The following is a 71460-nucleotide window of genomic DNA, read 5'->3' on the forward strand; positions in this document are numbered from 1 at the left end:
GATGTCTGGGGCTCATTCAAATCGCTAGATATATTCATCTTTCACCCAGAACAATGATTCAAGACATTTATTGGAATTTAAGCAAGCACAAACATATTTTGAAAAGTTATTTATACAAGTGTATTACCATGAATATAAATCTGCCAATTCTCAAACAAACTAGATTCAATCGTTTAAAAAATATTAGAATGTATATATACGGCTAATTCTGAAACAAATTTATGTAATTCGTTTAAATCTATGGAAATTTTTCACATATGGATTCTTCATAATAATTGCATAAATATTATTTATGTATTTAAAACACATTGAATTTATTTATAATGCACAAACCTTGTTATTGGTTTAAGTCATTTTTGCTTTATAAATATGCATCACATGAGGTTTATAGTTTGGCTTATATTAAAATTGCTTAACTCTCTGGGGTCGAGAGCTCCGCCGGCGGAGCTCGACAAGATTTCGTTGCTATTTGGATGAATAACTTCGCGAGCTTTTATCATACGGACACAACAAAGACATTGACATAAACCTTAGAATCGTGGCATTCCAATGTACCCATTGACAAAATATATGAATTGTTTTAAGCTATTTAAAATGAGATCAAACTGACCATTGCCATGTGCTAAGTCTTTCTCATTAATATGTGATGTTCGCTCGGCAGTAAGTACGCCCAGACCACATTCACAAGATAATGACATGCTAATTGCTATCGATGGCAGGGGAGGGGCGATGCGTTTGATGTGCGAGAGCGCCTACTGTAAACAAGGATAAAATGTCACACAGAAGCATAGCCCACGTCTTCTCGGGCAATCCTTACATTTCATTTCGGAAAATGGCACGAATGACTGGACTGGATGTTCTTCATGCTTTGTGGGAGAGCGACCATGAAGACGCGAACTCATCAGGTCCGGACACTGAAGCTGACACTGATGAAGAACGATGTCATTTCGAACTGCGAACTGATCCAGCTGAGGATCAACTTCATGAGTAAGTGTATTTCTTACGATAATATTGGTAGTGTGTACTGTATTGCAACTTATCTGTGTGTTTGTAAGAATATCCAGTAATATGCGCGTTTGTAAATTGCCACACTACGAACGATTCAATACTGCATCTCAAAAAATTGCACTGTAACTATTTTACTTGATCACTGTACGTAAATAACCTATGCGTGGCGTGTATTGGCGTGGCTAGGATTCTAAAACCGGGTGTCCTCGCACAATCGATGTTAGCATATTGCATGTAAGTTCGGGAAATAAACTAACCACTTAGCTAAAAAGACTAAAAAGTGTGTTTGTAGGAATATCGAGTAATATGCGCGTTTGTAAATTTCCACACTAACCGTTGCATCTCAAAATTATAGGCTACCTCTCTGCATCTGGTTGTGTTTGTTCGGTTATTTGTTTGTATAAGATATAACTGCCACATTTTCTAAGTTTTGTTTTCATTAGTTAGTGGTTTGTCCCTTTTTTGTAAATCACATTGTTGTTGATGGGAATGTGCTAAATAAAGTTTGATTTGATGTCACATTTCCTAACAATTTTGTTTCTATTACATTTAGGTTTTTGTGAAGTGGATGGACACACGAGAGGTGTCTGTCTGTTCCACCATCCATGCAGCATTCACTGGGGACACAATACAGCGGAGGGTGAAGCAAGATGGTGTCTGGATTTCAAAGAACTTTCCATGCCCATCACCTATCATCCAGTACAATGCACACATGGGGGGTGTTGATCTGTCTGACCAACTGATACAGTATTACACAACACAGCACAAAACAATGAGATGGTACCGGAAATTGTTTTTACATTTCTTGGACATTGCTGCCTCAAATGCGTATATCCTACATAAAGAACTGTCATCACTGGGACAACAGGAAGCAATGCCTCACAAGGCCTTCATGGAGGAGCTCACTGCGCAGCTGTGTGGCGTCTCACAGAAGGCACCCAATGTAACAAGACGGGAATGTTATGATCATGTGCCTGTGCCTACAGCCTCACACTCTGGATGCCAGCAAGGTGGCTTCGATTGGTCGCAAGACATGTAAACTCTGCAGGATGGACTTCGGGAAAAAACAACCCGTGGCAACCATTCTGGAGTCAAATTGTGTGTGTGAAGCAGAAATATTGGGTTTATATTGTGTAAATGCTCTTTTATATTATGCACTTTGCCTAATAAAGTTGATTCTGATTCTGAAATAACCTGGAAGTGTGTGTGAATTGCATCTCCCATTCATATAATTTACTTCAATGAATGTACCAAAATCAAATGATGTCTGCGTTTCTGTCTTCTAAATGGCTCACTGTGTATTGCTTTGTGAAAAGTCTTTGTCTTAGAGGTGGGGAGGCATGCGGCCAGGTGTGAATAGCCTACTTAGCAGGCAGGTCCTCCTTCTCAATAAATATTCATTACAGAAAGGCCATTAGCCCTCCCATTTTCAAAAATAATAGTCACAACACTTACTTTTAGCAATTTATTTTATATTTCTCATTGGATTTGCAAAAATATTTTGTCATCTTTTGATACCCAAGACCTTGATGAACACATTTCAGTGACCAAAAGTCTTCGTCACAATTGTTTAGTGTGTTTTATTACAACATTCCTGTGCATGTTCAAAACTACTGTTTACAATTTGTGTGATTTTAGAGCTGTTTACAATCCACACATGATTATGACCTACTTACTACTGCCATATTCTTGTAGCTGAGTTTGTGCTGAAAACAAAGATATGAAAAACTTTGGAATCACTGTATATGAAGTTGATGAAATTTACACAAATGCCAGAGCATCGCAGAATCACCAGTTTGCCTCATTTTACCCTTAGACCCCTGAGAGTTAATCTAAATGGATGGAAATTTTATATGCATCTAAAATGCAGAAATCAATAAAAAAAATTAGGCCTAAATATTTCTTTGAGTGTTGTCTCCTCTTTGCCTGGCCTGGAAGTCAATTGAGGTCCACCATCTCATTTGTATCACATATGATACATGAGTTTTTGAGACTTCTAGGTCATCAGCATAATCAATACTTTCCTGAAAAACCTGTTGTAGACAATCTAATACATGTATTCTGCCCTCTGGTGGATTATCTGTGCACTGCAGGTAGTAGGGGGTCTTTTAGTTGTAATACCCAAAATGGCTAACTCCATGTAGGGAGCGGCATGTGTTTTGCTGGGAAATCTTTTCTAATTTTGAAAAAGTTACGGTAAGAATAACATTTATTTTGTTACTAATATTTCAATATGAATATTCACTGTACTGAAGAAACTTATAATTGCTTAATATTTTGTACATTATTTTATAGTAAAATCGTGTTGAAAATGTGTGTATTAAATATGATACAGCAGGCATATAAGGTAATTTATCTGTAAATTCCTCAATCGTCATTGTATTGCATTTCATGATGCAGTATGCATTATGCCTACCACAATGTAAAATACACTATTTTGATTATTTAATTTACTAATTAAAGATTGAAATGAAGATATATTTGGAGTGGAAATTGAGATATTTAGATGTATTTTTTATATCCAACCGGCAGTGGCTTTCTTTATGATTTTGATGTTTGTCAAGGTGCAGAAAACCCAGACAAAGAGAAATCTGATGTTGATGTTACTGGAGATGTTGTCCTGAAAATGACATCATGACATCAACCCTTCCAGCAGGAAAAAATCACAAGGTTTTTGCTGACAACTATTTTACATCAGTTCCACTGGTGGAACACCTGAAAGAAAGAGGAATCTACTACATAGGCACAGTACGAATGAACAGGGCAGGCCTAAAAGAATGCAACATGATGGATGAAAAAGATTTCAAGAAAAGGGGAAGAGGGTCACTGGATTTTAGAGTAAACCAGGAAAACCTTGATATGCTGTCTGCACTTTACAAGTTCAGCTTCAAATCCCGAAGATGGTATTTGTACATTTGGTGGCACACTGTCACAGTGGCAGTCATCAATGCATGGAACCTCTACAGAAGAGACCAGAAGAAACTGGAGCCCCAGAAGAAACCCATGGCCCTGCGAAGGTTTCAGGCTTCTGTTGGCACTTCTCTCACAAGCGCAGGAAAGGCCATAATTAAGTGTGGCAGACCACTATCCTCTCCAGTACCAGAAGCAGCACCCCCCCGCAAAAGGCCAACTGCTAGTGTACCTGCTGATGTGAGAAAGGATGGCATTGATCATTTCCCAACATGGGAATTGCACAGGCAATCACTTCTCGCATGTCTACTGTGGGAAATGTAAAGTCCATCTTTGCCTGAACAAGGACAGAAACTGTTTTGTTGCCTACCACAATGCGAAATAAAAAGGTTGTAAATGGTTCGTGTTAGAAAAAAAAAGAACAAAACCAATTGAAATGTTCCAAAGGATCCAAATGCAATGAAAAATGTATGTTTTTGTTAAAAAAAAAAACTGAAAATCAATAAATTTCCTTAAATGCCTGGCGAATCAAATATGATACATAAAAAATATTATATATGAAAATTAGTTTTTGAATTTTTGATTTTTGATTTTGTCAAAGGATCCAATAAACTCTTCAATTTCAAAAAATTAGAATCTTCTGGCTATTATTTGATATGTCAGGCTTTACAGGGTTAATCCCAATCCGTCTAATGAAGGAGCGAGGAGCAAGCGGGCTAAGAAGCTCCCGAAGGATGCTCGAGCAAGGAAACACGAGCGTTTCCTTTGCGCAAGTACTTCTTCGTAACACGTATGTTACGTATGAATGAATCCACCTCTCCCCGTTCGCCACGTCTGTAATTGCAGTGGCTTCAAGGAAGCGCCATTTGCCTAATGCACTCCAGCAGCGCCGATTTGCCTACTGACTAACTCTGTTGACGAGAGAACACTTCATCATTTTCCTGAGGAACAGAGTTTGAACTTCCACAACACACCTAATGTGCATAATGCCCAACCACAAGGCTTGAGGGACAAACTTAATGCAAATGTAAATACAAAAAAATTTTTTAAAAAATTTTTTTTAATACAACCATTGGACTATTCTAGTGGTTCCCTGAACATACTGTTTAAAACAGCAGGAACGCACTGTGATCTGTTCCAGGAACCATTACTCTGTGAAGATTTTAAACCTAGTTTCAGGGTCTCTGCGAACCTTTCAGCTGACTCATTGGTAGATGGGTGATATGGTGCTGACGAAACGTTGTGGTAGTCCAAATTGGCTGAAGATAGCTCCTTGATGGTAATCTCTGATTAAGTATTTTTCATGATGGCTACCTCAGGCCATTTACTGTGAGCATCAACAACTAAGAACATGTGGTCTTCAAATGGCCCGGTGAAGTCTATGTGGACTCTCTGCCATGGTTCTTCCAGCCAGCTCCAGCTGTGGAACATTTCTCAGCTTCTGGAAAGACTGAAGAAGCTTTGGGTTTTTCTTCAATAGCTGCATCCAATCCTGGCCACCAGAAGTAGTTATGTGCAATCTCTTTCATTCGCACCGCACCACAAATGCCCAGACTGGAGCTCATCAACCACATTCTCTCAGAGGTGGTGGAATAATTACTCTATAACACCCAAGGAAAAACAAAACCAGGACTGAACTGTGAGCTCTTCCTCCTCATCGGATATGGCTTCAAACTCTGTTTAACCACTTCTCCCCTTCTAGAAGTGATGTTGTCCATAACCTCTGACATGACAGGCTCAAGGTGTATGTGTTTCTTCACGTGCACTGAGGAGGTCACTGGAGCAGCTGCCACTTCTTTGAAATAGAAAATCTCAGCTTCTGCTGGTTCAGGGCATGCCACAGGCAATGGGAGTCTTGAGAGTCCATCCGCATTCTCATTCAGTTCAGACTTCCTGTACCTCATATCCTGTTGGTGGGCAGACTGTTGCAGAGCCCATCGTTGCATATGACTCAAACAAATGGTTGGAGAGTCTGTTTTTGCTATATGCAAGTACATTTTTTTTTTCTGGAAGCATTTTTTGGCTACTGTATTGTGTGTGTGTATGTCAAGGAATCTAAATGTATATAATTGTAAAAAGAGTCTTTTATTGGCTAACAGATTGCTTAGTTTTGATATAGCAGAATAAATACATCTCGGCAGGCCCAGCCCTATAGTCTTATCTGAAAAGTTTCAATTCCACCGGTGAACTGGCCTGGCTGCTCTGTACCTGTACAAAGTTTGCATGATCATTCACCTGTTAATTCCTGATTTCAATTTTCATTTACATAGCTCCACACAATTGGCTGGCAGATAATTTATTTGTGCCGTCTTTAGTCAAAGAAGTTGTTCCTTCATTGATAAAACTTTGAAGTACATTAGGTTAAGCGCAGAAGTTTTATTTTCAGCATTTCTCCTTTGTCTCTTCAGGTAGTTTTGAAACCAGTTTCTTAAATAGAAGTAAAAGAACCTGCGAGACCATAAACTCTTACACTCCAGAGGAATGTGACTTCTCTTTCCTGGAGGAGGGGTTTTACGCCTGTGATGTTGTTGAGCAGAGGATCAACGAGTCGTCCATGTCGGTGAGTGAGTGTGTGCAGTGAAATCTCAAATGTTCCTCCAAAGCTGCAGTGTTTTCAGAGGTTCAGAGGTTTTATTAAGCAGTCAGTTTAGGTCTTTTAAACAATGTGTGTGGACTCTTTTGCCATTCAGTCTCTTGAAGTGAATACCTGAAACCAGCAGACAGCAAGCATACATAGATATTTCTGACATGGTGTGGCTTAAAAGTGTAAACAATTAATCTTGCCATGAATAGCACCTAATTAGGAAAAACAAATAGCTTGTTAAGCATTTTGGGATTGAATATGTGGTTGGAATGAAAACCTATCCTACACAGGGGTCCTGCGGGACTAAGGTTGGGAACTACTGCAGAAGGACATAAGCTTGATGCCCCTGGTTTAAATCAAGTATCTGCAGCCCAGGTGGTGAAGAGCCACAGGATCTTCTGGTGTTTGTTCACACCATAGCAAGAACAGGCAGGCAGGTAATACATACCCAATAATCTGTGTGATGTGACTTACTGCTGTACGTCCCTGTAAGATTATCAAAGTTGGGGGTAAAAACTTCTGGGTTAAATCAACACATATTGTATTGCTTCCTATTGTACCCATATGTACTCTATTAGGACTTGAATGAACATTGGACATTTTACTGTGTACACATAGCCTGCCCTGGAAGTGAAATTATGTGAATTTGAAAGTTAATTTATGACTTTCTGTTATATACTTACTATTTTGTAGGAACTACAACTAAGAATGAACACACAAGAGGAGAGAGAGCACTTCATCATTTTACTGAGGAACGGAGTGTGAACTACCACAACACACCTAATGTGCATAATGCCCAACCACAAGGCTTGAGGGACAAACTTAATGCAAATGTAAATACAAAAAAAAAAAATTTCCCTCACCCTTTACTTTGAATGTTCCGTTTTTTAATTTTTTTTAATACAACCATTAGACTATTCTAGTGGTTCCCTGAACATACTGTTTAAAACAGCAGGGACGCACTGTGATCTGTTCCAGGAACCATTACTCTGTGAAGATTTTAAACCTAGTTTCAGGGTCTCTACAAACCTTTCAGCTGACTCATTGGTAGATGGATGATATGGTGCTGACGAAACGTGCTGGATCCCATTTCTTCCACAAAGGTTTTGAATTTGTCAGATACCAGCTGTCGCCCATTATCACTCACTAATTGTTGTGGTAGTCCAAATTGGCTGAAGATAGCTCCTTGATGGTTATCACTGATGAAGTACTTTTCATGATGGCTACCTCAGGCCATTTACTGTAAGCATCAACAACTAAGAACATGTGGTCTTCAAATGGCCTGGTGAAGTCTATGTGGACTCTCTGCCATGGTTCTTCCAGCCAGCTCCAGCTGTGGAACATTTCTCAGCTTCTGGCAGACTGAAGAAGCTTTGGGTTTTTATTCAATAGCTGCATCCAATCCTGGCCACCAGAAGTAGTTATGTGCAATCTCTTTCATTCGCACCGCACCACAAATGCCCAGACTGGAGCTCATCGACCACATTCTCTCAGAGGTGGTGGAATAATTACTCTATAACACCCAAGGAAAAACAAAACCAGGACTGAACTGTGAGCTCTTCCTCCTCATCGGATATGGCTTCAAACTCTGTTTAACCACTTCTCCCCTTCTAGAAGTGATGTTGTCCATAACCTCTGACATGACAGGCTCAAGGTGTATGTGTTTCTTCACGTGCACTGAGGAGGTCACTGGAGCAGCTGCCACTTCTTTGAAATAGAAAATCTCAGCTTCTGCTGGTTCAGGGCATGCCACAGGTAGTGGGAGTCTTGAGAGTCCATCCGCATTCTCATTCAGTTCAGACTTCCTGTACCTCATATCCTGTTGGTGGGCAGACTGTTGCAGAGCCCATCGTTGCATATGACTCCAACAAATGGTTGGAGAGTCTGTTTTTGCTATATGCAAGTAAAAATAATAGAAGCTTTTTTTGGCTACTGTATTGTGTGTGTGTGTATGTCAAGGAATCTAAATGTATATAATTGTAAAAAGAGTCTTTTATTGGCTAACAGATTGCTTAGTTTTGATATAGCAGAATAAATACATCTCGGCAGGCCCAGCCCTATAGTCTTATCTGAAAGGTTTCAATTCCACCGGTGAACTGGCCTGGCTGCTCTGTACCTGTACAAAGTTTGCATGATCATCCACCTGTTAATTCCTGATTTCAATTTTCATTTACATAGCTCCACACGATTGGCTGGCAGATAATTATGGCCGTTTTATCAAGAAGTTGTTCCTTCATGATAATTGAGACATGGGATAAGCGCAGAAGTTTTATTTTCAGCATTTCTCCTTTTGTCTCTGCAGGTAGTTTTGAAACCAGTTTCTTAAATAGAAGTAAAAGAGCCTGCGAGACCATGAACTCCTACACTCCAGAGGACTTTGACTTCACCGTCCTGGAGGAGGGGTCTTGTGCCTGTGACGTCCTTGAGCAGAGGATCACCGAGTCATCCATGTCGGTGAGTGAGTGTGTGCAGTGAAATCTCAAATTTTCCTCGAAAGCTGCAGTGTTTTCAGAGGTTCAGAGGTTTCAATAAGCAGTCAGTTTAGGTCTTTTAAACAATGTGTGCGGACTCTTTTGCCATTCAGTCTCTTGAAGTGAATACCTGAAATCAGCAGACACTTGCACATCTCTCTGACAAAAATTTGAGATCTATGGTTTGGCGTCTTGCCTCACCGTTGGTGCTTTGATGTCGTTGAATTTTGTGCCGGTTGTGTTTCCTACTGAGTTTCCTTGATGTCACCTCTCACCCTTCACCAGGATGACAAAGACGCCTTTTATGTGGCGGACTTGGGGGAGGTCCTGAAGAAGCACCTGAGGTGGGTGCGTGCCCTGCCCCGCGTCACGCCCTTCTACGCCGTCAAGTGCAACGACAGCCGCGCCGTTGTCATGACGCTTGCCGCTCTGGGGACGGGGTTCGACTGCGCCAGCAAGGTACTGCCCTACACTGGCGACTATTTTTCTCCAGCAGGAGTTCGTGTTTGCATGCTTGTGTGCAGCAACCTTTCCAATAGGATGTTGTGATTCGAGGCTGCACTTAGACTGGGTAGGATTAGGATGCTGAGGGTGCAGCAATCAGCAGACACGAGTACATCATTCAGAGCTTTGACTAGGCCAGTTTCAGTGCGGTGATGGGGGCAGAATCCAGATTGGAGGGGTGCAAAAAGATTACAGCACAACATGAAGGCTTGAAGTTGGGATGCAACAATGTTTTCCAGGGTCTTGGTGAAGAAAGAGAGGTTGGAGATATGCCTCTGACCTCTAATTGTTGAGGTAAGAGGTATCCAGTCAAGGTTTCTAGAGGGAGAGCAGCAGTTTTGTCAAACTGAGGGGACTACACCTGTCAGGTTATCTTACACGGTGAGGGTAGGAAAGACTGCATCCAGGGAAAGGCAACATTAGCCAGGGCAACACAGGTGGATGGTAGCTTGGACTGATCTGAACTAAGCTGAGGGGGAAACTGAGTGCAAGCAATGGTGCTGGTTTTTCCATAGAAGATATCGTTAGTAAATCAGTAGTCGATGGAACGAGAGATGTAGCGGTGGTCCAGAGATTCAGTGCAGTTTCAACAATTATCAAGAAAATAGACGCGGGGAGAAGTGGCAGTCAAGCAGGACACCAGCAGTACTCTCACCCGGAAGTGACACAGACGGGACAAAATAAATCTCAGTTTGTTGCAGAAACTGTCTGAACTCCACCAGGACTGTCTCTATCTCCTCTAACCTCTAATTGTTAAAGGTAAGAGGTAACCAGACAGGGTTTCTTGAGGATGGGCGTGAGATCAGAAGTTTTGTAAAAGGAGGGGACTACACCATGTGAGAGGGACAGATTAAAAATAGCAGCAAGGTGGGTACGGAGACCTTAGTTAGCTTCTGAATTCCACTAGAACTTCTTCCTCTCTCTCTCTCTCTCTCTCTCTCTCTCTGTCTCTCTCTCTCTCATATCAATGAGCAATCAAGTCAGAGCAATCATAAGTTTTTTTTTTCTTCAATATAATTTTATTATTTTAGTGTGCAGGGATATCAGATTATGAGTCCTATATAGGAGTATTTTTCTCATGCCTGCTTATTAGTAGTGTGCCAGTTCATTTGTAGATTAGATGGCAGTTAAACAAGTCTTGTCCTAATTTGAACTAATCAGGATGTCCCGTGACCCTGTTTTGCCTGCATCTGTCCCCCTTTTTCAGAATGAGATCCAGCAGGTGCAGTCTCTCGGGGTGGACCCCAGCAGGATCATCTACGCCAACCCCTGCAAGCAGGTGTCCCACATTAAGTACGCCTTTGCCCACGGGGTCCAGATGATGACCTTCGACAGCGAGGTGGAGCTCATGAAGGTCGCCCGTTACCATGAAAACGCCAAGTGAGTGACTGGCACTGACTGCCATATTCTTTCGCTCTTTTTAAGAAAGTTCTGTCCACGGACTGCAAGAAAGGGGCTGGACTTAAGAGGCATAACTTGTAGCAGGAGGCGCAACTTGTTGGTTTCTAAATCACACCAAAGAACCACACGAGATGTCATGAAAGAATGAGAGTTTGGCATGATCGGCAAGAGGGCACATCATTATGGGAGTGCAGAATGAACCGCACAATGTAAGCATTGTTTTGATATTCAGTTAGTTTATTCCTGACTCCTTATCTGAAAAATGTCTTCCAGCTTTGTGTTACATATTTCAGGAAGATAATTTGCATGGACCCATTTGTGTAGGCCCACAATGTGATCGGCAAGAGGGCACATCATTATGAGAGTGCAGAATTAACAGCACAATTGAAGCATTGTTTTGATATTCACTGCCTTCCAGCCTTCGGGAATATAATTTGCCTGAACTCATTTGTGTAGGCCCAAACAAATATAAATGCTAATTTTGCAGCAGGGTGGGAGAGTACCCTGGTCTGTTGGTGCACCTGCAGACCGATGAGTTTGTAGTAGAGCCCGACCAATATATCGGTGTGGCTGATATATCGGCCATTATTTGACTTTTTTGACGACATCGGGATCGGCAGTTATGCCGCCGATGTCCCCCGATTTTTTAATAAGTATAATAAACAAAAAAACAATGATTATTTATCTGTACTTGTCTGTTCGAACTTTGTAATTGCTATTTACTAGAATTATCCAGTAGAGAGAGCTCTAATACAAGTGTGAACTGCAGTAGCTGACGCGCTACTTCTCTAATAAGACGTTTGTCACTCGTGCCTCATCCAATATTCTCCACTGCAAGACTTGTCTGCACAGATTCGATTGCCGCAATAAAGGTATGCATATTTAGTGAAAGTTTTTAATTCACCACTATGTTTATCAATCCTCATTATCAAGCGAGCGAGCTAGCTAACATATTTGGTTCACTTTAGCAAGCTAGCTGGCTAGCAAGCCTTTATAAAGTGGCAGTGAGCACATAAGCAGCGTAGGATCTACATTTCCAGAGGACATCGCTGTATTCTCAAATAAATAACCAGACAAAATAAAATGGTGATTGAATGTATCACACATTTGTTTTTTTAAATCTGATATAATGATATTAGCTACTATATGATGCTGTGTAAATAGCCAATGCGTGATCGCGTGACACGCGAGTGTGTCATCTAGTCACGCGTCATCGTAGCAAGCTAACCAGACAGTAAAAACGCAGATAAAACACTTCTAACATGGATCATTTAAAGCCATGTTATCTAGCTTTGTCGTGATAACATGAGAGAAGGACTGCTGTTGGAGAAATGAATCAACCAACAGTTAGCGCGGGTAACCTGCACGAAAGCGCATTGTAGTTTTTTTTCACGTATTTCGTCCAGTCAATTTAATTTCATCTAACGTTACACTTGATTCACTCTTTAGCTCCGCTAGATAATGTCTTACTCTTTGAGATCATGCAGTAGAAATAAAATAAGAAAATATAATTCATTTAACTTACTGAGAATATATAATAAGAAATAATGAGGCTGTGTCAATAGCTGCGTTATTGCGAGCGAGTGTGTCATCTAGTCACGCGTCAGAGCGCATTGTAGTTATTTTCACCGCCTAATTCTTATGGACAGGGAAGCTCGCTAGATAAAGTCTTACTCTTTGAGATCATGTAGTAGGAATAAAATAAGAAAATGTACGTAATGTACTGAGAATAGATACTAAGAAATAATAATAAATTAATAACAACAACAATAATAATAATAATATTCAAAGAAATACATGTTTGAAACTGGAAAACTGATTTTTTTAAATTAATTTTTTTATAGATGGCTGGAAAAGAAAGGAGTAAAAGCAAGTGTGTTGGGTAGTTTCCTTGTTTGCATATGTCCTTTGGAAAATCTCACCCTTCTCCTGCACCACCCTCCCCTCCTCCTCCTCTTCCTCAGGCTGGTGCTCCGCATCGCCACGGACGACTCGAAGGCATTGAGTCGAATGAGCGTGAAGTTTGGGGCGACGCTGGAGAGCAGCCGGCTGCTCCTGGAGCGCGCGCGGGAGCTGGGCCTCGACATCATCGGGGTCAGCTTCCACGTGGGCAGCAGCTGCACCGACCCCGAGACCTACAGCCAGGCCATCTCAGACGCCCGCTGCGTCTTCGACATGGGGGTGAGCGCCCGGCACTGTGTGAAACACTCCACTCACACGGCAGTTGGAGCTTGAGCTAGTAGTTAAGTGTTGAAAAACTACCCATTTTGACAATAAACCCTTTAGCTCAGAGATCTCAAATTCCAACCGTAGAGGGTTTCAGTTTTCTCATTTATTTATTTTTTTTTCTGATCTTTAATCAGCAGTAACATTTTGCCCCTGGAAACAAGGTGAGTGGACCTTAGACAATAAATGACTTCAACGGAGCCTTTAAGTGCTGAAGCACACCAAAATCCAGTAGATGTGACAACCTATCAGGGAGTGGACTTTCAGATTCCTGTCATAGCTGATCATGTGATGTGACAGTCTGCAGAAGCATGTGATGTGATGTGGCTTGATGCGCAGTGATCTTATCTGTGGTAGTAGGAGTCTGCATTGTGTTAAAGATGTGGTCTCATGATTGACATCTGGCTGTTTTGCAGGCGGAGCTGGGCTACAATATGACCCTTCTGGACATTGGCGGGGGATTCCCTGGGTCCGACGACTCCGAGCTGAAGTTTGAGGAGGTAATTTCTCCACTCTCTCTCTTGGAAATCACACAAAATGTACAGACGAGATTCAGATCTTTTCTGGTAAGAAGATGATGTGGGTGCAGGCATTTGTTTCAGCCTATCGCATAAAAGCACCTGATTCACCCTGTTTGTAAATCATGATCAGCTGATTATTTGAATCAGGCTTCTAGTGCTGGACCTGTATCCACTGGAAAAGACCTAGGGTAGAAATGAATGTGTAAATGATCCATTCACGAATCTGGTCCTGGAGGCCAGTAGTTCTGCTGGCTTTCAATTTTTCATCTCCAAACAGGGAATGGTTTTGCCAAGTGAGTGGAATCTCTGGCCAATCGGTGACATTCATCAATCAGCCAGTTAATTGTAAGGTAGAAGGGAGATAAGCAGTGCTGCTGACCTTCTGGGCCAGACTAAGAGTATCCATTGTGTGAATGGAGGTTGTATGAACATCATTGCTTTGTTGGGTGAGCTTGAAGAGCTGGGTTTTAATCTTGGCTGATCTGACCTGTACGTCCTCGTCCCCAGTTCACAGCTGTTATAAACCCAGCGCTGGACAAGTACTTTCCAGCCGACTCTGAAGTCCAAGTAATCGCTGAGCCAGGCCGCTACTATGTGACTTCAGCCTACACGCTGGCGGTTAACATCATCGCCAAGAAGGTGGTGATGAAGGAGCAGTTAGCCTGTGATTGTAAGTGTGGTGGAGTCAGGAAAATGGTGTACAAGCCACATGCTCCATCATTAAGCTCTTTAGCCAGTTTTAGCTCTATCTGCAGAAAGTCAGAACATACTACATGCCTCAAAAGATCTGAAGTATAACTAGGTCACCTGTCGGATGGCACCTGTTTCTCCTCACACAGCTCTAACTCCACTTCCCCCCACTGTCACAGATGAAAATGATGGGGCCAACAACAGGACCCTGATGTACTACGTGAACGAGGGGGTCTATGGTTCATTCCTCGCAGTCTTTTTGGACCACACCTATGTCCTGGCAAGTCCGCATAAGGTGCGAGCACAAAGACCGTCAACTGGCACGGTGCTTTCATAATCCTGGCAACACTGCCAAGTTGCAGTGCCGTATTATATTTGTTTGTGTGTCCTCATAAGTGCCCTCGTCCGGTTGCAGTGCCAGGTCATGTTTGCGTTTGCTCGTAAGTGAGTTCTCTCTGCCTCATTGCAGAAACTCAAGCCGGGTGAGCGCACCTACCCCTGCAGCATCTGGGGCCAGACCTGCGACGGGCTGGACTGCATTGTGGAGCAGTGCATCCTGCCTGACCTGCAGGTGGGCGAATGGCTGCTGTTCCACAACATGGGGGCCTACACCATCATCTCCTCCTCCACCTTCAACGGCTTCCAGAAGCCCGACATCCACTATGTGATGTCCCGGAGTGTGTGGTATGTGCCTAAGTTCCTTAAGTTTTCTGTCGTGTTTTGCCTTATTTGTAGCATTTAGCTTTATGGGGAAGATTCAGAATGATCCCCAAAAACATGTGTATCAATGCAAAGGTGCCAGGTGTGGCTGAACAGCTTATTTTGGTCTCGTGGTCTTTAGAGGTAAATGGTAAATGGTAAATGGACTGCATTTATATAGCGCTTTTATCCAAAGCGCTTTACAATTGATGCCTCTCATTCGCCAGAGCAGTTAGAGGTTTGGTGTCTTGCTCAAGGACACTTCGACATGCCCAGGGCGGGGTTTGAACCGGCAACCCTCTGACTGCCAGACAATCGGTCTTACGTCCTGAGCTATGTCGCCCCCTAGAGGTGCAGTGTGGTTTTTGAAATCCTAACCTGTTTTAGGTCCTAACCTTCAGCGTATCCACATTCAGTGTATTTTGTTAAAAGAACTGAAAATATCAGGCCCTCTGGGTAGTATAAGGTATAAGCACTCGCCTACCACCGCAGAGACCGGGGTTCAATCCCCGGCAGCGGTACTTCCGGCTTGGTCAGACATCAGATGTTCCTGCGAAAACAATTGGCAGTGTTCGCGGGTGGGAAGCTGGTGAGGGTATGAGTCCTGATCGTTGCATTAGCGACTCCTACTGGTTGTTCGGGGCCTGCTCAGCTGGGAGGGGATCTGGGCGCGATGGCGTGAACCTCCACGCGCGTTACGCTCTCCCAGTGAAACTCCTCGCTGTCAGGTGAAAAGAAGTGTCTGGCGACTCCACATGTATAGGAAGAGGCATGTGGTAGTCTACACCCTCCCCAGGCTGGGAGAGGATAGCGCATCAACCAGGACTGTGATGCACACAGGGAATTGGTATAACGACTAAATTGGGGAGAGCATGGGAGAAAAATGGCAACAAAAAAAAAGAACTGAAACTGTCTCAAACATTCAGTGACATTGGCTTCAAAACAACATTTAAAAAAATACATAAATCAATCCACATTAAAATTCATCAACCGACTAGGAACATTCCATCAAGAGGATCTTAATACCTATGATGCAAAGGGGGAAAACTGCCATTAAAATATAATATGCTGCTTGAAATAAAGGATTGAAATGTTTCTGTGAACACAACTGTGGCTTTGAAAGCCATTGTTGGCCCTGACCTCCAGTGACCTGCCACCCCCCGTTCTTTCTTGTTTCCAGGCAACACATTCAGCAGATCTCCACTCAGGGGCTGCATGGCCCCATTGAAGAGGCCTGTCCCAGCGACCTGCCGTCCTGCTGCAGGAAGGAGAGCAGCCTGGAGCTGCCAAGCCCTGCCCACGTGCAGCCACTCCCATGATGCGCAGCATGCAGTGCACTCCCTATGAAGTGGCGATGTGTGGTGAAGAACTGAACTGAAGATACTTTAACAAAATTATTGTGTGAATCTAACCAAAATTATTAGGTTTCTCTGCAGATAGGGGCCCAAGAAGACGGAGAAGCAGACGACCTCGAGCAACTATAAACAGATTACACAGTGCAGCAGCAGCACAAGCCAAGGCCAGCTGGGGAGGCCTACATTAAGAATTAAACCAAAAAGCCCCTTTGAAATAAGTTACTGACTTTTTCAAATCACATCACCGTGTTGAAATAAAACACCTTTTTAGGGATGGCACTGACGGTGACAGTGACTGTGACAGTGACGAGAGTAACAATTTGTGTGGACAAAACGTCATTTGTGGATTGCTCACAAAGAAAGAGTAAATGGATTTGATGCGTTCGGATTATCAAAACACGGTGGTGACATTTAAGAGCAGATAAACTTATATTAAGAGCAAATAGTTTATTATTTCCAGTTTAAATGATGCCTGCAGGTTCAAATAAATCGGCTCAATTTCACCCGGTTCTGCTACTGACATGGGGGATGTATACTTTCTTTGTAGTCTGGCTACTACTTGTTGACCCTTCAGGCATTAGACACAGAGGTGGATTGAACGACAATAATCAAAGACATAAACGAAGCTACCGATTTAATCACTATCACCAGGTAAAAAAAATATATATAAATAAAAATATGCAGAGGATTTAAACATTTCTGATTGCTGGGTGTGAATTCATCAACCACACAGTGCAGCAGGTCTTAGCTCTGCATATGCTTGCTAGGAAGATGCTGGAATTCCAGATAGGTGTTTGAAATAGTTTGTACTATTTATTTTAAACTACAGAAAAGATGCATTTGACATTTCAGCCATAACAATAGTTCATAGTGTCTCAGCGACTGAAATACTGCCTCATTATTTCGTGTTATGTTCTGCCGTGTTTCTACTGATTGGACCAAGGTCGGGGTCAGTGTATCTGAGTGACTTCAGTGTTATCTGTAGCTGTTTTATAAAAAGACAAGGCTGAACCATTAGAAGTAGTGGAAATTCATCAAACTCCTTCTTGGAATTGGGATGTGTTCAGGTGGTTGAAAAATGGCCTGGGGCGAATGGGTACTGTTATCGTGTAAGGACTTTTGATGGTCTGTTTTGCCCTGATGCTAATAATAGTTGTGCTTTTAACCTTTTCACCCGATGTGTTCATAAGGCTACCCCAATTGCAACCGTTATATCGGAGCCCAACATTATACAGGAATGGCCAGATGGGCTTATGGCTGATGATGATATTGTGATCTGAACCACAGATCGCAGAAGGAGGTTGACAACTGAGTGTGTTGTGACTCGCTCCAATGACGGGTAAGATCTCCGCAAAGAGACAACCTAAGGCATAACATATGTGTCGAGGCTTATTGCTGGAATAAGTACTGAAGGGAGACGAGTCTTCTCTAGCAAAATTAGAATTCTGAGCAACACTAAATTCCTAGGCCTTGCAGCAGAGCCCGTCTGTCTCCAGGCACCGAACCTCCCAAGGACAACAACAAGTTTGAAATATAGTGGGAGGAGGATAAGAGAGTGCGGGTAACCTACAACAGGATGGCCGAAGGGAGTACCGGAGGAACATGAGATAATGAGTAAAGCGCCCATAGATTACGGTGCAGCGTTGCTTCCCTGGGGACAAACACACAAGAGTAGTCACTGAATAAACCATCGGTGGTATAACCAACAGAAGTTTATCAATTACACCATTCAGGCCCTAGCTGGGGTGAAAGAACAATTGCATGCCACGTCATTTATGACAATACAGAATAAGCTAATTCTTGACAGGATGCTAGCTGAGAAACGGGGGGTATGTGAACGGATTGGGGAAGAATGTTGTACAGTCATTTCAATACACACAGGAGAGGGGGGTAACATAACAACAGTATTAGAGGCATTGGAAAACCTGAGAGACGAACGCGTTAGAAACACGAAGAGAAAATCTAAGGGGTGGTCATGGTGGGACTGGTTTAACATGTCAACATGGAAAACGGCTCTGGTAAAAATAAGGGTGATCATAGGGATAGTATTGTTGGTGTTGTTATTCGCCTCATGTTGTGTAGTTCCATTAATTCAGTCCCTGGTCAAAAGGTTGGTAACTTCAGTCACTGGGCAATTTCTGGTTACGACTAACCTGGAAAGGGACATTACCAATGTAGATAAGTGTGAGAAAATGATTGTAGAAGAACCAGTGTGGCTAATCAATAATGACCCCTCCATCGTTGGGTGTGGTAAATTGACCCCAAGAAAAGAAAATGAACCATTACACGAGACGCACAACGGTGCAAGGGGGGTGGGGTGTTTTGCTGTAACTGTCATTCAAACAGGACCAAACGAGTATCGCAATCAATATGGAAACCCTCTTTGCGAATGGGGTGTGAGAGGAGGTGCTGGCTGGGAATGCTGGAACAAGCCATCCACAAGCCGCCCGCCTGGTGAACGATCCTGGGTTCTGGGAGGCTTACGCTAGATGCACCTGTGGAGAACCTTCTGTGTGTAGCAAAGACCACCAGCACTGCGAGAAAAAAAGAGCGACCAGAGTCACTGTGCATTGAATGTTCTAGTAGCCTCTCCGCAGTGATAACCCTCTGCGGTGCGTAAAGTACCTGGGCTGAAGAAACATACACCGACTGCACAACTCGCGTGACGATAAAGAGGATCGAGAGCAGCAAGAGTATCTGAGCGATGTGCTAGCAACCTCTCCTCAGCATACAAAGAGCCAGGCTACGACTCGCGAAGAGCCAAACTGGACGGAAGTAGATGGCGGCGCCGAAAACGAAAATATGAGTGAAGCAAAAGTAGAGGCTACAATCAAGAAACCCACATAACCAAGTAGAATTGACTGATTGATTTAATAAATAACTAACCAGAATTATGATGTTAGAACTCCATCTAACCATCTCATGTAACTGTATAAACTTGTGCACCTGTAACCCGTGGCTGATCCAATTATTAATGTACTCAGACTTAAACACGCAATATGTATACATGAAATTGTATTCGTTAAAAGAAAAATCAGACCACACTGAATCTCGTTGTGAAACAAAGGCCATGGTTTGCCCCGTTGGTGTTATTCAGGAAAATTCAGGCGGCGAAGATATAATCCAATCCATCGCACCCATAGCTTAAGAAACACTGCTATATAGCAATCCTACAGTAACTGTAAGAACAGAGTGCTAGCGGATAGGAATATGAAGGGAACCCAGAAGGATTCTGAAGAGGTTTCATCACCTGTCGTGTAAAGGCAGGGAAATGTTGATGCAAACGAAATTCCAACACAATTTTACCGGCAAAAAAAGTTAATAATAATAATTCCCCAATTAATTCACAACCTACACTCTTGAGAAAGGATGAACGTAAAAAACAATTACCCTTCAAGTATGGGTCTTTTAAACAGGAAAGTACAGGAAGTCAGCAACCCCCCCCCCCCCATTCATTATGGGACTGAATGTACACGGGTGGGGCAGGGCTTGGCCGGCAGCTCCAGGCTGCTCTCCCTCCTGCAACAGGACGGCAGGTCGCTGGGACAGGCCTCTTCAACAGGGCCATGCAGCCCCTGAGTGGAGATCTGCTGAATGCGTTGCCTGGAGACAAGAAAATAGAGGGGGAGGGGGGGGTGTCACTGGAGGTCAAGGTCAACAATGGCTTTCAAACCCACAGCTGTGTTCACAAACATTTCAATCCTTTATTGCAATCAGCATATTATATTTTAATGGCAGTTTTCCCCGTTTGCGTCATAGGTATTAAGATCCTGTTGATGGAATGTTCCTTGTGTTTTTAGTCGGTTGATGTATTTTAATGTTGACTGATTTATGTACTTTTTAAAAATGGTGTTGTGGAGCCAATGCCACTGAATGATAGAGAAGTTTTCTATTCTTTTAACAAAATACACTGAATGTGGATACGCTGAAGGTTAGGACATAAAACAGATTTCAAAAACCACACCGCACCTTTAAAGACCACGAGACCAAAATAAGCTGTTCAGCCACACCTGGCATCTTTGCATTGATACACATGTTTTTGGGGATCATTCTGCATCTTCCCCATAAAGCTAAATGCTACAAATAAGGCAAAACACGACAGAAAACTTAAGGAACTTAGGCACATACCACACACTTCGGGACATCACATAGTGGATGTCGGGCTTCTGGAAGCCGTTGAAGTTGGAGGACATGGTGATGGTGTAGGCCCCCATGTTGTGGAACAGCAGCCATTCGCCCACCTGCAGGTCAGGCAGGATGCACTGCTCCACAATGCGGTCCAGCCCATCGCAGGTCTGGCCCCAGATACTGCAGTTGTAGGTGCGCTCACCCGGCTTGAGTTTCTGCAATGAGGCAGAGAGAACTCACTTACGAGCAAACGCAAACATGACCTGGCACTGCAACCGGACGAGGGCACTTATGAGGACACACAAACAAATATGATCTGGCACTGCAATTTCGCAGTGTTGCCAGGACTATGAAAGCACCCTGACAGTTGACGGTCTTTGTGCTCGCACCTTATGCGGATTTGCCAGGACATGCTGAAAAAGGACATCGAAGAACGAACCATAGACCCCCTCGTTCACGTAGTACATCAGGATCCTGTTGTTGGCCCCATCATTTTCATCTGTGACAGTGGGGGGAAGTGGAGTTAGAGCTGTGTGAGGAGAAACAGGTGCCATCTGACAGGTGACCTAGTTACACTTCAGATCTTTTGAGGCATGTAGTATGTTCTGACTTTCTGCAGACAGAGCTAAAACTGGCTAAAGAGCTTAATGATGGAGCACGTGGCTTGTACACCATTTTCCTGACCCCACCACACTTACAATCACAGGCTAACTGCTCCTTCATCACCACCTTCTTGGCGATGATGTTAACCGCCAGCGTGTAGGCTGAAGTCACATAGTAGCGGCCTGGCTCAGCGATTACTTGGACTTCAGAGTCGGGTGGAAAGTACTTGTCCAGCGCTGGGTTTATAACAGCTGTGAACTGGGGACGAGGACGTACAGGTCAGATCAGCCAAGATTAAAACCCACCTGCTCTTCAAGCTCATGGAGGTTGTTCATACAACCTCCATTCACACAAGGGATACTCTTAGTCTGGCCCAGAAGGTCAGCAGGACTGCTTGTTCTCTCTTCTACCTTACAGCTAACTGGCTGATTGATGAATGTCACCGATTGGCCAGAGATTCCACTCACTTGTCAACAGAGGTCAAAACCATTCCCTGTTTGGAGATGAAAAATAAAAGCCAGCAGAACTACTGGCCTCCAGGACCAGATTTGTGCATGGATAATTTACACATTCATTTCTACCCTAGGTCTTTTCCAGTGGATACAGGTCTGGCACTAGAAGCCTGATTCAAATAATCAGCTGATCATGATTTACAAACAGGGTGAATCAGGTGCTTTTATGTGCTAGGCTGAAACAAAGGCCTGCACCCACATCATCCTCTTACCAGAAAAGATCTGAAACTTGTCTGTACACTCTGTGTGATTTCCAAGAGAGAGAGATAGTGGAGAAATTACCTCCTCAAACTTCTGATCGGAGTCGTCGGACCCAGGGAATCCCCCGCCAATGTCCAGAAGGGTCATATTGTAGCCCAGCTCCGCCTGCAAAACAACCAGAGGTCAATCATGAGACCATATCTTTAACACAATGCAGACTCCTACTACCACAGATAAGACCACTGCGCAGCAAGCCACAAAAGCAAAGCCTGACTGTCACATCACATGATCAGCTATGACAGGAATCTGAAAGTCCACTCCCTGATAGGTTGTCACATCTGAAGTCATTTATTGTCTAAGGTCCACTCACCTTGTTTCCAGGGGCAAAATGATACTGCTGATTAAAGATCAGAAAACATAAATAAATGAGAAAACTGAAACCCTCTAGGGTTGGAATTTGAGATCTCTGAGCGAAGGGGTTTATTGTCGAACTGGGTAGTTTTACAACACTTAACTACTAGCTCAAGCTCCAACTGCCAGCTGAGTGGAGCGTTTCACACAGTGCCGGGCACTCACTCCCATGTCGAAGACGCAGCGGGCGTCTGAGATGGCCTGGCTGTAGGTCTCGGGGTCGGTGCAGCCGCTGCCCACGTGGAAGCTGACCCCGATGATGTCGAGGCCCAGCTCCCGCGCGCGCTCCAGGAGCAGTCGGCTGCTCTCCAGCGTCGCCCCAAACTTATTGCTCATCTGGAAGACTGCCATTGAGTCGTCTGTGGCGATGCGCAGCACCAGCCTGAGGAAGAGGAAGAGGAAGGGGAGGGAGGAGTGAGTGAAGGCTGAGATTTTCCAAAGGACACACACGGACAAGGAAACTAAAGTCTGTAGAACACTGTTTATACATTTAAAGTTTCCATTTATCCAAATATCTATCCATCCATCCAAATATCTATTATCATCTATCCACCCATTCATCTATCCATCCATCCATGCAAATATCCTTCCATCCAAATGCCCATCCATCCATCCAGATAGTTATCCACATCCATCAATCCATCTATCTATCCATCTTCTAAAATAGCTATTCTCCAAGTATCTATTCAGTCAGGACCACTGGCATCGAAGTTAGAATCATTATTAATAATTTAAAAAGGCAATACAGTGATGTTTGGCATTATGTTTGTTCTGGAAGCCCTCCTGGCAAACAGCGATCCTGGTAGAATGCATCCCCAACAGACCTTAATTTTGCACATGCAATTCTAGGACAGAGAAGAGACACAACTAGCTTTATCTTCTCTCTCTCTGTCAAAAAGTTATTTCTTTTAGTTATTTTTCAATCTTTGACTATCATGCTGTGTTATCCTTTGAGCATCATGTGGTGTTATCCTTTGAGTATCCTCTTGAGTCATCCTATGGTCAAAAAGCATTGGAAATCTGCCTAGGGAACCCATGGCTCAAAAATGCAAACTTACTTCGGTTAATAGGACTACAAACTCATGGGTCTGCATGTGCACCACCAGACCAGGGTACTCTCCCAACCTGCTGCACAATTAGCATTTATATTTGTTTGGGCCTACACAAATGGGTCCATGCAAATTATCTTCCTGAAATATGTAACACAAAGCTGGAAGACATTTTATTTTTCAGATAAGGAGTCAGGAATAAACTAACTGAATATCAAAACAATGCTTACATTGTGTGGTTAATTCTGCACTCCCATAATGATGTGCCCTCTTGCCGATCATGCCAAACTCTCATTCTTTCATGACATCTCGTGTGGTTCTTTGGTGTGATTTGGAAACCAACAAGTTGCGCCTCCTGCTACAAGTTATGCCTCTTAAGTCCAGCCCCTTTCTTGCAGTCCGTGACAGAACTTTCTTGAAAAGAGCGAAAGAATATGGCAGTCAGTGCCAGTCACTCACTTGGCATTTTCATGGTAACGGGCGACCTTCGTGAGCTCCACCTCGCTGTCGAAGGTCATCATCTGGACCCCGTGGGCAGAGGCGTACTTAATGTGGGACACCTGCTTGCAGGGGTTGGCGTAGATGATCCTGCTGGGGTCCACCCCGAGAGACTGCACCAGCTGGATCTCATTCTGAAAAAGGGGGACAGATGCAGGCAAACACAGGGTCACGGGACATCCTGTGTGGTTCAGATTAGGATGTTTAACTGCCATCTAATCTACAAATGAACTGGCACACTACTAGTAAGCAGGCATGAGAAGAATGCTCCAATATAGGAGTCATAATCTGATATTCCTGCACATTAAAATAATAAAATGAAGTTGAAGGGAAAAAACTTGGAGGACATGCTCTTACTTGATTGTTTGTGCTTGATATGAGAGAGAGAGAGAGAAAGAGAGAGAGACAGTGGAAGAAGTTCTAGTAGATTTCAGAAGCTAACTAAGGTCTCCGTACCCACCTTGCAGCTATTTTTAATCTGTTTCTCTCACATGGTGTAGTCCCCTCCTTTTACAAACCTGCTGCTCTCACGCCCAATCTCAAGAAACCCTGTCTCACCTTTAACAATTAGAGGTTGGCATATCTCCAACCTCTCTTTCCTCGCCAAGACCCTGGACTGCATTGTTCCATCCCAACTTCAAGCCTTCATGTAGTGCCACGATCTCTTTAAACTAGCATAGCAGTTCCCAGTTCCTTAACTGAATTCATCCAAAATGATTTGCTCCCGTTTTTTTTCTTGTTTCCACGCCAAACACAGATGATCAGTTGCAGGAAAGGTCCAGTAGATCTCAGCTGTTCTCAGCTGCATGTGTGGACGTACCGGTAGTGCACTGCACTTAGCACTTCACCAGGCTGTCAATCTTGATTAGACATCAACATTAATACATAAATGAGTGCATCACATATTCCACTAGGTCTCCTCCTTCCCTGTTATGGGGAAGTTTAATTAAATAAGGTAGAGGGACACTAATCGCCACCATCTTACATTAAGAAAATTGATAAAGCGGTATTTTGTCTAATATCTTGCAATTAGCCAATTAAGCCAAGGTAATTGACAGAAACACAAGCACTCAAACACAAACTGCTGCAGGAGCAAAGCTGCTTCTTGTGTAGGGGCAGTACCTTGCTGGCGCAGTCGAACCCCGTCCCCAGAGTGGCAAGCGTCATGACAACGGCGCGGCTGTCGTTGCACTTGACGGCGTAGAAGGGCGTGACGCGGGGCAGGGCACGCACCCACCTCAGGTGCTTCTTCAGGACCTCCCCCAAGTCCGCCACGTAGAAGGCGTCTTTGTCGTCCTGGTGAATGGCGAGAGGGGACGTCAAGGACACCGAGCGCGAAACACAACCGGCAAAGAATTCAACGACATCATCAAAACACTAGCAGCGAGGCAAGACGCCAGAATCGTGGATCTCAAATTTTGGTCAGTGAGATGTGCAAGTGTGTGTCAGTTTCAAGTACTTCCCTCAAGAGACTGAATGGCTAAAGAGTCCACACACCTTGTTTCAAAGACCTAAAATGACTGCTTATTGAAACCTCTGAACCTCTGAAAACACTGCAACCTTCGAGAACGGTTTAAGATTTTGCTGCACACGCTCACTCACCGACATGGACAGCTCATTGATCCTCTGCTCAAGGCAGTCACGGGCACAAAATCCCTCCTCCAGGAAAGTGAAGTCAAAGTCCTCCGGAGTGTAAGAGCTCATGGTCTCGCAGTTTCTTTTATTTCTTTTTTAGAAACTGGTTTCAAAAATATCTACAGAGACAAAAGATAAATGTTGCTGCAAAGAAAGCACTTATGTTATCCTAAAGTAAGTTTTATCAAAGTTTTCAATCAATACGACTTCCCTGACTGAAGACGGTAAGCCAGCCCAAGTAAATGAGTTATCTACCACTCACTTGTGTGTAAATGCAAATCGGAACTGGGAGATCTTACATGGTTGTGTAGGAGATCATGCAAACTTTATGAGGTACAGAGCAGCCAGGCCGGTTCGCTGATGAAGTTACATTACATTACATTACATTACATTACAGGCATTTGGCAGACGCTCTTATCCAGAGCGACGTACAACAAAGTGTATAACCATAACCAGGAACAAGTATGACGAAACCCCTAGAGAGAAGTACCGGTCCAAGTGCAGGGAACAACCGCATAGTTCAACTTGGACCCTGAAGGTTAAACTGATTAACACTAACACAACGAGAACGGCAACAACGCAATCTATGGAAAAAATACAAGCAGAAACCTTTCAGAAAAGACTGGAGGGCTGGGCCCACCAAGAAGCCAGTGTAGGCTTTCCTCGAAGCATTTATTCTGCAAAGAGGGAAACAGGAAAGGATATACGACATAGCTCAGGAGGTAAGCCCGATTGTCTGGCAGTCGGAGGGTTGCTGGTTCAAACCCCGCCCTGGGCGTGTCGAAGTGTGAGCAAGACACCTAACCCCTAACTGCTCTGGCGAATGAGAGGCATCAATTGTAAAGCGCTTTGGATAAAAGCGCTATATAAATGCAGTCCATTTATCATTTACCATATACACCTTTTAATTGCATCGCATTGGGCACTGGGCAGGGGAACATAGAAACGTGCTTGACATGCCAAAGCACTAGCACACCCAAAAAAGATTGTTAACTGGCAATTAAAGGAGCAAACTGTCAATAATGGCACTCGGACATGAAATCAGTCTTAAATCTGAACATCTCATTAACGTGATGTTGGGTAAAAATGTGGGGAGTTCTTAACACTTAACACTGACTAGCGTGACTTCCAACCTGAATTTCTTAAGAATGAAGCTAACCTGCTATGGAAAGCCACTGATGCCAAAACATTTTTTTTAAAAATTTGCCTCATCAAGTACTTCAAGTACATGCACTTCATGCCAAGGCAAAAATCGCTGCGTAAACAGGGCGTTATTGCTTGCATCAACACGGATAAAAGAGCCACAGGCAGTAGAAATGCAGCAATGGTACCAAATACAAATACCATATTCGGCTACGCTCAAATAATGCGTTCTCTCCAAAAATATTTCACCATCCTGAATTTGGCCAGTCTTATTTGGAGTCTGGTATTTTTTCCCACCTCTTTGATACGATTCACTCAGCACCGAGTTCCTCAATTGGACATAACAACACACACCTTTATGGTTTACTATTGGCTGAAACCCAATATGCCCAAAAGACAATTATCCTGTACCTCGACAATAACCCCATCACCTGGGCAACGCTCCCCGCCTGCTATCATGCCAAGGGTCTGCCTGACATTGAAGCAATGATGCCCAACACTTCCTCAGGTGTCGCTAAGACAGTGGAAAACCAGTGACGTCATGATTACACAAGAGGAACCACATTTCCGAGACCAAGACCACCACCTGGTGCAATTACCAGACCTAATTCCCCTCTGAAGATAATTAGGTCCATCGTGGTATGCGTGAGACATATATACGCGTGTCATCGCATGTACACGCGCATGTGTGACGACATCACAGCAGACGCATCTGTCAGTGCGTGTGCGTGTGTGCGGGTAATGCGCGTACACTGTTAAACGATAGCGACAGGTACATGCGTCATCGCAAGCTTGTGTGTGGGGCCATATGCGGGTGTACATTGCATGGTTAAATCTTAGCAGCATGTAGGGTGAAACTGGTCTTTAAAATCCCCAGTTTACCTCTACTGCATGACATTGGCAAGCTATTCCATGCAGTGTCTACTCTCTGCATGCAAAAATACTTCCTATAAAAGCTGTGTGGAATTTAACTTTCACTAATTTACATTCATGAACCTAAACCTGAAGAATCTCTTGTAGTTCACGTTGTTAATCCGTTTTATGAATTGAAAAGATTAAGCATCATATGTCTTTCCTCGTTACTTTTCCTAATCTTTTATACCCAAAACCAATTTGGAAGCCCTTCATTGAACCTTTTCCTTTTGTTCCTTCACAAAGTAGCCCTGCCTTGTTTTTATTTCAAACTTGTTGAACTTTACAATTAGCTATATTTAATTTCATTTGCCAGGTTTCTGCCCACTTCTTCTGGATTCTGTTTACATCTTCTTGGATTACTTTAATAGATATCAAACTGTTAGCTGAACCTCCCAGTTTTGTATCATCTGCAAATTTAAGTCATTTTAATGTCCCCGTCAATATCATTTATATGAATGAGGAAGAGCAACGGTCCCAGCACCGATAACAGTGGAACTCCACTTCCCACAGTACCCTGCACTGAACCCTCCTACTACTACTCTTTGTTTTCTGCCTTGTAGCCAGTTCCGAGCCCACTTCGAAGTACTTCCTGTAGTTCCCACTGTCTTCATTCTGACAATGAATCTCTTATGTTGTACCTTATAAAATGCTTGTAGGAAATATAAAAATATATTATAAGCCCTGGTCCAATCAAAACACTTGGTAGTTTCCTCAAAGAATGCCAAAAGGTTTCTCAGTAATGACCTTCCCTTACAAAATCCATACTAGCTATCCCTTAGGATGTTATTATTTTAAACAAATAATTCTAACTTGTCTCTAATGATAAATTCCAGTATTTTACATGCGATGCAAGTTAAACTGACAGGCCTGTAGTTTCCTGGATCAGTACGGTCCCCCTTTCTTATATATTGGCATTATATTACCTCACTTCCAATCGTCCGCTATTTCTCCTGGCTGTCTAAAAATACTTGCCAATGGTTTAAAGATGATCTCACCTCACTCTTTCAGTGCTCTTGGGTATATGTCTTGTTACCTGATTTGTCTTTAGTTTATTAGTTTATATAGTATTTCTTTGTCCCCTATTTCAATATTTGCTAACGCATTTAGAGAACTGAATATGCCTTCCAACCAATTAGTAACCCCCTCCTGGCACAGTAAATTTTTCAACTATGTAAATATTATTTAAGGCATCAGGCATATCCTCATTCTTAAAAAGCAAACATTTTCGGTTACTTTTTGCATCTGGGCCAATTTGCATTTCAAAGAGCCCTTTAAAAAAAAAAAAAAAAAAAAACCCTAGCACTCATATTACAGTATTCAGCCATATTACTCTTAATAGCTTCTCTGTTCATGCTATATAGTTTATTCTTTTTTCTCAAACTCTCCCATATAGCTTTCCCCCAGGGAGACTGTTTTTTAAAAACAGTTGGGAAACGCTGCCCTAAGCCATGTCTCTGTAATCACAGCTATGTCGTAGCTCCCAATATTCATAAAAGCCTCAAGTTCCAAAAATGTATTTAAAAAAAAAAAAAACTTCTAGCATTTAAACAAAGACATTTAGAATATTACTTCTACACATCCTCACCATTTCCTCGCTCCCCACGCCTCAAGTTACCCCTACTAACAATATGCTTTAAAACAATTTTTTATCGACGTTCTCACTATTAGCTAGCCCTGTCAGCCTCCATTTTTTCACTCTATAACCTCTCTGCCCACAAAGTCCCTAGTTTAAATAACCCTGTGCTACCGTGGAAGAATTTAACAGACTGGCTTTTATTCTGAGGAAAATTACAATGATGACCTATTTCGGGTGTATTTCTTTATGCTTCGTGCCTTATCGCGGTTTCCTGGCAGTTTGACATATCATGCAGGCATGCTGCCAAATATGTTTAGCGGTTCCACATATGACACTCAGATTTAGCATACTTGTGGTTAAGGCGTTTTTGATACAGGGCACACATTGATACATTGATTCATGTATAGATTTACCTGCTATACACTACACTAATTTTTAAGTTTTTTTTATTTTTTATTTTTATTTTTTTAAAGAAACTGATACTTTTATTCACCAAGGTAGCATTAAATTAGGTTGTGAAACACGTTTTTAAAAAATGTCACTAAACTTTTTAACACAATGCAAGTTTGGCTCATTGTCATTCTTCCAGATGATTAGTTTTAGTGGCCACGTGTCCACACCTTCACCAGTTAGGATTCTTTTTATTTTAATTTAATTATTGACTGATCTATAATGCTCTGGGATTGCAATTGTGTTTGGAACGAAAACCAGCATACACAGGGGGGTCCCAGGACCAAGTTTGGGAACCACTTACGTACACTTAGCTATAATAGCCTAGAACAATAGTTTGACAGGTAACGTTAGCGTTCTTCAAAAGCCAGACCAATGTTGATTCTATTAGTCGAAAGACTTAAAGTCTTCCCCCGTTGACACTGTCATCTTGGCCTCGTCAAGTGGTTAAAAAAATAAAATAAATAAACACGTGATGAGACGATTTTAAAATCAATTTTGGCATCAAAGGTTTCCCTGCGTTCGTAATTTTAAGCGAAAGCTTATGTCATCGTCCAGTGGAATAATTAAAAAATATATATAAATAAATAAAAAAATAATAATAAAACATTAAATCACTTACCTACAAAGAGTAGGCTATGTCCATTAGACGGGAAGGCTGGATATAAAATGTATTGTGCTGCCTTGACCAGCTGAGCTCCGGACGGTAGCCACAGTAGCCTACTTCGGACTTTTCTGTGGCCAGTCTGAGGTGTCACAGTAGTACCTGTACTTAAAGGCTTGTTGTTTCCGAGATCGGAAGTTAGTTATAGAAACTGCGGAGTTTAGTGCACTATACAACGCCCAAGAAATACGTGAAATGCAGGATTCGTCAGGGTGGATTCATATGGGCTTTTCATAAACTTTGAATCGGCTTTTCATAAACCCTACGCCAGTTGTAAATTTGGGAAATTAGCGAGACAGAAAAATATATTTGTACATATCCACGATTAAATTAAAATTAATTAAATTAAAACAAAATATATTCATATTTATATTAGGCAATCTGGGAAAAAGTCAATTCCACAATGTTAAACAGGGGCGGCTCTAGAATGCATTGACAAAGTGAGTAAGTTAAAATAACTGTCGGACTTTCACTTCAAATGTAATGAGCACGCCTCACACATCAATTTTTATCGGCAGACAACGATGGAAGAGAAAATGTGACACAATTAAATAAACATATAATGGAATAAATATGCAATGAAATAAATACATTAATAATGAAATAAATAAATAAGCAATTAAATAATACAGTACAATTATAATAAAATTTATGAATGAATTAATGAATTAAAATGAAATAAATATCTATTAATAATTTGTCTTATTTATTTATTTATTTATTTATTATTATTATTATTATTATTATTATTATTATTTATTTATTTATTTATTTCTGTAGGACATTTTGCACGTTGGCTCTTTTTATTAATTGCCTTGCGTGTTTATTTACATTCATTTCAGGGCGTTTCTTTCAAAACGACTCGACCTGTCAGTCTACATTGAAGGGGCGGGGTCAGATATGATCATAAAGAGACAGCGCAAGAATCACCACTATGGAGGCAAACGGTCCGTCGCACTCCATAGAGTCAGTATTAGCGGTCAGATTGACATGCCTTAAACTGGACTGAATAACGGAACTGGTAATTGTTCAATTTACCATAACAAAGAATAACTAGCGACCTAGCTAGCGGATGACAAAGAATAGCAACGAAGTGTAACTTGCTTGAACGTGGACATTAACTGAAGAAGAAAGAAGAATAAGAAAAAAAAACATCACAGCATTGCTTGAAAATATAGGGCAATTTCATTAAAGTCCTTAAAAATGGTGTTCATGCACAGAGATCTGATTATTTTGCACTGGCAAACAAAATTGTTGGGGGTGTTTGCACTTTTGCCTGGCTAGTAATCCCAGCAATTTAGCATGCTATGTCAAAAGTAAGCAATCTGTTAGTCAATCAGAGACTCTTTACAATTACGTAAATTTGGATTCCTTGGCATACCATACGCACAAAATACAGTAGCCAAAAAACACTTCCAGAAAACAAAATTCACTTGCACATTGCCAAAACAAACTCTCCCACCATTGGTTGGAGACAAGTAGAGTGTAATCCTATGTGGTTAATCTGAAATACGTCATTCAAGCTCGATGCAACCACCTAGAAACTCTCTCCCGTTCTCACCTACTGTGACTTGCACTAAATGACACTATCGTGACAGGCTGGTATGTGGGCTATGTAGTGAGGATATTAAAAAAAAAAAAAAACACTCACTAGCCAAAGCTAACCAAACCCTTGAAAAAGCCAACGAGACAGAGAAGAAGAAAAATTACTTGTGCAGAAAAAAACTAAAAAACAAACAAAAAAAAAACGCATGAACAAAATGGAACATGACAGTGAAGAACAGAGGGAGTGTAACACTGACGGCAAAGACGCGGTGCGCGTTCTGTCTGTATCAGATGGGGAAAAACTACATCACCTCACACGACGCATTACGCATTACATTATAAGTTAAAGCTGAGGACGTACGCCTATGCACCCATTTCAGTGCTGCGACTGGAGTTGTGGATGTGAACACGGAGTAAAACGAACGGTCAATGACACATTTATCACATTACATTTATTTATATTTAGCAGATGCTTTTATCAAAAGCGAAATTACGAAAGTGCTTATCAGGGTCATTGGACAAGTACAAAACACAGGTTCAATAAGGTACAAAGCTTTGGGGTTTTTCTTCCATAGCTGCATCCATAACTGCATCCAATCAGGGTTGCCAGAAGTAGTTATGTGCTATCTCTTTCATTCGCACCCCCCAGCATCCCCCACCACACCTCCAGGAACTCATCTTGCCAGGTCAATCGAAGCTTTTCAGGCCACCTTTAATTATGTACAGTGGAAGCGTGGTCGATGAGCTTCAGTCAGGTGGTATGAATGGTGTGGTGCGAATGAAAGAGATTGCACGTAACTACTTCTGGTGGCCAGGACTGGATCCAGCTATGGAAGAAAAACCCAAAGCTTCTTCAGTCTGCCAGAAGCTGAGAAATGGCCCGCGGCTGGAGCTAGCTGGAAGACCCATGGCAGAGAGTCCACATAGACTTCACCAGGCCATTTGAAGACCACATGTTCTTAGTTGTTGATGCTCACAGTAAATGGCCTGAGGTTGCCATCATGAAAAGTACTTAATCAGAGATAACCATCAAGGAGCTATCTTCAGCCAATTTGGACTACCACAACAATTAGTGAGTGATAATGGGCGACAGCTGGTATCTGACAAATTCAAAACCTTCGTGGAAGAAATGGGATCCAGCACATTACGTCAGCACCATATCACCCATCTACCAATGAGTCAGCTGAAAGGTTCGTACAGACCCTGAAGCTAGGTCTAAAATCTTCCAAGAGTAATGGTTCCTGGAACAGATCACAGTGCATTCCTGCTATTTTGAATAGTATGTTCAGGGAACCACTAGAACAGTCTAATGTTCGTTCTTAAAGAAATGGGGCATTCAAGGTAAAGGGTGAGGGAAATTTTTAAAAAGATGTATTTCCATTTGCATTAAGTTTGTCCCTCCAGGCTTGTGGTTGGGCATTATGCACATTACGTGTGTTGCTGTTGCTGCTGAACCTCCGTTCCTCAGTGAAAGATCTATAAAGCGTACTCCTTTCTCTCGTGTGAAAATTCTTAGTTGTAGTTCATTCAAAATAGTGAGTAGATCCTGTGGCCCTTCGCCACCTGGGTTGCAGATTTAAACCAGGGGCATCAAGCTTATGTCCTGATGCAGTAGTTCCCAACCTCAGTCCTGCGGGACCCCTGTGTAGGATAGGTTTTCATTCCAACCACATATTCAATCCCAAAAATCTTTAACAAGCTGTTTGTTTTTCCTTACTAGGTGCTTTTCATGGTAAGAGGGATTGTTTACACCTTCAAGCCACATCATGACAGAAATAGCTATGCGTGCCATGAACTCATGAAGAATAAAAATCCATGTTCATTGTGGTGTGGGGATGGCTGGTTTAAGCAGCCACACCTGCCCTGGGTCAAGCTAATTAGACCTGGCCAATTGGATAATTGGTGAAGAATTAGATAATTGGCCAGGCTAATTGGACCCAGGAACAGGAGTGGCTGCACCTGTGCGTAGTGAGGTAATCACTGCGCACAGGTTAAATCTGCCATCCCCACCCACACCAGGCAGCTTCTGTCATGACAGGGTTAACATCCGCTCATTTGGCTATACCATCTTGCCAAACCCTTGTAAAATAAAATCTGGACTGTTGGAACATCTTCTCCCTGTGTCTCTGTGCTGGAGGGCCCCAAGGAAAGCCACTTCGGTGGCCTGTGGCAGGCGTGTTTGCCACATTCATATTCTGCTTAGTGAGCTATATGCATAAAAAGAGGTAACATAAAGTTTTAACTGATGAAAATAGAAAGGTGAATCAATACTATTTGTTCTCCTCGAGGTGACAACCTGAGACACGGTGCATCTGAACATTGAGTTCCACGCTCCACATCCTGTTTGGCAATATTTGCTAAGACACGCTCGCAGTTGTTTAGTGTTTGCCCAGAGACACAGTATATACCCGCTTTGAAAGTCTTTGTGTGCATTGTGTGGGTCGGGAGAGTGGCCAACAATTTTATTCTCTAAACAGATTTTGAAGTCATCCATGTAATGGGGTTGGGGTCAGGCCAGTCAAGTTCTTCCACAATGTTCTCGACAAAACCATATTTACATGGACCTCGCTGTGTGCCCGGGGGCATTGTCATGCTGAAACGAACAAGGGCCAAACTGTTGGGGAAGCACAGAATCATCTAGAATATGATTGATTGCTAGAACATTAATCTGATGGAAAACGTTTCCTAAATTGTTTCAAGTAAATTGGCCCTGTCTTTTTCATATTTTTTAAAAATATTCTGAAGACAACGTTGTCATTCAAACTTTATGTCACATCAAAGTGTCTAATAACAAAAACTGCCTCGTGCAAGACATTTCAATGAATGTATGAAACTGCTGATCAATACCTCAAGAAAGTATGTTCCTCCAGAAGGGATATGTCAACACTATGACAATTGTGTAGCCCACCCACACAATGCACAGAGACTCTCAAACCAAATATATACTGTATCTCTGAGAAAACATAAAACAACGGCAAGTACGTCTAAGCAGATGTGGCCAAACAGGATGTGGAGCGTGGAGGTCAACACTGAGATACGAGACCCACAAAACTGCAATGTGTATTTCCTGAGAGAGGGAAGTGGACTACATTCGGTGGATGATGAAGAGAGAACTGGAATGCTTTGTACAGGTTCTGAGTGGTAGACAGATCCCTCCTGTTCTGTTCATTTTTCAGGTACAGCAAAAATGTTCCCGGGTCAATGTGACCCGGTGCATGTTTAAACATCCAAAAGTTGTCAGAAACCAAAAAATCCTAATGAACACTGTTTGGGTACCTAATTACTAACAATTCCATCAAAATTTAGTGCAATGGTGTTATTCACCTCTCACAGATCATGGTTTCATTAGGATAATTCACTTGTTTTTCATAAAAAATACATGTTCACAACTCTTTTTTCTGTATATTGGAAAAACCTAGATATAAAATACACTAGTTTTATATAACATTTAATTTTAAATTTGTTTTACATTTTTAAACATTTTTTTCATGGGGTGATGTTGCTAAATAGAGATGAGACACCTCTTCTGTTCAGGGTCAAATTGACCCGTTCACTTAAAATCAAGCCAAATGAGTCATAAGGATTTTTATTGAAAGTAATCTTTATTTATGCAATGTTTAGAATGTTTAGAACCAGAAATGAACAAAAATGAAAAAGAGATGAGCAATATGAACGAGGCGTGTGTGTGTGTGTGTGCGTGTGTATCTGTGTATTTACACAGCACATGAGGGACAAGTCGTCACGGTATGCTTTGTGCAAATTAATTTTGCACGTCGCACATGTCTTGCTCATCTTGAGGTAATGCAGACCTGGCACTTTTTCCACTTCCTTCTTCCCCCAGCAGCAACCTAGAAAGATGAGGGAGATGATTAATATGTCTTTTTGCTGATCCCGATCCCCTGACACGCACACATGCACGCGCGCGCGCACACACACACACACACACTTACTTACCTCAGGCACTGGTGTACTAGGTGCAGCCCTCTCCTGGATCTCCCTCACTGTGGCTGCAATGGCTGGAGTCCTTGTGCTGCCTCCGTTGTATATGCAGTACCACGAGTGCCTTCCCCAGCGTCTCGTGGAAGATGCGCCTCTTGTACAGCTTTGACACATTCCACTCAGGAAAAATCTCCGTCCAGATGATGACACTTCTGACCCCTTTTAGCCTCCACTTTCACTGTCGGGTCAAATGGACCCGAACAGTATCTCTGTGATATAAACATGCGAATTTGCAAATACATAAAATGAACCATTTTCATTTCAAATGTTGATTACACTAATTAAGGCCAGTAGAAGAAGTTTCATACTGAAAAAATACTATTATTTTTACTAGTATATACTAGTATTTTTCCTAGATTTTCAAACTTTAAAAAGGGTCAATTTGACCCGCAACATAACAGGAGGGATATACACTCCTGGGCAAAAAAAAAATGGGCCAAGCCCAAAATGGCAAAAATCTAAGCTTTTAATGGTATTAACAACAAATCATTGGTCAAAAAAATTAGCAAGAATTAAACAAATGCACTCCTGAGACCACCTGGGCCACCATTTGCTCGTTTGCTTTTGCTGCAGTGAACTGGTTGGGGAAAAGCCAGAAACAGGGAAATTCACTTATACAGTAGACAAATTAACATAATGTCAAATAAAGGAGTCATGTTTTGTATTTGATTGCATATCATTTGCATGCCATGACTTCCTTATGTCTGTGACCTATCAACATCCTCAGAGTCTGGATATCTTATTTTCAGGTTGTCCTACAAGCGATACAAATACTCTTTGCATTTGAATGGATCTCTATGGGAATTTGGGGGTGGGACTAGATTCAGCTGCAAATTATGCTGATACAGTATGGAACACATTTGTAGGCTAAATGGCTTTAAGTCATCAAGGGTCCAAGGTATCAAATGAGCCTCAAACCTCCATGCTGCTGCCAGATATGCGGTAGATACTACAAGCATTGTTTCTCCTGATTAATTTTCCATTTGAACGCAATGGAAACAATATTCAGGAGAAACAATGCTTGTAGTATCTACTGCATATCTGAAAGCAGCACGGTGGTTTGAATTATAAATAAAAAGTGAATTATAAATAAAAAGTGATAGTATGAAATTTTATGAGTTGAATGATAAGTATATTTATATTCTGAGTGTATTTCCAATTGATAGAGCACCTATAAGTAAACATGATCTTGGACTTATTATGATCTTGGACTTATTATTATTAAATGACAAACGACATTCTGATGACTGACCTTCAAATTATTATAATAATTATAATTATTATTGTGATTGATTTGTTCCCTTTCAGCTATGGTTATTTGGCTATCATATGTGGCCGCTAGAGGGCAATGTAAGTCTTATTATGTGGACAGAGTAGGCAAAAAGGGAGGCTGATTTACTGATATCTTAAGGCTGGTAATTTTTGTTGTTTTGGCTCTGTACTCCAGCATATTGCATTTGAAATGAAACAGTGAACATGAGGTTAGAGTTCAGACTGTTCGCTTTAATTTGAGGGTATTTACATCCACATTGGGTGATCCATGTAGGAATTATTACGAAAAAATAATAATAAATCCTCACAATTACAGGCACCTTTATTGGTGAGAGGAGACCCCTGATGAAGAAGTTACGTTACATTACATTTATTTGGCAGACGCTTTTATCCAAAGCGACGTACAAAAAGTGCATTTCATGGTCATAGACAACTACTAAACACAGGTTCAGTAATACTTATTTTGTACAGCTATTTCTAGCCAAGAACACAGTTTAGTTCGCACAGTGAACACTATTCAGACCTAACCTAACAAGTATCATAATGGCAAAAAAAATCCAATATTGCAAACCAGGATCATGTGAATTGTAAAAGTGTGAAACTTGCAGAACAAAATTTATATTATGTAGCGTTGTGGCTCCTGTGTGCAAAACGTGGATATGAGGAAATATCATGATGTATGAAAAGAGACTATCTGCTGGATTTAACTGAAATTTCCCATGAGCCTCTTGTCAGAATCCCGAGGCAACAAAGTACGGATGCTCAGGAGGCAGAACTTTGGGAGGAGAGTTACTGAAAAAATCGAGTTAATTTTTACGACTGAACTTGTGCATGTGTGTGCGAGCGTGCAAGTGAGTGTGTACACATCTCTAGGTGCGTGCATATGGCCTGCATTTGCACATGGACACCTTTGATCTTTAAAAAAAAAAATGTTTCTTGAAAATCAGTTGGGGAAAAAGAAGCTGAGGTTCCTGCATCGGCAGCATTAATGCGATTTGCATTAAAAAACGCATTCATGTGAAGCACAGGAATGCTTTTATCTGCATTTAAAGGGGAACGAGCCTGGCAACCAGCAGACAGAACAGCTCGTTTGTTTAAAGGGGCAGTTTGCACCAAAAATGAAATGAAACTATGTTTCCGCTTACCTGGAGTGCTATCTATCCATCCAGACAGTTTCCCTGAGATGAGATTTGACGAGTTTTCTAGATATCCACCGCAGCTCAGCCCGATACAACGGGACTTTCATCGGGACCAGCATTCCGGGGCACAGTGTCATCGTTTGTTTTAAAACATACTGGCGTGCTTCACTGCGTGGATATACAAGGTTGCCATTCTTCGGTAGAAAGTTTTTTTTCCCCCACGAAACCATGTACAACAAGGTTTGTGGACGTTTGCGAGTGGCCGAGCAATTATATTTTCTGAAAGGGATGTTGCTGTAGAATTTTTTCGAAAGTAGATTTTTTTGCCGCTTTGAACGCCACAAAAACTTTCATTTTTTGGGCGAGCTCCCCCTTTTAGACAAAATGGTAAATGGACTGCATTTATATAGCGCTTTTATCCAAAGTGCTTTACAATTGATGCTTCTCATTCACCCATTCACACACACGCTCACACACCAAAGGTGAAAGGCTGCCATGCAAAGTACCAATCAACTAATTGGGAGCAATTTAAGAAAGGAGAGGCGAAGTGCTTTTGGTGCTTCTGTCTGCGGATCACAATGAAAGGGACACAGTAGTGTATTTTCAGAAGTCTCTCATCACATGTATGTAATCACCTTCTGCGACATAAAAAACAAATGTTGAAGGAATGCATCCCATATGGACTTCATAGGCATATGTAAAAGATTCTAAAATAACCTCAAAGGGAAAATACGTTGGGAGTGGGGCAATGTCAAAATGTCAAAACAATAATAAAACAATAATGAAAGGTTCTTTTTGGCAGAGGGGTCTTGTTGAGTAAATTAACTGAGAAATGAAAAAAATCAAGGCAGCACTATGGTGTGTGTGTGTGTGTGTGTGTGTGTGCATGCGTATGCATACAAATGCCTTTATTATGCGGAAAGATCTAATGAACTTGTGTTTTGGATGCAAACTTAACATTTAATAACAAGTGTTCGTTCTTTCCTTTTTTTCACCCCCCCCAAAAAGTTTTTTTTCTTTCTTTCTTTCTTTCTTTCTGCCAAATGTGATACATAATGTTATTTTTTTTTTCATTCGGAGCAAATCCTTGGGGGCAGTGTGGGTATAACGACCCTCTTTATAATGCAGAGGAGCGAACGGACGGCGAAACGGCGCTCTCTCTGGAGCGCGCGGACGAAATGCCTCTTTTTCAGGGCCCTGAACCCGCAGCCCCGAGTCTGGAGCCCGGTGCCGTCGCCATGACAACTCCGCAGCGCTTGCCAAGGTTTCTGTAACAGTGCCGGTATTCAGTGTCCATCAGACCGGCTGCCCGCTCGCTTCCTGGCCCCGTGCTCTGACATTGCATAATTGATTTGATCACCGAAATGAGTTCCATTACATTAAACAAAACCATCTGCGCAACTTTGTATTTATGCTTGTTGTTTTGTTTTTTTTCTTCCCTTCGTGCAGTATTCGTTTTCTAGCCGCCCCACCTTTCCCTGACTACCCCCCCCCCCCCGACTACCCCCCCTCCAACCCCCGCCGTCCACCCCCATCCACACCCGTCACTACCATATGTAGAGCTGTCCCGGAGCCTGGGTTTCTGAATGCTGAGTGCCATGCTTCTGATTAAAATGGCTATTAATATATCTGGGGCAGTAATCCAGGGAAAATAACTGCAGTTGGAACAAATGAACCGCAGAACTTGCTGACTGCCTGAAGGTGATTGGTAAACACAGGAAGGTTAGAAAAACATTTCACAGGCCAGCCGAGTAACTGAAGAACTCAACCCCCGAACGGTTCGGAGCGCGTTAGTGCAAGGTGGTCTGAGCAGAATCGGCGGACCACCAGACCGTGGGAGACGGTTTGAGCACTACAAACACACACACACGCGCAAACACACACATACACACACACACGCACACACCCAAACACATACACACGCACACACGCAAACACACACTCACACACACAGGCAAACACACACACACACGCAAACACACACATACGCACACACACGCACACACACACACAAACACACACACGCACGGTCATTTCCATCAACAATCCAATGTTTGTGTGACGGGTTTCCAGTGAGATGCTTTTCCAGAAGGCGAGGATGGAGCTGATTGCGCTGGTGAAGGTGTACCAATGCGTAGCTCTCAGGTCACAGAACTGACGTCGCGAGGCCAGCGGAAGGGGAGCATGCTGGGTAAAGCATGTCAGGTAGCTGTCGATGCATACCTTCCTGCTAAAGACGCCTGATTGCTGGGTGCACGTAGTGCTGTCTGGCAGCCCGGGAGGTAATTCACTCCGACCCGTGGCAGCTGGACTGCATGTGCTTGGATTGTTTTTTTTTTCTGTTTTGTTTTTTTTTTCTTTTTCTTTTTAAGTGCTTTCCAAGTAATTAAAAAAAAGAATATGAACAACTGTTCTCAGTGAAAGAAAAGAACAAGTTTATGGGGAGCTTGTTAAATTGCCCACATCAAAATGAGAGTATCTGTAACTTTTAATGGGGGCCGTACACAGCTTGCCCGTAAGCCTGGCGCTTTGAGAAATCACCATTAGCTCAAGATGTTTTTGGACTGGATGGGAGAGGGGTGGGGGGGGGGGGGGTTGGCTTCTCGATGGGGGCAAAATTGGTCCTGCTGTGTTTCCATGGCGACTGGAGCAGTGCAACTGGACTGGCACGGTCTTGGGGCCGGGCGGGGCTGATTGGGTCACAGCGCCGGGAGGTGATGGGAACGCGCCCTGGGGGGGGGGGGGGGGTGCGTCCCAACACTCAAGAAAAAAAAACGACCACGTCGTCTCCTCCGTGCCCCAGAAACCGCACATAGTGTTGAGCGAAAGACGAGTGAATCCTAACCCTAACCCTAACCCTCCCCTCCTTTGCTCCACATACTTCCTGGCAGGAGACGGGTGGTAGTGGTGGGAGTGGAGGAAAGGAGGCGAGGAGCGAAAAGCAATGGGATCTGATCTCATCAGTGGCAGAACCAGTCCCCCGACGGCGTACGGTCATCGGTATTACAGCACCGATTCCCTTGCGCTGCTGTGATCCAGTGGGGTCAAATTTTCCCCTAATTTAAAAATTATTTAGCTCTTCCAATAGATCAGGATACATGTCCTGGTGCTGAACCCCTCCTGGACCTCCATTAGCTATTGGCACTGCGAGTCCTGGGCCTCAGCAATAACTTCTTCATCTTTGAGGTACATATTTGGCCAGTGACCTACACTCACATTTCTCTGGCTTGTATAAGTAATGATACATTTTCTCATCCAGAATGTATTTTTAATTTTCTAATTTTTTTTTTGCATTTTGTCTGGCGCCCGGTGCTGTTTATTTCTTAGACTTAATGAGGGCTGAATTATCGGGGGAATCCAGGAAGAGCCCGAACACCTGGGTTAGCGGCTCGGCTCGCTGTGTTCCGGAACAGCACCCCCTTGTGGCATTGCGGTGTTAGTACTCGGAAAAAAAAAAGAAACGTGCTCATTAGTGCTGACCTGCTTTGGATTCTCCTGAGTGAAACTGCATCCTTGTGGGAGACAGAACACACACGTGAGTGACAATCCAACGGACAAAACTCTGGCAGTAAGAAGAAATGTACGATTCCCAAACTGAGTGAGTTGTAATAAGACCTAGTGCTTTTCTGGAATTTGTGATTGAACCTCAAAATTTGATTAAAGAGGGTGTCGGGTGGAGTGAAGTTCACCCAGTGTTCAGCCTCGGACACACCTGTAGCAACCTGGGGCAGGGGTTTAAAAGGGCAGTGACTGCCACACACACGCACACACACGCACACACGTGCACACGCACGCACACACGCATACACACATGCACAGAGACACACACATGCATGCACGCGCACACACACACACACTGCTGCATATCACCTACAGAGGGTGGCTGCCATTAAAATCTGGTTTCAGCTGTGACTGACAGTTTTTTTTTTGTTTGCCTCTGTTGCAACATGAGGGTGGAATCTAATTACAGAAATTCCTGCTTCTGAAACATGCCTGCAAACACACAGTCATGCTTCAGAATAACCCAGGCCTTCAAAGTACACATTTTTAAAAGCTGTTGACTTAATGACAAATTGCGCGTGGTCCTATTTTATTATTAGTACGTGTATTCAGAAAAAAAATCAATGTGTTAAAACCAGGAAAAACGCAAAGATTTTTTAAAACTCCTGATGTCTGCTGATGTCTGCAGGAATTAAAGGTTTCGGTAACACAGGCAGGTTCCATTAGGCCTCCCTCCCTGTGGGAAAGGAACACTAGTCACAACATAACCCCTTCAGTGGGTAAAACACGGCGGCCTGGCAGCGGTACCTCAAACTGCAGAGGGGTCCGTCTATCCTTTCCCCTGGTGGCAGAATCCGTGAACTCGCTTAAAAAAAACGTAAACAGCAGGGCGCGCGGACGCGCGCGCGCGTGTGTGTGTGCGTTGGCAGGGCGGACCGCGGCGGTTTGGCGGATCAATGAACCATTGTCTTCTCGCGGTAGATTTTTGCCCAGATTCCCGCGTTTGAGGCATGTCCCTGTCGTTTCCTGATGGGGCTCCCGCCGTTTCGTAAATCTCTCATTCTCTGGGGACGATGCCAAACTGAAGATCCCTCTCTCTAATTTTCATAGAACGAATAAAATCGTTCATCGGTGAGCTTATAAGCACAACCGATCTTAGCACTTTGAGAAATGATATACGTATTTGTTTTTGATTTGTTGCTTCGAACGTACAGCCTATTGCCGTTGTACAAAACAAAACGAGCACAAGAGCAAATTATGGGCATAAGCTATGTCAGTAACAAGAAGAAAAAAGAAACATCAATACTAATCAACAATGATTATTTACTAAATAACAATTATTATTATGTCATTGTTAATTATTAATTGTTCATGTAAAAATTATATGTAATCATATTCATAATTCTAAATTATGTATGTGTTTATTTTGCTGGCTGACACTGGTATCAGTCATTAAAAGGCAAATTACAGGTAATAACAATTTCTGAAAATCCACCTGCAAATTATGGACATTGGACATAATGATATATGTAGAGACTTAAATGGCAGAGCCAATCAGAGAACAGATGTGTGCAACCGGTCTCTGATTTGGAGACATTTGAGCTTCTGCATGGAATAAGCAACTAGGGCAAAAAAGCACATACAGACATGCTTGTCACCAGCCATTATCCTAAAATGAAGACAAGTCAATGTGATCTGTTTTTACAAAAACCAGTTGCAGCAGGGTTTGCAGGGTTTACACAGTACCCAGGTGCATGAAAAGAAACTGAAGCTTACATTTCAGAAGATTAATTTTGCTCCAACAATATTCTGAAGGCCAACGCACCAACTTGCCTTCTACATCATTGCATTACTTGTTTACAAAACTCCCCCAAAGACCCAGAACACATTCAGGAACAGACCATCAGGCTACAAACCATGAATAATTTTTAAAACGATTATTATTATTTTTTGCTGTCTGGAACGATATTTCGTCGATAACACTCACCTGTTCTGGCTGGATTTGAGACTTTGACAGCGCAGTACTATCACAGCTCCATTGCAGATGTTACAGATGTACAGATGTTACATTGCATTATTATTCTAGAAACTTTTTGTTTAATCTCTGTTAAAACACATGGCTACCGATATATTAAAGGTGTAATGTTTGAAAGTTTTAAGTATAATAATAATAATGATGATGATAATAATAATAATAATAATAATAATAATAATAATAATAATAATAATAATAATAATAATAATAATAATATGAGTAAGGATTCTTTAATGTATTTTAGAATTTAAAAACAAAAAAATACTTTATCGTTCTTACTGAGTGCCAGAACTAATGTGCGCGGGGCCGATCAGGATGTGTCGGAATCTCTTCTGGGTGTAAGTTAGCGGGTTGAGGTCCCACGCTCCCACCCGAGTGGGTTATTTGGAGTCGCCCGCGGGCCTCACAGTGTACCTCTGATGTGAAAAGTCGCTTGGAAGGCTAATAAGAACAGCAGCAGAAACCCTACGCTACCGAAGCTCTGCGGAGCCCCGGGAGACTCCACATACCACAAGGCAACGCCCCCTAATGATACTCACGGCGATGTTACTATATCAATAAATGCCCCTGCGCGAGCTGTATTAAATGCTTAGCAAGAACCAGCCAAGTTTTTAGAAAATAAATACAAACTGTAGAATTCCATAACGGTTTTGACTTTCTTTTTTGAGGAACTATATTACACGTTACTACTTTCATCGCCTTGATTAAATTTCCCTTACCGGTGAGACGGGGGAAAGACCGCTGTGCGAGCGGCCGGACGGTTCACTTTATCCTCAGTGGGCGCCGGTTATCCAAATCCGGTGCACGGTTTCCTGAAACCCCGCTCAGCATCCTCCCCGGAGGTGCCCGTTTTCGGCATCCCGCGCGCTCAGGCACATGGCTGGTGGACGAGCGGGCTCGAAATACGAGCCCTTAGAATAGCAGCCGGTGCAGTGGCACAGTGGGCGCGCGGGTTATTGCTTAATGCTTTCCACGGGGCGTACATGGGGGCTTTCCACGATCAAAGGGATACATTTCCGAGATTTGCTCGCCAGAGAAAACGGCGTTTATGGGACTGAGGATTTATTTTTGCCCCCGTCGAAATGGCTTGGGGAAAAATCGGACTTTTCCACCATTGTCTTTCTAGCGCGGAAATATCCACGAAGTAACAGCCTATGATCTAAAAAGTAAAACAAGAGGCCTAGACAACTCCCGGGGAGGTCGCGATACTTGTTTAAAATGAAACAGTAGGATATAGGCCTACAGACAGTGCCGACATTCAGAGAGAGAAAAAAAGAGAAAAAAAAAAAAAAAACAAGCGACCCATTTTCACTGTGGCCGGTTTCCCTCCCAACCGTGGCGTGGCCCTTCATATGTTTCCAATACTGAGTACATGATTAAGGCCCTGACATTGGCTTTTGCTGCGCATTCTGGATCTCATTCCCACCTATTTACCGAATATCGGCCTGCCTGTAACTTGGTATCCATGACATGCTAAATGACATCAAGATCGCATCTGTCAAATTGTTCACGGTTCATTAATATTCAGCGGCGGATTGTTTCACGAGACCCGAGCGTGACTGATTAGGTCGACTGGTTGCCAAAGTTCTACGCACAGATCCCCGCTCCCGAGGAGACGTCGCAGGCGTATTGCAATCGGCCGTGCAGCGGTGGTTACGCGCGTAGGGTACCACAGCCTTGTCACATTTCAGTGCTCCCAACCGGCGCAATCAGTGGCCGTGACACTCTCGCCGCCGATATAGGCCCCTATCTAGATCACTGAGTATAAATTAGGGATCAAATGGCCCTCATTTTAAAGTGCGATACCCAGCTTCTGTTGCGCCAGATGTGTGCGCGCCCTTAGAAGGCTCTCGTCATGGATGAGAAGTGCTGCGTTTTGGGCTGAGAGCAATGGCTGTGAAATACAGCGCGAGGTCGGCCGTTAACTTTGGAGTCATTGATTAAGCAATAATAATAATAAAATAAAATAAAAATATAAATAAATAAATAAATAAATAAATAAATAAATAAATAAATAAATAAATAAATAAATAAAATTTACATTTATGAGCGATTGCCCCAGTCAGAACAAAGAGCAATCCGCTACACGAAATGTGCAGGTTATTGTAATATTTTTGTACGATGTGATTTTTCTCCGCGAGGTGTTTTTCAGATTGAAGAAAGCCTGTGATTTTACCAGCTTGAACTTTGCTACTATTTTTCTTATCTATGTCACAGGTGCGTGTATACTTTAGATAAAATCCGATACGTGTCGAACGGAACCCGATGGTTGAGAAACGTACAGTATATCTGAACTGATTCCAGAACAGTACACTGCACTCATTGTTGCATTTGTAGTCATTTCACTGTGGCATGAGAATGGAAGACACCTGATCCTCATTTATAAAGTGAGCACTGTGATTAAACAAATAGTCTTATGTCACACATTTATTGTAAGCTTCTTATCTCTATGTCTATCTTGTGGTTCGTAATCCATAAACCATAAAACCCATTTGTAGCCCTCTTTGTATTTCATGAATTTTTTATTGTCCCTGCAAGGTACAGAACAATAAAATATTTGTTCTTGATTGGCATGTTGATGCACCTTGAGCCGCATTAGCCCCACCCCATTTCATATTTCCAACCAGGAAGCTGCCATTACATGTCAACGCTTTTTTACATTTAAAATGTTATTGTTGTTATGTAAGATGGATTATAATACCACAATTGTGAGCCCAGCTTTACACACACACACGAGCACACACACACACACACATTGTGAAATTTTCCCTGTGAAAAGCAGGTCCCAGAGAGCATCACAGTGGAGCTGACTTTGTGACTTGATAAGTTCCTTGCGCACAGTTTTACTTTCATCTCAAGGAATATGTGAAACAACAGATGACAAACAACAACAACAGAATTATGTGATTGTGTATCTACATGCACACACAGGTACACACATATATACAAACATGCATTATATACACACACACACACACATACTCATGAACAGTAATAATAACAAATGAACACAGTGATACTCTCTCTCGTCTTATGAATTCTCACTCTGTCCACTAGATGACGCTGTGCCACCACTTATTTTGTTATTATGGGCTTTCTATTAAAAGACGCCGTCCACCTTGCTTCCCTCCGGCGTTACCCCTTCCACTTTAAAGCCCTTGAACACATTTGCAACTTAATAAGCAGTTTGATCCACTGGAAAAAAAAGGAAAAAAAAAGAAAACGTTTTCTTTGTCATTTTTGTTATGCTATTGAACCCGCTGATTTGCCACAGCATTATGTTCGGTTGCCAAACTAAGCTTAACACATTGTATGATATCATCTCAGCGCTTCAGCAATTTGAGAGTCCTATTATATTTTCAACTCATTTGCTTTCAGAAGGCAAGGAATGCATATATTTTCCATGATTTAAACAATAACAACCACCTGGAACCGACATTAAGGAGAAGTATAGACTTGCCCATCTCACGCAGTGCACGATTGCCTATGTGCACTAGGCATGCGCCTTTCATATGCTTCATTTCAATCCTTAAATTTAATTGAAATATGTAAGTTCAAGAACTCCAGAATGTTTTTATGATATTATTGAAGAAATAAATGAGAACAGAAAATTGATTTTTTTTTAAAAATACAAAATAATTTAATGCCTATTCAGCATTTCTTAGTAATGCAAAATAAATCATTCAGGCGATGACTCTTTAAAAAATATATATACACCCCTCACTTTGATTAAAGAAGTATTTCTAAATCATGGCAGTGTTTTCGTCATTTGACCATGAGTAAGAACCGGTAGTCATTTGTGCTGAATGAACTGGCACAACATATGTAAGGACAGGAAAGCACTACTTCAGAACCTTTGGATACAGGGGTCAAGCACATGGTTTATGACATCACAGAGGGGAACTGGGGGAAATAGTCTGAGACCAATTGCACAACAGTCCCAAGAAAGGGCCGCGTGAAATATCAACATGTATCCGTCACGATGTGATCTGACCGCGGAATACCTGTGCGGTTAGCGATCAAACATCCGTTCTCTGGAGAACTATGTGACGATTCCGGAGAAAAAAACAGCATGCACAGACAGACGCACAGCTATTCAAAGGGAATGCTATGATTCAAACAAAACCGCTAGAGACAACTTGATAGGTGTCGCGAGCAAATAACGAGCGCTTAATCAGAGAGGGCAGCGCTATGATTGCTCGCTGAAGAGGAGACAGACGCGTCGATCGCGTTACACGCCGGGAGCGGACAAAGACAAAAAATAAAATAAAATAAAAAATAATAATGAAAAAATAAAAAGTTAAATCCATCTCAGCTCTCCCACGTTGTCCCGTCTGTGACACGACTGTGTGCAGGCGTTCGGCGCCAGCACGTCGTCATCACAAGTTCGCCGTTGTCTGTAAGGGGGGAAAATATTGTGAATTTTACCCTCGAATGAAGTTATGTGCTTAAATTCATTTGTGGCAAAAGTGGCTGTCTGGCTTGGATGTGAACGTCCCCTTTCAAAGAACAAAGAACATCATGACATTCCACTTGATCTGTGGGTTATTTTCAGAACAAAGTAGCCTACAGTTGTAGAATTTTTTATCAACCCCAGCTAGATTCACTGTCTCACAGAGAAGGCCATTCCACATGGATTGCAGGATCTTAAGAAAAGCAGGGTTCGCACCACTGTTTCGTTTCGCCTGTTGCTCCGATGTGGGTTGAATAATCCCTTGTGTTTTCTTTTAGCTGGTCTGATACCAGTGGCACCATCATTTATGCATTTTCTCTCTGAACTTTTTGGCAAAGTGGCCTCGATCCTTTATACATTTAGAGAACTTCGATGCTGTTCAACCCTGGCACCAGGCAGGCACTCCTCTGGACTGAAGCCCCGCTCAGCTTTAGGGCACACCAGCCATGCCGGTGGTTTTCTTTTTGGGGGTGTTTTCTGAGTATTTGGTATCACCATTTCAGATGAACCGTTATGCTGTGAAGAATGATGGTTCCTGAACGGTACCACACTAATTGATTTCATCACTGACCACTAATCAATACATTTTTTTTTGGAATAATTCGTTAAAAAAAAAAATAAATAAAAAAAATCCGTAAGGCTATTGTACGCTACCTAAGGAACTTCCACACTGTCTCTCGTCTTTGATTACTTTTAAATCCAATAGCTATGGTATTAGGTATAACAGATCTCAGGACTTTTGAACTTGTTGTATGTACTTGCTTCCTTTGATACGTCATTGTATGATGTTTGACTGCTGAATGTTAACGTGTGATTTAATTGAACTTGTCTGTTTAAAGTTGTTATACATGTTTTATTTGTTTCTCTTGCAAGAGAGATCTTGGTCTTAATGAGGTTACCTGTAAAAACGAAGGATAAATTTAAAAAATAAATATACATTTGGAATAGTTTTTTTTGACGTGTTATACATATATTGGAATAAGTCAATACTCTTGTGTTACAAGTTTTTGTTTTTGTTAAGTATTTATTTATTATAACGATTTAGTTAGAATTTCAATAGGGTATTCCATTTTTTATTTTAGTCCTTTTCCCCTGTATATTTGCTTGGAACGGCTATTTGTATTAGTCATTTTAAAACGGGCATTTAACTGCGTTTGAGTAGTCCGAGCTGCACGGTGAGATGTGAAGCCTCATGTGACAGGAAGCGCTGTGATCAATGAATTTCCTCCCCGATGCTTCTGGGAGAGTCGGGAGTTTCCTGTCACCTGAGGCTCCCAAGGTCCGCATGCTTCGACGCAGGCCGCAGTAAAAAAAAAAAAAAAAAAAAAGGAGCTTACCTTGAAGCGTCTACCGGCTTGGCCACATGGCGAGAACCTCCCTCCGCGTCCCTGGCGTGTCCCTCGCGTGACCCCCCGGCACAGTGGCGTGTTGACGCATGTGCCGAAACAACGGCAAAGGCAAAAAAAAAAACGGGATTCAGGGGCCGATTTTTTTTTTAAATCATTTTTTTTTTCTTCTGAGATTTCGTCGTCCAATTAGGTGGAAAATTGTTCCCACATTGAAAATTACACGTAAAACAGAACGGCTATCGGGGACAACGCTGATAATAACCGTCGCGGTCAGGCCAAACATAAGAGTAAGCTGTTATGTGAACTCCGTTTAAAAAAAAAAAAAAAACTAATAATAAATAAAAAAACCTGTCGGGTTACAGCTGTGTATATACTGTACGCTGTTCCCTTATCGGCAGCGCCTGTTTGAGCAGACCGGCTTCCCTCCGTCCTCAACACCAGCGCTAGCACTAGCGCCCGACCTCTTCCAGCAGGCCAGAGCGATGTAGGAGCGCCAAACGCGGAGGGCTTTTGGGGGGGGTGGGGGCTGCTTATGAGCGAGCGATGCTAACGCGGCTCTTCCTGCGGCCGGCGTGAATCGCACAGATCTTTGCCGTTTGCGAGAGCTCGTCAGGCACAGCGGGCTGCGCTAGGCCGATTTTGGGTTTTTTTTCGCGAGCCTGGGGGTTTTCGGCCTGATGGGAATTGCTTTGGACGTCCGTGCTTAATGGCTGGAAGCTGCTAGCGCTCCTAGCGCTGCTAGCGCTGTTGCTGTTCCACTTCCCTGCTGAGGGGCTTCTGGGTGGCCCCTCTTCCTCTCTCTCTCTTTCTCTGTCTCTCTCTCTCTCTCTTTCTCTGTCAGTACCCCGTGTGGCACTGAGCCATCCTCTCTTTCCCCGCTATGGCTGCCCATGACTTCCTTCAGTGTCCTGCCCCCATGCCCCCCTCTACCCCCCACCCCCTTCCCAACCCCCCCCCCCCCCACCCCCACAATCTGAAGGTTTCCTTCCTCTCTTTCGCTTTCTGCCCTGCCACCTCTCCCTGCGCCGTCCTTCGCCTACAGTGGACATCCTTGTCTTCTCCAGGGATCGTTAATGTTGCTCTCGCTCTCTCTCTCTCTCCACTCCTCCCTCCCTCATCCCTCCTTCCTTTCTCTGACCTTCCAGCCTTAAGTGACCCCCCTTGTCCCCCCTCCTCATCAACGCTTCCCCTTCTCTCCACACCCTCCTGTTAGCTGCCGCCCACCCCAGTGACATGTGACCTTGGTGATCTGTGGCTTTCCGTCCCTGGTGTCACTTCCTGTCGAGCTCTGACTCATCCCTCTGATCTCAGTGTGCCCTGCATCCTGGATAGCTCCCTCTGACCCCATCTGTCCTGATCCCACAATAACACACATAGAGATACACACACACGAATACACACACACACAGACCCAGATACACTCACACACACACACACTCACATGCACACATGCAGTAGCACAGCATCCACACCATTGTATCCCATTTCCCCGAGAGTCCAAACTTTATCACAAAACACAATAAGCCACACATTCCCCATTTTGTCCTCATGTTATAATGCCTTTCACCAGTGACGGAAGGAAAATCTACTGGAGTCAGAGAGACATATTCCAAAATGCTTCCAAAAAGGCGTGAGATCTTTACGTCGAAGCCCCAAAGGGCACGCGGCTTGTACCCCGAGGTTAGTTCCTTTTTGTCTCACGCTGTAGTGTTTAGAACTCAATCCAGACCATGACTTTTTCTTTTTTTTTTGCGTTTTGGGAACGGAATGGTGTTTCCAAGCGACCTCTTCGCATGAACAGGAAATTGGACATTTTTAATCAGAAGGTGATTTTTTGGGAGCGGGTCACGTCCGATTCCCATCGGCGATTCACACGTATTCCGCAATCAGGCGGCCACGCTTCCGTGGATATCGGGCAGGGGGGGGGTGAGCGCGTCGCCCTAAATTTGTTCCCGATAAAAAAGCCAAAACGGACTTTTGTTACTCTTGGTCATCCTCCAAACAGACTGGGAACTGATAAAACCCCAACGAACGCTTTTTTAAAAAATTCCTTCGAAAAAAAAAAAAAAAAAGAAAAAAAAGAGGAGAGAATCTGAGTGCAATCCAGGCTCGCACCAGCAAGGCAAATATGGGGACTGCAGTCGGCGCGTTTTTGGGGGAGAACAACTGTTGTTCTTTCCGTTAACTAAGCAGCAAATTACTCTGAGCTACTGCTAACGAGGGGGGGGCAATTTTCTAACCCTTATCGCCCCGGATAATCAGGCTCTGGGACCAAAGGCGCTTTTCTTCGCGACGGTTTTGGGTGCGGAAGTGATTTTTTCGCGATATCTTGCCATCTTTTATGGCGATAAGACTGCTGGCCAGGACCCTGTCCCTGCTGCTGCTAAATAATTATCGTTTGGAAGATAGCTTTTGCCTTGCAATTATTCGACACTTCCGTTTTTCAATTAACGTTACTGGAGTCGGTTGACTTGCTTTTGCCTGCCGCCTGTATGATGCGTATCTCGCGTATTTTAGAGACTTGTAGATGTGAACCAATGAATTTAAAATAACTTTTTTTATTTTATTTAATCTGTGTCATTATTAAAAGTGCGTTTTTATAATCGGCAACCGTGGCCAGCAACCCAGCAGGTGATGCTCAATTAGCTCTCTTATAGTCCTTACAGTGTCTAATCGTGCACTAGCGCCCTCTGCTGGCTGATCAAATCCACCCACTGAGCTGCACGTTAACTGTCTTCCTCTGCCTCCTGTCTGTGCAAACGCAAATCACAAACTGTGGTTTGATAAGAAAAAGGGGAATTCTTTTTAAAAAAAATCTGAAATAGCCAGCCTTTGAACTCTCTCCTCGTCAAGTGAGCCAACAGATTTGTACTATAGTGATTGATTCACTATTTGCTTGGATTAGTTACAGATACCATGCATTCATTGTCACCTTTGCATGGATATAATATTGCATGTCCTTAACAGCAATTCTGTGTGCCTGTGTATGTGTCTGTAATATGCGTTGTAGAACACATAGCTCTGTATCCGTTCACAGGTATAATTAGAGGTCTACAGGTCAACAAATAAATCACAATCTCTAGCTGTCGAAAATTACACAGCATTATTGCTCATAATTTCACACGGCTTCCTGTCTGAACCGAACCTGAACTCCCCGTTGCTTCCGAAACGCATTTTAACCGTGACGATAAAGGCGCAGTTTAAACACTGACGGCTGAGACCGTTAGTGTAACGAAGACCTGCGGAAAAAGTGTGATGAATCAGTGGCCAGCGTTAGCAAAGTAGGCACTTTTTTTTTTATTTATTTATTTTTGTAGTGTGCGAAGGTAGAGTTTAAGCATTAGCAGCGGGCGTTTTCGGCTGGGTTTTTACAAGGCAATAACCCTCTCCCCGGAGAGAGATGCGACTGCAGCCGCAGCCTGGATCTGTCACGGCAGAAGAAGGAGCTGTTTTGCAACTGACAAACGCGGAGAGGGCCGGCTGATTCCAGAGACCTTTTTTTCGCCCGCCCGAAAGCCAGATTAAGTCACGGCGCTGTGGAAAAATCTCCTTCGGAAACTCCTTCGCAAAAACGCACCGATGAATTCATCGTTTCACGACAAGGGAGGACAAAAAATAAATAAATCAATCAAAGAAGTGAAAGACATCATCATTAGCAGTTGTCCTGTGGAAATTAAACATAACTGAGCACTGAAATCTGTTTCTGCAGTTAGTACAGCAGAAGGAGGCTGGGTTCGGTCTCATTTGCTTCTCCCAATGCTATCAGTGAATATAAATAAATCTAACACGCTGAAAGAGATTGAGCTTCTCGAAGCCCTAAACCAGTGTTTCTCAACCCTGGTCCTGGGGACCCACTGCCCTGCAGGTTTTAGATGTTTCCCTGCTCCAACACACCTGATTCAAATGAATGGTTCATCATCAAGCTCTGAATCAGGTGTGTTGGAGCAAGGAGACATCCTAAAACATGCAGGGCAGTGGGTCCCCAGGACCAGGGTTGAGAAACACTGCCCTAAACCATGGGCACCATGTGCCAGGCAGAGAACTTTATTGGACCATTGAACAAGACAGCGCTCCTCCTGATTGGGGGAATAATGCAGCCATCCTCTACACTGGTTAGACAATGTTTCTCACCTACTGATCGGCTGGTCTGATTGGATGGAGGGCATGCCACTCAGGTTAAGGCTGTTAAATTTATTGCTGATGTTATGCAACCAAATAACAGCAGACAAACATCTTGGGTATTTTTAATGATAATATTTAATAATCATATATCATAGCTCTTTAGTTACACCCAAAGAAACAAGTTGTCTGTTGCAAGTGCAAGATGATATTTTGAAAATCTACAGCTAACTGGTCTGGAATTCACTGGCTGCAATGTGCCCGCAGACATGTGTATTAAACTAGCACAAGTTCGGCTTTAACTATGCTTGTGAAGTCCCGGAAGTAAGCCTGTGTTGCGCGTGTTGAGGGCAAAACATTGGAGCTGCCATTAAAGTGGGCCTACCCTTTCCAGTTAGTATGAACGCTCTATGATTGTGCCACAAGTGAACCTGTGGTCCTGAAGTGAGACTGGGGTCAACCTAAGGAACCTGTGTCACAATAAGAGCATGATGTTTAGGCTCCTCTGACAAACCTGTGTGGCGATGTTCCTTTTGTACATTAGAAATGGGGAATTGAGGACAAGGGGAAGCATTAACAAAAAAGGAACTAAGTAGATATATTGGACCCACTCGGTTTTTCGTACACAGAAAAGTGACTAATATTTCCCTTGTATCCATACGGAGACAGTGGAGAAACTTAGCAGGACACCGTATTGAATCCAGATGTGCATCTCTGTGGTGAGTCAGGCCTTTAGCACCTTGAGGCCAGGACGGCAGGGTACTAATAATAAATAAAAAAAAAGAAAGATATCATGAGCAGTAATGCAGGCCAACTGTCACCGCCAGCTTAAGGAGATCATTGTTTCGTGCCCCCCACACTGACTGAGAGCCGAGGTTAAACCGTCGGTTTCCAGCTCCTGGAGGAGAGCGGGGGGGGAGTGGAGGGGTGGGGGGGGGGGTTCCGCCACCCCTCCGCTTAACCGCGCGGCCAAAAAATATGCAGCGGGCTACGCGAGTGGCGGTTTCGTGGTTGAGCGGGGAAATGCCTTTTGTATGTGTTTAAGCTGCACCGGCGTGCCAGAGCTAACCGCCATCCAGGCTATCCCCCCCCCCCCGGGCCCCCCCAGCCCCCCCCCCCCACCATCAAAGCTGCCATTGGGGGAGAGCTGGGCTCTGAGCTACCGTTAGCGGCGTTGTCATACCGCCAAAAACGACGGAGGCGAAAGGGGGCGAAGGATCGACCGCCTTCGCCAAACCAGCTTTCGGGCCTCTCCCCCCGGCTCTGCGGTCGCGGCGTTCTTCTGCCCGGCAATAAGCATCCCCTCCGTTGGCTCGTCTCCTCTCCGAGCACGCAAACCCGTCGCTGCCCGTCGGCGAACGCTAAATGGAGGGAGACCCGCTTTGTGCTTCGCCGTGACGCCAGACGACGTACGCCAACCGACGCCGGCCGACCAAAATACAGTTACGCTCGCACGAAGTCCCGATCGCCTGATTCGGAGCGCGTTGACTGCTGTTGTGCATTCCGTTTCCATGGCGCTGCCGTCTGGTGATGTCATAGAAGGGGTCTCTCCTGTCCTGGGCTGCGCTGCCTGTCAGCGACCCGAGACCCAAGGGACCATAAACGTCAAAAAAATCGACAGATAAACGAAACTTGGAGGTAAATCTGTGCCTGGCACTAACAGGATGTTTGGCTGGATTGTTTCTTTGTAATCTGCCAAACTGTCCAGATTCAGTATTTTTTTTTTTACCTTAAAGGTCCAGGAAACTGAGATCTATGAATTTTTGAATGCTAATGTGTTGTTTTAATACTTTTTTTTTCGCAGATTTAAAATTTTTTCGTGCAAAAAAAAAAAAAGGTTGTTAAGTCTGTGCCGAGATTGGCTTGCTTACCCCCTTGTCTAACTGCCAGGCTTATAGTGGACGAGGTTAACTGGATCGGCAAGCAGGCCTACTGTCAGCTAGTGATCATTAAATAGCTTTCGAGCTTAGATATGTGGAATCAAACCCTTTCTTCATTCGGATGTAATGTGCAAACGTATTGTTTATTACATGGAAAAAAACAAAACAAGATTAACCGTTTAATTTAGTTTTTTTAATGAAACTTACCGTCTTACTTTTTAAACATCTGCAACACAATCTTTCATTGCATTATATACACAATTCCAGCCCCTAAAAGGGCCCAAAAAACTTCATAAGTATCTGTAGAATTGTAAGATTTTCCCCCGCGAGCAAAATGTATGTTCCGTATGTTGCTGTTTACAGAGAGTGGGGAGTTAATTAGGGACACAGCCTACACGTTGGCTGCATTCTTTCTGAACGTACAAACAACATACATCCCCTCCCCACTGACATCACCACCTGCTTGTGGATAATCACAGCTGGATATAATGTCGGCATGCATTTTTCTGTGTCTGAGCCGCAGCGAAAACCGGGCGAATCGTTCAGCTTGAGCCCCCCCTCCTCACGCCCCATCCTCCTCATCGCCCCCCCGGCCCCACGCTCCCATCAAACTTCTAATGTCTCACCCTTAACATAACCTGAGGGTTGTAGGCGGCAGTGTAGCACAGTGTGTAAGGAATTGGACTTGTAATTTGAAAGGTTATAGGTTCGATTCCTGGGTAGGACACTGCCGTTGTACTCTTGAGCAAGGTACTTAACCTGCATTGCTTCAGTGTATATCCAGCTGTATAAATGGATACAATGTAAAAAAAAAAAATAATGTGTAAGTCGCTCTGGATAAGAGGGTCTGCTAAATGCCTGTAATGTAATGGTTGCCAAACGTCATGCAGGTCACCTTTTGGAATGACGCCACGACTGCACACCTGCAGTTTTACAATGTGACATAATTTCTGCAGGTGCTTTAACCAGCGGGGTGAGCGACCTTCCTGTGACCTCGTCCTGACGGGCAGTCGTGTCCTTCTGCGTCCTCGGCAGGGCTTGGCCTCGGTTAGCGTTTAGAGCTTAGCACTTAGCGCTTAGCCGGGAGACCACCTGGGAAAAATACGTTCGAAGCCCCTAGGTCCCAATATACGCCCAGCGCCCGACGCAGCGATGGGGACACTGCTCTGTCGGAGGTACCGTCTTTGTACGTGAGATATCGACCCAAGGTCCCAGCACACTGTGGTCATTGTGTATCCCGTGGCATTTTCAGAAAGAGTAGAGACATTAACCCCTGACTTTCCCTCCAAAACCCGCTTACCTTAGTCACCATGACTACGTGATGTGATTGGCAGTTTGTGCTACTATGCTTTCAGAGTAGTCTCGCCGACACTGCTCAAAACTACTGAAGGCTGGAGTCGGTTAGTTTACAAATGTAAGCGTACGAGGAGGAATCTGTTTTTTCGATGTATTTACCTCGTGCTCCGGTCTTTGTGTGGCCATCGTTTTCTTTCAGCTTCACGTTCCAGGGCGGCTTTAGTCTTTTTTTATTTTTTATTTTTCCAACACGAAGAGAATAAAAAATGAACACAAGTGTGAAACGATCGCAGGTGTCTTCACACGTTCCTCTAAATGAAATAACAACCGGTGGTGGTGGTGGTGGGGGGGGGGGGGGGGGGGTGGGTGTTGGACTTGGGGTCATCAGGGAAGGTAACACTAAATGCGTGATTCTCCGAGCGCTCCTGCAGGTGGCCCGCGTGTGTCAACACCTCGCTGTTAACACTGTAAATGTTAACTGTCACTGTAAATGGAGTTTGTCCAACAAGCCGGTAAATAACATCTGTCAATCAATGTCGAGGCCTGTCAGTTTGTGCGCAGATTTTTACATTAAACTCATTACCCCTTCACCAACACCCCACCTCGCTCACCCCCTACCCCTCTCCCCCAGATCCAAGGTCCTCGTAAACAAAGAGCCGCCCCCCCCACCCCCCCAGGGGGGCTTCTGTTACTGCATCCCATTATCATAAACGCGCTTTTGATTTATCCCAAAAAAAAAAAAAAGCTTTAATAGAGGTGCTAAAGTTCTTTTACAGGCCCGTAAATTAGCACCCTGCTCGGGGCAGAGCGGGTGGGGGGGGGTGGGGGGTGGGGGAGTATTCACCTCGCTGTCTGATCCTCCGCCAAAAAAACCTGCGTCCCGCCGTCTCGGAGTACCGCCGAGGCACCTGTTTGGCTCGCTCGCCCTCGCTCGCCCTCGCTCGCTCTCGCCCGGCCTCAGCGCGACACGGCGCTGTCGCCCGCGGATACCGACCGAATCCTCGACCGCTAGCCGCCGCGCGATCGTTTTTTTTTGGCTAAAACATCGTCTGGCTGAGTGAATTGTGAATTGTGAAGAGCAAGGCTGATCAGGGCATTGTAATGTCCGTTCAGTTAAAGCGCGAAGCACGATGCCAGACGACGTGCTCGTATACAGAACACCTGTGTTGTCCTTCCCAGCATGCATTTCAGAATGAACACTAGTGCATTCGCTTCTTAATAAGCAGGGCATTTTACAATTTGCACAATATGATAATAGTAGGATAAAAATGAAATCACTTTGTGTTTGCATGGGAAAGTTTCTCCTGTATTTTTGTTTAGTAAGAGTAATGCTAAAACAGTCGCGCATCACAAGCTCTTCTTCTTATGATTATTAATATGAATATGTGTTTAATGCTGCATGGGATCAACACAACCTCTTCTAACTCGTTACATTTGGTCATCTTGGCAAGTTCAAATTCGCACCGGGACGTACATAATTACAGCATTTGGGCAGCAGATGTCGATGGATATGTTTAAAAGACCCCTCTGATGTAAAAGAACAACAACAAAAAAAACATACAATTAAATACAAAATGTGTTCTCCAGTTACCAAAGGAAAAAAAAAAACGGAACGTGTTGGCATTTAAATGTGGAATTAAACCCACAACTATCAAATGTATTAACTCTAAAATGTCAGCGATATGTAGAATGTTAAACCGAGAATGCTCTTTGTCCAGTTGAGTTCCATCCATCCATCCATTATCTATACCTGCTTATCCTGAGCAGGGTTGCAAGGGGTGCTGGAGCCTATCCCAGCATGCACTGGGCGAGAGGCAGGAATACACCCTGGGACTGACAGGCCGCCAATCTGTCGCAGGGCACACACACCATTCACGCACACACTCATACCTATGGGCAATTTGGAGTCTCCAAACGGCCTACCTGCATGTATTTGGGCTGTGGGAGGAAACCGGAGTACCCGGAGGAAACCCACACGGGCACGGGGAGAACATGCAAACTCCACACAGAAAGGCGAGCTGAGATTCGAACCCACGACCTTCTTGCTGTGAGGTGACAGCGCTACCCACTGCGCCACCGTGCCGCCCCCCAGTTGACTACTAAAATGTAAATACATTTGCATGCAAGTGCACTGCATTACATTCAGTAGGCTCTCTTGTCCAGAGGCCGTTTGCATAGCTTATACAGCTTATTGGTTTTGACATACAGTCAATTCACGCAGCTGTGAACTGCCTCCCCCTCACAGCAGGAGAAGGTGCTTTTAAGGGGGCGGACACAAATCCGAAAAAACGGACACATTTCCTGGCGTGTGCGGCGTGTGTCAATGTCGAAAACCGCGGCTCTGTGTCAGAAACAGACATAATTTCATGCACGGAGGCGTTCTCGTCTAGACACTCGGCATGAATTACCAGACACGGCCGTCCAGGTCTCAGGACACGCCGTGAGATTTCAGTACGGGCAGAGTCCATGAATTAATTGAGAATGTCCGAGTCCAGAAATCCCCCGATCACAGAATCACGGACGTGGCCCCGGGAGTGTGCAGAAGGTTTTTGGAAATATTCATGTTCACACGGGGAAACTACCGCTCATGACTGACACACCCCTAATTTCAGAGTAATTTAACAGGTCGGATATCTTCCAGAGACTTCATTTTCCAGGCAGTGCTTACCAGTGACCGGACCAGAAGGCTTTTGGCTCAAGGGTCAGCGAAGCGAGTTTGCCCCAAGCAAAAGCGCCCAGCAGACCCTCAATCAAAATTTTTCCGTAGTGCCATGGTCATCTCTGGAAGGGGCAGTGGAGTATTGAGCCAGCAACAATTATTCTCATACGCATACTATATTCATCACATCCACATCTGCACCATACATAAACACAACCATGTCCATGTGTCTCATTGTCTCTATATGTCTCATTTGTCCCAATTTATGTCCCAGGCGTGCAGTGTAGTACTATGGGTGAGAAGCTGGTCTTGTAACCTAATGGTCACAGACTCAATTCCCAGGCAGGACACTGCTGTTGTACCCTTGAGCAAGGTGCATTGCTTCAGTATATATCCAGCGGGTATAAATACAATGTCTCCAAATGCCTGTAATGTAATGGGTTAAATAAAGTTGTATTGAATTGAATTGAATTTGCCTGTCTGTGAGCAGGGCTGTGCCTGACACTGGTCATCTCTGCTTCGTTATCGCTATTGTAATAATTATCATTATTTTCAGCGGGGGTTTGGGGCTCCATTGCGGATGATGTCATTACTGCATTGCGGATGATGTCATTACAGCCACTAGGGGGAGGAGGGGTCTCTCGGTCAGCTGCTACAGCCCAGAACAGATACGGCATTGATCACTGTCATTATCATCAGGGAGAATTCGGCAAGATCATCACGGTCTCCCGTGCGGGACGCTGGGGTGGTCTTTAGGGGTGGAAAAGGGGGTATTAGCAGCGGCGGGGCAGGTGAGCCCACCGTGGGGGGGGAGGGGGCGCAGCTGCTTGTTTCCTAATCCGCACAATCTTCTAGCGGGAAGGCGGGCGGACGGGCGCTCTCGCGGCAGGGCAATCAGCGGCAAAATGGCGGTTAATGACCCTTGTCTTCAAAGAGAGAGAGAGAGAGATCGGTGTCCACCCGCCAGGCACACCGGGAGGTCCGCTACGCGGTGAGTCTGGAACTGAGCACCGCCGCGGGGCTCGCCCAAAAAAAACGCGATGCGTTACCGTGACAGCGAGAGGCTGCGTTTCGTTTCAGACGACGGCGGCGGCGACGTCGCGGATTGCCGCCACGAACCAGCGCGCGACTGCTCGACGACGGGGGAGCCGCGAACAAAGGCGTTCAACCAAAGTCTCGAGGGACAGGACACGCCCCCTGGTAAAGCGACGAACGGCGTTCCTTTAACGAGAGTACCGGATCCGTGTTTATACAACCGCGATTTCGACTCGAGATCAGCTCCACACACCGGGCAGCTCTCCTCACGCGCCCTGAGTTTGGGAGTCTGTTTAAGGGCCTTCGGGCTTCACGCTCTCCCCCCAGCCGGCCCCATAAAAAACCGCGAAAGAACGAGGGGAAGCATTAACGACGGAGTAACGAGTCGGCCCGGCGCGAAGAACGTTAATTAAATGAATAAATAAATAAATAAATAAATAAAAGAATAAAAGGCCTGGAAAAAAAATATATTGTTTACTTTTTTTTTTTTTTTTGCGAAAACAGGTGCAAGAGCAAAAAAAAGAGCAAAGCTTCTCGTTAAATATCGGCGGTGAGGGTTTATTTTCCACAATAACAGGCTATTATTAGGGCCTACCCCTCCCCCATAATTCCTCACCCCCCCCCTCCCAATCAGGTCCAATAGATTGATTGCAGGCCCTGTGCGTAGTATTTTAATGGCCCCCCCGGATCGGGCTGTGAGTCTGTGAGAGAGAGGAGAGAGGAGAGGTGGTCCTGCTACACTGGAAGCTGCTGCTGAGATCTCACTCGCATTTCTGTTACCTTGCGCTGTCAGCATGTGATGGGGTGGGGACTGTACCCACCCCCACCTTCCCCGTCCCCTTTCCTCCACCCCCACCCTCTCTCTTTCCCCCTCCTCTACCCCCAAACATTGCAACACCTCTCCCCCCCCATCCTCCCCTCCCCCCCTCCTCACCACCCTCCTTTCCTCCTCTCCCCACACCCAACCCTGCCCCACCCCCACTCACCCCCCCTACCACCCTCCTTCCCCATCACCCCACCTCCCCACCACCCTGCTTCACCCCCACTTCCCCACTACCCTGCTCCGACCCTACCCTCTCGCTCATCCTCCTCGACCCCACCTCCCTGCCACCTCTCCTCAACCCCTGCACCCTCCACCCCCTCCCTCCCTGCCACCCTCCTCACCCACCCTCCTCCACCCTCCACCCCCCTCCCTCCCTCCACCCTCCTCGACCCCCTCCCACTACCCTCCCACCCCCTCCCTCCCCGCCACCCTCCTCCACCCTCCCCACCACCCTCCTCCCTGCCACCTCCTCAACCCCCACCCTCCCGCTACCCCCCACCCCTCCCTCCGCGTACCCCTCCGTCTCACCCTCCACCACCTCTCCGCTCCCTCCCCACCCACCCTCCCCGCCACCCTCCTCCACCCCCTATCAGTGCCAGAGGTAGTGCCGCACAGATGTGGCGGGCAGTGCCAGCGAGTACACCTGGTGCCCGGCCTGGACTTTAACGGAAGGTGCTAAAACACCTGGGGGTCTGCCCGTCTGCTGGGGGGTCTCACCTATTAGCCAACAGGTGCCAGGCTGCCCATTAAAGCCCAGAGTAATGCGGGCCCAGTGCATTTTCTAAAGAAGCATCTGTTCACAGTCCACTCCATCCAACAGCAAAAGCCAGTCTTCTGTTTTCTTTTTTGTTTTGAAAAGGCGCTAACAATGAACTCTTCTCTGCGACACTTCCTTCAGTTGAAGGTTCTTGAGCTTTCGGCAAATATGGTTGTTTGTATATCGGTGTTGCATACACTTTATTACACTATATTTAGAATACAAAATGTATATGTAGAATTAAAATGATTCTCAAGTCATAGCCACCCTGGCCGATGCTTCAGTAGGGTATCCATGCTGCATTATGGGCTTGATAAGACCTCCCAGATAACTGTGTTGTGTTAGCAGTTCATCCCCGTTGAGTTTACCCTTGACTTCGTCATCTGTACCGAGTTTCAGACCTGCAGTTCAGTCGTTTTTTATTGCCTTCAGTCCCTCAGCTTTCTCCATCCCTCCATCCTTTCATTCATCCATCCATCCATCCATCCATCCATCCATTATTTATGCCCGCTTATCCTAGTGTGCATTGGGCGAGAGGTAGGAATACACCCTGGACAGGCTGCCAATCTATTGCAGGGCACACACACCATTCACTCGCACACTCATACCTATGGGCAATTTAGAGTTTCCAATCATTACATTAACCTTCAGTGCATTTGACTTTATGGCGACTTACATAACTTTTTACATAGCATATTACATTGTATCCATTTATACAGCTGGATATATACTGAAGCAATGCAGGTTAAGTACCTTGCTCAAGGGTACAACGGCAGTGTCCTACCTGGGAATCAAACCTGCGACCTTTCGGTTACAAGCCCAGTTCCTTACCCACTGTGCTACACTTCGTCCGTAGCACTAACTTCGTCCAATCAGCCTAACCTGCATGTCTTTGGACTGTGGGAGAAGATGCATACTCCACTCAGAAAGGCCCAGTCCAGGACAAATTCATTCTGGGCTGGCTGAAATATCACTGAGTGCTACTGCTTAGTTTTCTTTTTTCAAGACAGCAGAACAGGCCACCATGAAAATACTTCTATTTTGGTGCTCTAATAAAATATCTGGCCCTAGAAACCTGGAGACACATAAAACACAAGCCACGTATAATAAATCGCTCTACATGAGAGCTTCTGCTCATGAAAATCAATAATGCAGTTATAGTGAGTCATACGGTCGTTCACCAGTTCCAGTTGACGTAGTGTACGGTGCCACGTAATTCCCCAATAACAAACCCATGAAAGCAATCCCCAAAGCCGGGGCATTAGAAGGACTTACCGTGCAGTACCTGGAACGCCCCACGCTCGGTCCGCAGGTAACTTCGTTAGGCCAGATTTGTGTTCCGAACCTGTGTTTTGCAGTTGTTCCAACAGAAAGGAAAGACGGGAGGCCACACTCTTAATGAACAGACGTAGATTATGAATGTCTACGCGACAAAATCATTTTCATTTTTGTTCCTATTTGGACAAAGAGACAGACATGTTTCGGCCTAAGCCCTCCTCAGTGCCTCGAATGGATTCCATTTATACGCTTATCAAGCCAATGTGCCTCTTTGGCCAGAGCAGTTACGGGTTTGGTGTTGCTAAGATACTTGACCGCCCAGGAGGTTTACGCACACTGCTCTCGTGTTAGCGCGCGTTCAGACGTCTGATTTACGCGGATCCATCGTTTCTCTGGGACGAGCGGGACCGCCCGCGGCTGGGCTGGGCTACTGTAGCCGAAACGAAGCGTCCCCGGCCCATTAAAGACTGGTTCCCCTCCAAGCGCGTGTGTGAGCGCTTACATGGCCGCTGTACAGAGAGAAAGGCTCCCATCGCTGGTGGAGGAGGTGCATGGGATGGGAGCTCCTGCCTCCAGCTGGCCCGGGGGAAGAGGGTCTCAAAGGCAGGGGCCGGTCGAGCACTCGACGTGCCGAAATGAGGCCTGCTTTTAAATTAGACCAGAACCATGCTTCAATACACAGAAAGTCAACATGGACACTAAGCAAGACCAAAACAATGGTAATTATGAGACCCAGTTCTAATATGCTGAAAGTCAACATGAACACTAAGCAAGACCAAAACCATGCTAATTATGAGACCCGGTTTTAATGCAGTTCATCAGTGCCCGTGCTACATTGAATCAAAACCATGCTAATTGTGTCACTCAGTTTTAATGCACAGTTAATCAGTGCCCATCCTAAATTAGACCAGAGCCACAGTAATTATGAAAACCAGTTTTAATGCTGAGAAACTCAATGCACACATTAAACGAGACCCAAACCATGCTGTTATTAGGCCTAGTTTTAATGCACAGGAACTCAATGCACTTGCTTAAGATGACCAAACCAGGACAATTACAAGACCGAGACACAATTCTAATTCACAGCAAATCAACTGAACTAGACCAGAAACACTGACGGTTTTAATGCACAAAAACGGAACATCCACGCAAAAATCAAGACCGAAATCGTGCTACTTGTGAAAGACAGTTTTATATTTTAGCCCCTCCACCCCCCACTACCCCGCCCCCCCGCCCCCCCCGCCCCCTCCACTCTGCATTTTGATCCCATAACTTAATTGAGGAGCAGATTTCGGTCCTTAAACCTCCTTCCAGCTGCCGAAATGTGAACCACATGCGGTCGGGCTGTGTAAAAACCGCTCCGTTGCGGTCGGGGGAACACTCTCGCAAGGCACCGAGGCCTCTGCACATGCCTGGTTTCTGGAAAAGAGCCTCAAGTGCTCGAGAGCATATTCTCTTTCTCCTAATGCACTCTGGAACGGGAGTGCTTTTTTTTTTTTTTTACGATGTTAATGTTGCAACCTCTCCCTCTGAGACTGTACATTTAGGTAACGTTTTACTCCCGCCCTGCGAACGATCCCAACGTCGACCCGTGTTCTACATCGTAATTCTGAAGAACTTCGTACCCGAGGACATTTGCACGGCGATGTCTCTGTTTCCCTTGCTTGTGTGAATTATGAATTAAATTGGGAAAAGTTATAAACCAGTGATTCTTGTTTGTTTTTTTTTACAGTGGGAAACACGTTCAGAGCCACTGCATTTGAGACAAGTAATAAGATAGTTTGAATGTTTTGATGTGTGTTAGGGTGCATACTTAAACCCTATTGGTTCGCTAGAAGAATTGTGGCTCTACTGTTGCACCAATAAACGACTGGAAGCTGGCGTGAACTGTGTAAGGCTTTAGAATGCGATGAAAACAAACCAAAAATTCCACGCGGGCTTTCACAGTGCGAACGCTTAGCGACTGAGTCTTTCGCAGCCTCATCTGCTGGGTCTATGAGTCGCACAGACACCAGGGTTGAGGCCGTTTCTCTGCACACATCAATACTGATTTATGATGCACTTGTATCGTTATCTTGATATTGTAGCCTCCTAGTTTGACTGAGCATTACTCTCTGACCTAGCCTATGTTTACTGCGTGAACTGGACTTAACGTGTTCATAGCTACGAATAACTGTTACATAATAAGTATTGTACCTTATCGGACCCACGTTTTGTAGTTGTTCCAGTGACCTTCGGAATGCACTTATCGTACGTCGCTTTGGACAAACAAATGTAATGTCATGTAAAAAATGTTTTTTTTTTGATCAGTTGTTTTTATTCAAAAAGAAAAAAAGATGCAAAGTAATTGATCCATTTTTCAAATGAATTGCATGATGTTTGTAATTCATGGCCTTATGTAGCAGCACAGTTATACACTTCTACAAGGGCCGTGTGGCTTGTGGCTTACTCTCAGTTCTCGATGTTTAATTTCTTAATACCATCTTCGACAAAAAAAAAAAAAAGTTTAAATAGAAGAAGAAATAGCAGAGGTGGGTTCGAATGGTGGACTTCAGGCCGGGCTCAGGCTGGAAAGCAGCAGGTCTGATTGTGGCCCCCGTCTCTCAGCTCATACCTGATAAATGAGAAAAAGATGATCACACAGGTAAGCCACCTTACCTAGGAGGTATTTAATGAAGCAGGATTGCTGAGTTAGCTGGATAACTGTGCTGAGTATAAACCTGGAGCAACTCTTTTTACTTCAATACTTACTTTTTTAATTTACTACGATGAGGTGGGGCGGGGCTATGAAGGAGACAATGGGAAGCGGTGATTGGGTGAGAGGCTGTGGCTGATATGAGGGCGGAGTTACAATGGGGCGGGGCTATGAAGGAGACAATGGGAAGCGGTGATTGGGTGAGAGGCTGTCTCAGAGAGGTGATAGGGAGAATGCCATTGCTTTTCATTCCCGAGTCTTTGCAAAGAAAGCAAAACAGGGAAATGAGTTGGTGAAAAAAATAAATTAGATTTAGACTGCAACTATCCGATACTGCAAATATTAGAAAATGAGTAGCAATCTTAACGTTACATGCTTGCTTATACCCCGAACAATGCTCCAAAATCACTTGCTTTTGGGGGGGATATGTGTATTTTTGGCAGTTGAAAACATATGACTGCTGTCCATTTCAGCAAAGAATAAAAAAAAAGTTACAAAAAAAAAAAAAAAAAAAGAACTACCGATGAAATAATTTGATCAGAATTTTGGCCGCTCCGAGAACCCTAGACATCTGATCCGTCCTATTAGGCTCCTTTCGGTACCGCTGAAAATGTTTTGGAAAGATTGAGACCCGTGCAATATCTAATAAATAAAGTTGATTAAATGGAATGAGTCATTGCAGACTCCTTACATTACCTGCTGTGTGTGAGGGAACGAGGGAGAGCCTGAACTAACTATAGAAATAAGGCCCCTTGCTTTGACTCAGCCGCTAGGATACGCAAGCCATGATAGAATAGCAGAGTAGGCTAATTTAGACTTTGAACTCATCGTTAATTAGACATCTTAAAAAGTCACACAATAGCGCATACAGATTTGAGCAATCAGATATGTATGTACTCTGATTTTCCTCTACCCTGTTGTTTTCAATTTCATTACCACCAATCCATTAAAAGGGAAATTGGAATTAATGTAAAGATGGACCCAGCAGTAGATAGAGAAGTGGTCAACAGAGGAATAAAACTGGCCTGGTGAGGAAGAGTACCTACATATAGAGGAAGACAACTGAGAAGAAGAGCAAGAGCTTTATTGTCAGACAAGGGCTGGTATAGTTGATCATGTGATAAATGATGGTTTATTGTGATAAATGAGTGTCTATCGTGATCAATAAGGTTCTATCGTGATAAATGAGGGTCTATCAACGAGACAGGCTAATTTGAGAGTGCGGACAAATTTGGACTGCTCATCAGAGGTATCCATTATGAGAATTTTCTAACAAACCAGCCACCTAAAATCTGCATTCTGAAAGATCAGCCCACACTGCATATTAGGCATTATCTGTACATTTCTTATACAACAATATCAACAATAACAAAAGAACAAAAATATACACAAAAGAAAAACTGGTGAGGTCAAAATGGTTTACTACTTCAAAGACTGACATAAATGATGTATCTACTGTAATGTGACCTGCTGTTTGTTTTATAGGCCGTTGTGTTATGAGTGACAAAGGGCATTTGTTGGGAGAAAACCATCGTGCTGGTGTTTTGATGGAATGATTTGATTTTGAGACATTGATGTATGCAGTAATTTGCATTTTGGGTGTGACATTTACCGTTGTGCCAAACTGCATGTTGGTTCAGAGACCTGTGTAAAAAGTTTTGAAAAGGTGAACTCATAACTGAGAAATGCTTTGTAGTCAGCTGTAAAAACTGTAACATTGGTAATATTGATTAAAAATAACAGTGCGTTAAAAAAAAAGACCTGGTTCCACATGGGGGCGCTATAACATTATGTGGGTTGAGAACATGAGTGCCATTCCAGTTCATTGCACTTTAGGAGAAATTACTCATCCATCTACCGAAAACGTTGAGCGTAAAACAGGGGGAATCCATAAACACGTAATGTAGATAACATGGGGCAGCCACACCTGCGAGCAGTGTGCACTGAGGTTATTACAGCCGAGAGCCATGGCAGGCTCAAAACGCAGAAAGAAAAAAAACAACAACCCTAAAAACTCACGCAGCACAGAGTCAAATGGCTTTTTTTTTTTTTACGGGAAAAATAAGGGTGTCCAAAATATGTGAGACCACAGCAAATAATTTCACAGCAGGCTAGTTATTTATATGTCCAACATGATGTCATGAATTAGTGTTGCAATTTTTTTCTTTTCTTTTTTTTCTTCTTCTTCTTCTTCTTCTTCTTCTTTTCCTCCCCTGCTGGAGAGTTAACTCCGGTGCCAAAACGCAGCTGCTCATCTGGTAATGAAATGTAAAAAGCGTTTAAAATGGCATAAATAATTTTATTATTATTTTTTTTTCATTATTCCGAAAAAGGGAGAAGAGAAAACAGAAGGACACCTGTTTTCTTCGCCTCTCTTCCTCACCGCCGCTTTGCTTCCTCGCGGCGATCGAGCCCCTGGTGCTGCCGTGCGCTTCTTCCCATTTTAAATCTGTCAGCGGCTCTGAGAAAAAAAATGATCATTTTTACAGCGGCGAGTCCTGCGTTCGTTTCTCCCCTTTTCCCGTGACGAATACCCATCATGCATTTCTGCCTCCCTCCGCATCCGAGCTCAGCTGGACACACGCGCGCTCCCTCTCTCTCTCTTTTTAACCCCACTCAACCAGAACTATCCGTTCCTCTCCTCTGCCTCCCCCGTGTCCTCTTTCACCCATCCCTCTCTCTCTTCATTGCTCTACCATGCCTCCATCCCATATTCTTTCCTCTATCTCTTTCCACGGACGCCATCTTCACCCTCTATCCATTTTCTCTCCATCTCTCACTTCTTCCTCCTTTTCATCGCCTCTTCCTCCCCCCCTTCCTTGCATCTCTCTCCCTCTCTCTCTGTCTACCTATTCTCCGTCTACTTCTTCGCAGTAAAATTTTAAGTGTTATTTTAAGGCTAACATCACTCATAGGAGTCCAAGAGACGATCAAGATGTACTCTACCAGAGTCAATTTAACACCGCACATTTTGACTGTGCATCACTGCCCGTGCCACCCCATCGTCCCGTTCAGCTCCCCCCCGTCCCGTAGAGAGGACCCCTAATGTCGCCTAATCCTGCTAATGGAGGCCACCTGAGGGGCTCCACTGCTGTTTGATGGCCTGGGATTAGTGGGGGTCCCAGGAGGGGTGCACACGGTGGTCCCGGGGCTAACGCCCCAATCCTGCGACTGATTAATAATGAGTGGATCGTGACACGGGAGGTCACACCTGACCCCTCAGCTCAGTCTCTCCCGGACTGCTACTACACTCAAACAGAGAGAGAGAGAGAGAGAGAGAGAGAGAGAGAGAGAGAGAGAGAGAGAGAGAGAGAGAGAGTGTGTGCGCGCATATGTGTGTGTGTGTATGTGCGTCCATGCTTGTTTCTGTGTGTGTATGTGTGTTTGTGAGTCTGGGTGGTCACTTCCACATTCAAAACGAAACACAATAACATTATTGACATTATTGTAATTTAAGTTGCCAACTTGAAATATATAAGACCTGTTGACCAGTAAGGAAACCTCAACATGAATAGGAAAAAAAATAAAACTTCTCCTCTTCCTGTGTGTGTGAGATGATTGCAGACTAATTTATTTCACTGTCAGATAACTGACAGGAGGATTAGCATTAGGTATGCTAAGTATTCCAATATGTTTTCGGTAGACTTGGGCCGCACATATATTACTTTCTAGCATTCAGGCAGAGACGAGACGCTGACATCCAGGGGTTTGGCCAATCCCAAGGAATCTTAACTAAAACCAAGAGGATTCTTCTGTGCTGAAGGAAGCGCCGGGTTGGTATTGCAGAGAGTCCCCCTGCACTCATCCGAGGGACCAGCAGGGGGTGACGGTGGGCTTGGTGTGAAATTGACGTTTGGAGTTTTGAGGGGTTTGGGGTGGGGAGGGGGGGGGGGTGGATGCCGCACCCTACCGTCCACCCGACAGCGTGGGACGTGACGTGTTTGCAGAGGCATTTCGAACCCCGGTCCAGAAGATCGGTAAACGGCGAGACGGAAGAGGTCAAAGGTTTGGCGTTTTCCGTTGGTGCCGACAATAACTCCAACGGCACACTGCACTTGATCTGTAGGGTCAACATCAACACATCTTACGGCCAGCTCTTCTCCAAAACCGGAAAAAGCTTCTTTCGCAAACAGATTATTTGGTGACAGATCAGACTGCATTTCATTCGTAAGTAAAAACATATGCGGCATTAAAAATAGCGTGGGTATTTGAGCCCAGCAAAACTAGAAAAGTACGGAAGGCAATCCCAGAAACATTTATTTCCAATGTGACCCTTGATGGAAACAAATAAACAAATACCGTTTTGGCAACACTGGCATTATAAATGACCCACAGAAGGTTTTATAAGACCGTTTTATAGCAGTAGATAAGGTATCAAAATCTTAAATAAAAGTTTAAATAATGAAGTATTATGAGCAGATGTGTGTGCGGTGCCATGTGCAATGGGTAAGGAGCGGGTCTTGTGACCGAAAGGTCACAGGGTCAATTCCCCCAACTGCCGTTGTACCCTCGAGAAAGGCACCTAACCTGTATTGCTTCCGGATAAGAGCGTCTGCTAAATGCCCGTAATGTAATGTGTTTAAACTATGCACCTACATAAAGCTAGTGGGCTAGCTGAGGGAGGCTAACGGCTGAATGCTAATATTTTGGCGTGGAAGCCCCGAGTATTTGCATTCGGTTTGATTGTCCAGTGAAGCTGGTGATGCCTTTCCCTCTTATCTCTATCACTCACAGTCTTCTCAAGCCCCAGATGTTTATTAAAAAAAAATATATATAACTATTACTTACCTCTTGTAATTCACAATATCAGGGTGCAATGTGGTCTGAAAAACAAAAAAAAGGAGGGCGGAGGGGGGGTGGGGGTGGGGGTTTGGGCTTGGGGGGTGGGGAGGGACTTGAAATGACATCATCGATTCCTTTTCCGCCCCTTCCTTTGCTTTGTAATGAGATAATGGCCTTAGCGAGGATGGTATGTTGGTGCGGTAATCAGAACCATCTTCCGCTCGGTCCGTTTGAGACGGCAGCCGTGTGGTAAAGGCATCCAGCAGCTACTCCCGCGGACATGAGCTCATGCTTTTTTTTTTTTTTGTTTTTTTTTTGAGGTGCGTGGCGTACCCGAAAAGGTGCCAGGGACCCGCCATCCCGCTGCTTGTTTTATGAGCTTATAGTCGCACCTGTTTCCCCCCTACCCCCCCTACCCCCCCCTTCTTATTTTGTGTTTGTTTGCTTATGCCTCCTGGGAAATGCAAAGCCTTGTTAGCGTAATTGCACATTTAATGGATGTGAGAAGTACAAAAGTGTAGTCATTGTTCTGGCTTTTTTATTTGTTTTTGTTTATGTTTCTTTGTAGCAAAGTATGTGTGATTTTTTGTGTTTTATTGGTTTTGACTTGCGGAGATTTTAAAGAGTGAGACCCAGCAACCAGAAAAGCAAAAAAAAAAGGGAAACAGAATTGGCCAAAATGGAATCGG

The 71460-nt window shown here is 44.0% G+C and overlaps 2 protein-coding genes and 2 long non-coding RNA genes across 8 annotated transcripts; 3 read left to right on the top strand and 1 right to left on the bottom strand.

Annotated features, from left to right (window-relative positions):
• Window positions 1–417: 417 nt before the first annotated feature.
• Window positions 418–2201, top strand: LOC135236620 (uncharacterized). The gene is made up of 2 exons (XR_010324631.1): window positions 418–987; window positions 1562–2201. It is a non-coding gene; the product is annotated as an uncharacterized LOC135236620 (long non-coding RNA).
• Window positions 2202–3028: 827 nt separating this feature from the next.
• LOC135236626 (ornithine decarboxylase-like) lies at window positions 3029–16574 on the top strand. Of its 2 annotated transcripts, XM_064303100.1 has the most exons (13): window positions 3030–3204; window positions 6327–6478; window positions 6793–6939; window positions 7196–7287; window positions 8805–8956; window positions 9259–9432; window positions 10685–10857; window positions 12843–13059; window positions 13521–13604; window positions 14133–14295; window positions 14495–14610; window positions 14785–14999; window positions 16195–16574. In XM_064303100.1, exons 5-13 carry the CDS (start codon window positions 8855–8857, stop codon window positions 16331–16333), a joined length of 1383 nt encoding a protein of 460 aa, XP_064159170.1. In that variant the 5' UTR covers window positions 3030–3204; window positions 6327–6478; window positions 6793–6939; window positions 7196–7287; window positions 8805–8854; the 3' UTR covers window positions 16334–16574. The 2 variants fall into 2 exon arrangements, with proteins under 2 accessions (XP_064159177.1, XP_064159170.1); XM_064303107.1 differs by lacking the exons at window positions 6793–6939; window positions 7196–7287; window positions 8805–8956 and having other exon boundaries at window positions 3029–3204; window positions 14465–14610.
• Window positions 16575–16958: 384 nt separating this feature from the next.
• On the top strand, window positions 16959–38636 carry LOC135236655 (uncharacterized). The gene is made up of 3 exons (XR_010324656.1): window positions 16959–17436; window positions 18337–18450; window positions 38489–38636. It is a non-coding gene; the product is annotated as an uncharacterized LOC135236655 (long non-coding RNA).
• LOC135236638 (ornithine decarboxylase-like) lies at window positions 17649–30525 on the bottom strand. 4 transcript variants are annotated; one of them, XR_010324651.1, is made up of 11 exons: window positions 30113–30525; window positions 25374–25525; window positions 24894–25067; window positions 23733–23905; window positions 22390–22606; window positions 21895–21978; window positions 21196–21358; window positions 20887–20996; window positions 20498–20712; window positions 18905–19972; window positions 17649–18820 (listed from the first exon to the last, which is right to left on the bottom strand). XR_010324651.1 is itself a non-coding variant. In XM_064303118.1 (10 exons), the coding sequence occupies exons 2-10, from the start codon at window positions 25473–25475 to the stop codon at window positions 19825–19827; spliced, it is 1386 nt and encodes a 461-aa protein (XP_064159188.1). In that variant the 5' UTR covers window positions 25476–25525; window positions 30113–30525; the 3' UTR covers window positions 17649–19824. The 4 variants fall into 4 exon arrangements, 3 of the variants coding, with proteins under 3 accessions (XP_064159188.1, XP_064159204.1, XP_064159194.1); XM_064303118.1 differs by having other exon boundaries at window positions 17649–19972; XM_064303134.1 differs by lacking the exon at window positions 30113–30525 and adding an exon at window positions 29050–29176 and having other exon boundaries at window positions 17649–19972.
• Window positions 38637–71460: the final 32824 nt, after the last annotated feature.

Source organism: Anguilla rostrata, chromosome 1 (assembly GCF_018555375.3).
Source record: "Anguilla rostrata isolate EN2019 chromosome 1, ASM1855537v3, whole genome shotgun sequence".
In the NCBI taxonomy this organism is placed as follows: domain Eukaryota; kingdom Metazoa; phylum Chordata; class Actinopteri; order Anguilliformes; family Anguillidae; genus Anguilla; species Anguilla rostrata.

What these genes read in the sequence shown, in the direction of transcription:
- LOC135236638 (XM_064303118.1), bottom strand. Translation starts at nt 25,475, where the DNA reads ATGAGCTCTTACACTCCGGAGGACTTTGACTTCACTTTCCTGGAGGAG. An exon ending in CGTTACCATGAAAATGCCAA is followed by an intron (nt 22,607 to 23,732) that starts GTGAGTGACTGG and finishes CCTCTTCCTCAG; the next exon opens with GCTGGTGCTGCGCATCGCCA. An exon ending in CCGATCAGAAGTTTGAGGAG is followed by an intron (nt 21,359 to 21,894) that starts GTAATTTCTCCA and finishes CCTCGTCCCCAG; the next exon opens with TTCACAGCTGTTATAAACCC.
- LOC135236626 (XM_064303100.1), top strand. Translation starts at nt 8,855, where the DNA reads ATGAACTCCTACACTCCAGAGGACTTTGACTTCACCGTCCTGGAGGAG. An exon ending in GCTGCGTCTTCGACATGGGG is followed by an intron (nt 13,060 to 13,520) that starts GTGAGCGCCCGG and finishes GCTGTTTTGCAG; the next exon opens with GCGGAGCTGGGCTACAATAT. An exon ending in GTGATGTCCCGGAGTGTGTG is followed by an intron (nt 15,000 to 16,194) that starts GTATGTGCCTAA and finishes TCTTGTTTCCAG; the next exon opens with GCAACACATTCAGCAGATCT.